General features: G+C 48.2%; 1 protein-coding gene across 1 annotated transcript; it reads left to right on the forward strand.

Annotated features, from left to right (window-relative positions):
- The first annotated feature begins 1,074 nt into the window (after positions 1–1,074).
- Positions 1,075–45,070, forward strand: LOC132386343 (C-type lectin domain family 4 member A-like). Its single transcript, XM_059958601.1, has 12 exons — positions 1,075–1,234; positions 8,887–8,952; positions 10,965–11,208; positions 21,585–21,714; positions 22,345–22,416; positions 23,566–23,685; positions 30,665–30,781; positions 33,682–33,780; positions 39,344–39,486; positions 40,246–40,307; positions 40,830–40,882; positions 44,952–45,070. Exons 4-12 carry the CDS (start codon positions 21,648–21,650, stop codon positions 45,068–45,070), a joined length of 852 nt encoding a protein of 283 aa, XP_059814584.1. The 5' UTR covers positions 1,075–1,234; positions 8,887–8,952; positions 10,965–11,208; positions 21,585–21,647.
- Positions 45,071–57,592: the final 12,522 nt, after the last annotated feature.

Consider the following 57,592-nt stretch of genomic DNA (forward strand, 5'->3'; position numbering starts at 1 on the left):
CTTAAAAGACCCGATCGTATCCGCCTCCACGAACGTTGCCGGCAGCCATTTCCACACACTCACGACTCTCTATCTAACCATTGACAAATCCTCTGTGCCTACTCCCCAGCTCCTTAAACATGTGTCCTCTTGTGGCAACCATTTCAGCTCACTGAAAATAGCCTCTGACTATCCACGCGATTAATGTATCTTATCCTATTTTCCAAATCTGTCAGGTCACCTCTAATCCTCCGTCGCTCCAAGGAGAAAAGGCCGAGTTCACTCAACCTATTCTCATAAGGAATGCTCCCCAATCCAGACAACATCCTTGTAAATCTCTTCTGCACCCTTTCTATGGCTTCCACATCCCTCCCGCAGTGAGGCGACCAGAACTGGGCACCGTACTCCAAGTGGGGTCTGACCAGGGGAATATAAAGCTGCAACATTGCCTCTCAGCTCTAATTTGACTTCCAAAACGGATGAAGACAAAAACACCTTACGCCTTCTTAACAACAGAGTCGATCTGGGCAGCTGCTTTGATTGTCCTTTGGACCGGATCCCAAGACCCATCTGATTCTCCGCACTGCCAAGAGTCTTAAAAATGATGTTATATTCTGCCTTATTAATAGTGTATCAAACTGAACCACTTCACACGTATCTGGGTTGAACTCCATCTGCTACTTCTCAATCCAGTTTTGCATCCAATCAATGTCCCGCTGTAACCTCTGACAAACCACTACACTACCCGCAACATTTCCAAACTTTGAGTCATCAACACACTTACTAACCCATCCCTCCACATCCTCATCCAGGTCTTTTGTTAAAATGGTGAGGGTCCCAGAACAGATCCCTCAGGCACGCCAGTTGTCACCGACCTTCATGCAGGATATGACACATCCACACCCACTTTTTGCCTCCTGTGGGCAATCCAGTTCTGGCTACACAAGGCAATGACGCCTTAGATCCCATGCCTCTTTACTTCCTCAATAAGCCACCCACGGGGTAACAATTACCCTTATAATCTTCGAGTTCCCTAACATTAACAAACAATATGAAACTCTTTCGTAAGCTTGTCCTTTCTTCTTGACAGAGATTCCTCACTCTCCGATCACTTCCGACCGAGACTGGAGGACGCTTTGGGATCAATATCAGGAGATGAACATTATCGACGAAATGTTCATGTGTTGCATTGGACCGTTGAATCCAGGATAACCGCGGATTCCCTTCTGGTTCTCTGGCAGACCAACTGTCTCAAGTATGCTGACAGCCTTAAAAAATTCTCTCTATCCTCGAAAGCAAATTCTTCTGCCAACTGTTGTCCAGCAGGATAGGTGGGGTAAAATCCTGCGTCCCCCGCTCCTAATCTTAAGGAGCAGAGAGAGAAAGAGAGAGAGAGAGGGAGAGATCGAACCGGGGTGAGTGTGGGTTGAGGGAGTTTCACTCTGTCTTAATGTTTGTTTCTCGCACACTCTCCCTCTCTCCCCTTGTATTCCGACTCACCTGTCTTTTGCCCTGCCGCCTGTTTCACACACTCCCTCTACCCCGTCCTATCCTGTATTTTCCCTTCGCCTCTCTGCGTCTCAGTGAAACTGCCCTGCCGCTAATCCATTACAACACGGAAAAAAGTCCATCTTGACCCTTCTCTTCCGTGCCGAACGTTTATCTCACCAGGTCATTGAATCCCTATCCTCCCTAATTGTTTCCGTTGTCTTACACAATTCAAGACACTTAGAGCATAGAATAGTACAGCACAATCCTGGCGCTTCGGCCCACAATTTTGTGCCGACCCCCAAACCCCGCCTCCCATATAACTCACAACCTTCCTAGTAGGTCTGTCTAGTAGTCTCTTAAACGTCATTAGTGAATCTGCCTCCACCATTGACTCAGGCAGTGCATTCCATGCACCAACGAATCTCTGATTGAAAAACCTCCCTCTGATATCCGCCTTCAACTTCCCTCCCCCTACCTTAAACCCATGTCCTCATGTTCTTACACTCTACCATTCCTTATCTTCCTCACCGGGACAAATTTAACCATAACATCCTGCAACAGCTCCTTCATCAGCGACCACATTTTCATAGTACATTTCCCTGCAAAAACATCATCCCAATTCACACCCGCAATTTCTAGCCTTACAGCCTCATAATTTGCCCTTCCCCAATTATTTTTTCTCCCTCTCTGATTCCATCTTTTCCCATATTAATACTAAAGTCTAAGCAGCGGTGATGACTGTCCCCCCGATGCTCACCCACTGACAGATATGTATCCTGACCCGGTTCGCTACCTAATACTAGATCTTGTGTGGTACCCCCCCCCCCCCCAGTCGGCCTGTCAACATACTGTGACAGGAATCCATCCTGGACACACTTAACAAAATCTGTCCCAGCTAAATCCTTGGAAATAATCAAGTGTCAATCAATATTCGGGAAGCTAAAATCACCCATGATAACAACCCTGTTATTTTTGCACCTTTCCGAATCTGCCTCCCAACCTGCCCCTCAGTATCTCTGCTGATACCAGGGGGCCTATTGAATAACCTCAGTAGAGTAACAGCTCTTTTCCTGTTCCTGACCTCTACCCATACTGACTCAAAATAGGATCTTGCAACATTATTCACCCTTTCTGCAACTGTAATAGTATCCTTGACCAGTAATGCCACTCCTCCTCCCCTTTTTCCTGTCTTTGTATTCCTTTTAAAGCACTGTTTTCCAGGAATATTGAGAATCGATTCCTGCATTGGTGTCAACCAAGTTCTGTAATGGCCACTACATCATAATTCTATGTATGTATCCAAGCTCTCTCAACTCATCACATTGTACCTGATGCTTCAAGCATTGAAAAAACACACACTTTAGCCATTCTACCTGACTATCATTACACCCTTTATTCTGCTTCTCTTTCCTCAAAGACTTTCTATATGTTACATCTGGCTTTACTCCATGCACTTATTTCTGCGTTTTACTGCTTAGTGAATGCCGAAAAAAACGCTCCAACTCTCGGTCTCTCCACACACTCCACATCTCCCGACTCTCCTCACTCTCTGTGTCACAGGCAATTGTGGGGAGTATGAGGGAGAAATGACGTCTTGTATTACACCTCCCCCCTCCCACTGGATATCTATCAATAGTTCTGAGTCTGTTCACACCTCTGCGTGCACAGGCTGATTGTAAGTTTCCACTCCACTTGCTTCAGAGTCTGCAATCTTAATACCCTTTCTCTCGCCTCTGCTCTCCTCCTCCTATTTCCTCTAACCGCAGCGCTCCATCGGGTCACACAAACACACGCCATCTCTGAGAGGCACACTCAATTTGAGTCAACAGGGGTGTCAAAATACTGGGTATTGGTGAATGGGGAGAACGGAGGAGGGGTTGTGCACATTTTCTGACTCCATTAGAATGTGTTGTGACGATGCGTGAGCTGATTCTGTGACCCTAGAAATGTGTTCGTACTGTGTGGAGGACCGCGGGACTGTGTAATGCAACGATGTGGATGCAGATTCACTCTGTGTCTAACCCCGGGCCTGCGTGACGGGGCGGTGTGGAGGGAGATTCACCCTGTGTCTGGCTCTGGAAGTGTGTGATGGGACGGTGTTGAGGGAAATTCACTCAGTATCTAACATCGGAAGTGTGTGACCTCATCTGACTTGGTTTAGGGAGCTTATCGCTACGTCTGACACCGGGAGCGTGTGATGGGACGGTGTGGTCAGAGCTTCACTCTGTGTCTGACCTCGCAGTGTGTGTTGAAACAATATGGAGGGAGTTGCACTCTGTGTATCATCCCGGGGGTGAGTGATTGATCTTTGCGGAGCGAGCGTTACTCAGTGTACGTTTCCAAGAGTGTGTGATGGTGTTGTATGAAGGGATTCTCGCTCTGTTTTTGACTCCTGGCCAAGGTTCAGTGGATTTCGGCGTTTGAACAGACTCCAGTCAGAGACAGGGAGCAAGAAAATGGTGCCTCACAGGCTCTGCTCTAACGGCTGAATCTGAACACCCTTTCTGTGCCCCCACATTCCTTCCCTTCCTTCCTCTTGTCAAAGCACACCATTCCTTCTTTATGATTTTTTTATAATATATTTTGCTGAAGGAACGACACAATATAGAAAGCATATTGGATTACTTTTTCCTCCATTTTGCTTTTGTATCTTATCCCTAAACAAATTTCCTCTCACCCGCCGACCACGAACATACAATGAGAGCAAATGTATTTACAATACAACACTACACAAATACAAGTACGGACATTTCACAGCCACACTCCCACACTACTTCAAGACGAAGTTCCACACACATCTACAACATCTCAGATGATCCAGAATACACTCATTTTGCAATTGATCAAGCGCCCTGTGAAGGAAACAGTATGCGTGTTAAGAGGGAAATAAATTCCAAAATACAATCAAATGCCCTCCACTAGTAGGTAATTCCTTAAGACTCCCAAAATATGCAAGGCCCCCATTTCGAATATAACATTCTGACTGACGCCCTCAGAGTGAATTTAATCTTTTATAATTTCAGAAAAAAAAAACATTACGCCCTCTAACCAAGCAGCTGCAGATGGGGGAGTGGCAGATTTCCAGACCAGCAAGATTCTCCTACGGGCCAAAAGCGATGTAAATGAAATGATATCCGACTCGTTTGCATTGAAACCCAAAACATCCTCTGCCTCACCAAATACAGCTATAAGCGGGCAAGTTCTCAGTGTCACCCCCGAACCCTAACGGACAATTTTGAAAACCTGACCGAGGGCATTTTTCGGCAAGAAATCTCCTCCCTCCCATCCTATGTTAGCCTATCGTACATCTTATCCGATTCCGGCGACTTCCACAACTTGATCTTTTCAAAAGCTCCAGCAAATCCTCTTTCTTAGTATCTACATGCGCAAGCTGTTCAGTCTGCTGCCAGTCACTAGTCACTTCTATCACCAAGATCCTCCTCCACAGGGAATACTGAAGAAAACTATTCATTAAGTACCTCTGCTATTTCATCCGGTTCAATACTCAATTTCCCACTGTCATCCTTGATGCGTCCGATTCTTTCACGTCTTATCCTCTGGTCACGATTTCGTCTAAATGTCCATGTCTTGCATTGGAATGTTGAATCCAGGATAAACGCGAATTCCCTTCTGGTCATCAGACAGAACACTTGTCTCAGGAATGCTTACACCCTCAACAAAATCCTCACTATCCCCGAATTCTTCTGCCAGCTTTTGACCAGCAGGAAAATCCCCCATCCCTCGGTCCTAAACTTAAGGACTGAGAACGAGAGTGAGAGAGAGAGAGAGAGAGAGAGAGAGAGAGAGAGAGAGAGAGAGAGAGAGAGAGAGAGAGAGAGAGAGAGAGAGAGAGAGAGAGGGGTGGGGAGATACACATAGACATACAGAAAGATAGAGAACGAAATATTCTGTGTCTGACCCCGGGAGTGTATGATGGGACCTTGTGGACGGAGATTCACTCTGTCTGACCCGGGAGTGTGTAATAGGAATGTGTGGATGGAGCTTCCCTCAGTGCTCAGTGTCTGTTCCTGGGACAGTGTGATGGGACGGGGTGGACGGAATATCTTTCTGTGACTGACCCCGGGAGTGTGTGATGGGACGCTCTCAATACAACCCCTATGGAATGTGATGAGGATGGGGGAGTGGGAGATGGACTCAGCCTTCTTAAAAAGTTGGACTTAAAAGATGGACTCAGCCTTCTTAAAAAGTTGAGACGCTGCAGGGCTTTCTTTGCTATGGAGCTGGTGATGAGGGATCAGTTGAGATTCTCCGTCAGGTGGACACCAAGAAATTCGGTGCTCTTGACGATCTCTAAAGAGGAGCCGTCAATGTTCAGCGGAGAGTACTCACTCCGTGCCCTCCTGAAGCCAACAGACATCTCTTTTGTTTTGTTCGCATTAAGAGACAGGTTGATTGCTCTGCCCCAGTCCGTTAATTGAAGAATATCTTGGGGTTTATCTTTCCGCTGCTCGCCAAGACTTTCACAAGTCCCCTTTTTGCTCTTCTCAGCTCCTTATAAGCTCCTTTCTTGGTACCCTATATTCCTAATTAGAGCCTTCTGACCCTTGTTTCCGAAACCTCATTTATGCTCTCTTCTTCCACCTGACTAGATTTTTCACTTCACTTTTCCCACACGGTTCCTTCACCCTACCATTCACTATCTTCCTCACCGGGATAAATTTATCCCTAACATCCTGCAAGAGATCCTTAAACATCGACCACGTGTCCGTAGTACACTTCCCTGCAAAAATATCATCCCAATTCACACACGCAATTTCTAGCCTTACAGCCTCATAATTTGCCCTTCCCCAATTAAAAAGAAATGCCCTCTCCTCTCTGATTCTACCATTTTCCATGTTAATACTAAATGCCAGGGAGCATTGAACACAGTCCCCCAGATGCTCACCACTGACAGATCTGTGACCTGACCCTCTTCGCCACATAATACTAGATCTAGTCTGGCAATCTCCCTAGTCGGCCTGTGAACATACTGTGACCGGAATCCATCCTGGACACACTTAACAAAATTTGTCCCACCTGAACCTTCGGGACGAATCAAGTGTTAATCAATATTCGGGAAGATAAAATCACCCATGATAAAAACCTTGTTATTTTTTGAACTTTCCAAATCTGCTCCGAGGTATCTCTGCTGCAGCGAGGTTCCCTATAGAATACACACCGGTGAGTAACTGCTCCTTTCCCCTTCCTGACGTCCAACCATACTGTATCAAATGAGGATCCTGCTACATTCCCCACCCTTTCTGCAGCTGTAATATTATCCTTGCCCAGTAATGCCACCCCTCCTCACCTTTTCCCCCCTCTGTCTCCCTTTTAAAGCACTGAGACCCAAGAATATTGAGAATCCGTTCCTGCCTTGGTGTCAGCCAAGTCTCCGTAATGGCACCTACATTTTAATTCCATGCAGGTATCAAAGCTCTCAGTTCATCACATTTATTCCTGATGCTTCTTGCGTTGAACTATACACACTTTAACCCTTCAACATTACTACATTTACATCCTTTATTCGGCTTCTCTTTCCTCAAAGCCTTTCTATATGTTAGATCTGGCTTTACTCCATGCACTTATTTCTGCTCTTTTACTGTTTCTCCTTAGTGAATGCCGAACAACACGTTCTAAATCTCGGTCTCTCCCCACCCCCAACCTCCCCGACTCTCCTCACTCTCTGTGTCACAACCAATTGTGGAGAGTATGAGGGACAATTGACGTCTTTTGTTACACCTCCCCCCTTCCACTGGATAGCTATCAAAAGTTCTGAGTCTGTTCACACCTCTGCGTGCATAGGCGGGTTGTTAGTTTCCACACCACTTGCTTCTGTGTCTACAAAATTAACACATTTGCTCTCGCCTCAACTCTCCTCCTCCTATTTCCTCTACCTGCAGCGCACCATCCGATCACACAAACACACGCCATCTCTGAGAGGCACACTCAATTTGAGTCAACAGGAGTTTCGAAATACTGGGTATTGGTGAGTGGGAAGAACGGAGGAGGGGTTGCGCACTTTTTCTGATTCCGTTAGAGTGTATTGTGATGATGCGTAAGCTGATTCTCTGACCTTAAAAATCTGCACATACTGTGTGGAGGAAGCCTCACTCGGTGACTGACCGCGGGAGTGTGTGATGGGACGGTGTGGAGGGAGATTCACTCTGCGTCTGATCCCGGGAGTGTGTGAAGGGACGGTGCGGAGGGAGAATCACTCTCTATCTGACATCCAGAGTGTGTGATGGGACGGTGCTGAGGGATATCCACACTGTGTCTAACCCCGGGACTGTGTGACGGGGCGGTGTGGAGAGAGATTCACCCTGTGGCTGGCTAAGGGAGTGCGTGATGGGACGGTGCTGAGGGATATCCACACTGTGTCTAACCCCGGGACTGTGTGACGGGGCGGTGTGGAGAGAGATTCACCCTGTGGCTGGCTCCGGGAGTGCGTGATGGGACGGTGCTGAGGGATATCCACACTGTGTCTAACCCCGGGACTGTGTGACGGGGCGGTGTGGAGAGAGATTCACCCTGTGGCTGGCTCCGGGAGTGTGTGATGGGACGGTGCTGAAGGAGTTTCACTCTGTGTGTGACCTCGGAGTGTGTGTTGAAACAATATGGAGGGAGTTGCACTCTGTGTATGACCCCGGGCGTGTGTGATGGATCGTTGTGGAGGGAGCGTTACACAGTATATGTTTTTTAGGGGAGTGTGATGGGATTGTATGTAGGTATTCTCGCTTTGTCTTTGCCTCCTGGCAAAGGGTCAGTGGATTTCGGCGTTTAAACAGACTCCAGTCAGAGACAGGGAGCAAGAAAATGGTGCTTCACACGTTCTGCTCCAACGGCTGAAACTGAACACCCTTTCTGTGGCACAATCTCCTTCCCTTCCTTCCTCTTGTCAATGCACACCATGCCTTCACTATGATTTTTTTTACAATATATTTTGCTGAAGGAACGGCACAATATAGAAAACACAATGGATTACATTTTCCTCCATTTTGCTTTTGTATCTTATACCTGAACAAATCTCCTCTCAACCGCCCACCCCGAACATACAATGAGAGCTAATGTATTTACAATACAGCACTACACGAATACAAGCACGGACATTTCACAGCCATAACCCCACACTACAAGACGAAGTTCCACACACATCTACAACATCTCAGATGATCCAGAATACACTCATATTGCAATTGATCAAGCGCCCTGTGAGGGAAACCGTATGCGTGTTAAGAGGGAAGTGAATTCCCAAATACAATCAAATGCCCTCAACTAGTAGGTAATTCCTTAAGACTCCCAAAATATGACAAGCAAGGCCCCCATTTCGAATAGAACTTTCTCCCTGACGCCCGCAGAGTGAATTTAATCTTTTATAATTTCAGAAAAAAAATAATAAACATTACGCCTTCTAACCAGGCAGCAGCAGATGGGGGAGTGGCAGATTTCCAGACCAGCAAGATTCTCCTACGGGTCAAAAGCGATGTAAGTGAAATGATATCCGACTCGTTTGCACTGAAACCCAAAACTTCATGTGCCACAGCAAATACAGATATAAGCGGTCAATTCTCAGTGTCACCCCCGAAATCTCACTGATATTTTTGAAAAACTGGCCGAGGGCATGACCAAAAAGCATGTATTAAACCAGCCGGAGAGAAGGAACACCTGCTACAGCCAGCATTTGTCCCAGGATATATATCAGCACAGCTGGCATTACTTAAATGTACTGAGTTAAACTTTAAATTGTATGAGTCCGAGTCTTGCACATGATGACGAGGAATGAACCCTGTTCAGTGTTTTTGCCCAATATTCCTCAGCCAGATTCACACCAAGTTCATCCTTCCAGCTAGTCATAGTTTTGTTTAGATCTTGAACTCCCAAAGACATCAGCTGAGAGTATATTACAGAGATCAGCCCTTTATTATTAAAGCTAAGAGTGAGTTTGTCCCACAACATAGCAGGTGGTTGCTCAGGAAAAGAGCGAAGTTTTTCATTGACAAAGTGGAGAATTAGCAGGTATTGAAAAAAATGATTATGCGGAAGGCCATATTTACTGCAAAGGTTATCAAAACTATTAAATATTTTATCAGTGCACAAATCCTTAATGCGAATAAGACCGTTCAAACCATACTGTCTAACAGCTAAATTGAGTGAGGAGGGAAGACATAGATGGTTTCTATGAATGGTACCCAAAACTGAACTGATGTGAACGTATGATGGCAGCGAAATAGATGAAAAATTTTGAGGGTGGAGAGCACGACAGGGTTAGTTGTGAATTGAGCGGATTTCAATGGTAATATTCTATGACCCCTCTCCTAATAACTTGAAATAATGTAGTTGACTTAAGTGCAATAGAAAGAGGCTCCACTGCAATTGCAAAAAGTTTCTATGATTCTTAATTGAGTCAGTGAGCGGCTCGACGTCCTGGTCCATATATGTACGAATGAAATCGGTATGTTTGGGCAGGTGGTTCTGCAAAATGAGCTCAGGGATTTAGCTATTAAATTAAAGGACAAGACCACCACCCGTTCAAGTGTGCCCAGACCTAGGAAGTCAATATAGTTTAGTAGGTTGCTCAAGCTACGGTGCAGTTGGGAGTGCTTCAAAATTCATTGTCTTTATTCCAAGGAACGTGGGATGTCTACAGAAGAGATGGAAGACCGTTTACACATAAACTGGAGGGGAACTGATATCCTCGCGGGAAGGTTGGGCAGAAGTAGGGTTGAAAGTTTTTAGGAGAGTTTTCGAAATCGATTTACAGGGGCTCGGGATTCAGAGTTCATGAGCAGATAGCCTAGTCGACATGGAGACATGTTGTTAAGACTTAAGAAAAAGCCAGTAATCAATACTTTGTTTTTGATGTGACTGATGCCCTGAGCTCCGTATATTTCAATGCCCGAAGCTTCTCAGAAGCGCAGTTGAGCTCAGGGCATGAATCAACACATTGAGTATGACATTGCACCCATTATTCCGAATAGAGCGCAAGAGGAACAAGCAGGAATGCACGATTTTTCTGCAAGCAATCTCCTCCCTCCCCTCCCATGTTAGCCTGTAGGAAATCTCATCCGGTCCCGGCGACTTCTCCAACTTGATCTTTTCATAAGCTCCAGCACATCCTCTTTCATAGTATCTACGTGCTCCAGCTTTTCAGTCTGCTGCCAGTCACTAGTCATTTCTATCACCAAGATCCTCTTCCACAGGGAATACTGAAGCAAAGTCTGCATTCAGTACCTCTGCTATTTCATCCGGTTCAATACTTAATTTCCCACTGTCATCCTTGATGGGTCCGATTCTTTCACGTCCTATCCCCTTGCTTTTCACATACATGTAGAATCCTTTGGGAATTTCCTCAATCCTGCCGGCCAAGGCCTTACATGGCCCTTCTGGCTCTCCTTATTTCCAATTTAAGCTCCTTCCTATTAGCCTTATAATCTTCTAGATCTCTAACATTACTAGCTCTATGAACACTTGGCAAGCATTAATATTTTTCTTGACAGAGATTCTTCACTCTCCGATCACTTTTGAACGAGACAGAAGACTCTTTTGGATCAATATCAGAAGATAAACACGGACTTGTCACGATATCGTCTAAATGTCCATGAGTTGCATTGGAACGTTGAATCCAGGATAAATGTGAATTCTCTTCAGGTATTCAGACAAACCACCTGAAGAATGCTTACACCCTCAACAAAATCTTCACTATCCCCGAATTCTTCTGCCAGCTTTTGACCAGCAGGAAAGGTGAGGTAAAATCCCCCATCCCTCGGTCCTAAACTTAAGGACTGAGAACAGACAGAGAGGGAGAGAGAGAGAGAGAGAGGGGTGGGGAGATACACATAGACAGACAGAAAGATATAGAACGAAAGGCTGTGTCTGACCCCGGGAGTGTTTGATGGGACATTGTGGACGGAATTTCACTCTGTCTGAACAGGGAGTGTGTAATAGGAATGTGTGGATAGAGCTTCCCTCTGTGTCTGTCCCTGGGAGATTGTGATGGGACGGGGTGGAGGGAGTATCTTTCTGTGTCCGACCCCGGGAGTTTGTGATGGGACGCTCTCAATACAAATCCTATGGAATGTGATGAGGAATGGAGGAATGGGACTTTCCTCAGCCTTCGTAAAAAGTAGAGACGTTGTAGGACTTTCTTTGCTTTGGAGCTGGTGATGAGGGATCAATTGAGATTCTCCGTCAGGTGGACACCAAGAAATTTGGTGCTCTTGACGATCTCTAAAGAGGAGCCGTTGATGTTCAGCGGAGAGTACTCACTCCGTGCCCTCGTGAAGTCAACAACCATCTCTTTTGTTTTGTTCGCATTAAGAGACAGGTTGATTGCTCTGCCCCAGTCCGTTAATTGGGGTTTACCTTTAAACTGCTCGCCATGACTTTCTCATGTCCCATTTTTGCTCTTCTCAGCTCCTTATAAGCTCCTTTCTTGGTACCCTATATTCCTCAATAGAGCTATCTGACCCTTGTTTCCTAAACCTCATCTATGCTGTCTTCTTCCACCTGACTAGATTTTCCCCTTCACTTGTCCCCCATGGTTACTTTACCCTATCATTCTTTATCTTCCTCACCGGGATAAATTTACCCCTAACATACTGCAAGAGATCCTTAAACATCGACCACATGTCCGTGCTACATTTCCCAGCAAAAATATTCCAATTCACACCCGCAATTTCTAGCCTTACAGCCTCATAATTTGCCCTTCCCCAATTAACAAATGTCTTCTCCTCTCTGATTCTACCCTTTTCCAAGTTAATTCTAAAAGGCCAGGGAGCAGTGAACACAGTCTCATAGATGTTCACCCACTGACAGATCTGTGACCTGACCCGCTTCGCTACCTAATACCGATCAAGTCTGGCATTCCTTCTAGACGGCCTGTCAACATACTGTAACAGGAATCCATCCTGGACACACTTAACAAAATCTGTCCCATCTAAACCGTTGGGACTAATTAAGTGTCAATCAATATTCGGGAAGTCAAAATCACCCATGATAACAACCCTGTTATTTTTGCACCTTTCTAAATTTGCGTCCCAGACTGATCATAGGTACCTCTGCTGCTGCCAGGTGCCCTATAGAATACCCAACGGCGAGTAACTGCTCCTTTCCTCTTACTGACGACCAACCGTACTGACTCAAAAGAACATCCTGCTACATTCCCCACCCTTTCTGCAGATGTAAAATTATCCTTGACCAGTAATGCCAACCCTCCTCCCCTCCCCCCCCCCTGTATCCCTTTTAAAGCACTGAAACCCAAGAATATTGAGAATTCGTTCATGCCCTGGTGTCGGCCAAGTCTTCGTAATGGCCACTACATTATAATTCCATGTAGGTATTCAAGCTCTCAGTTCATCATCTTTGTTCCTGATGCTTCTTGCATTGAACTACACACACTTTAACCCTTCTACATTAATATCTTTACACCCTTTATTCTTCTTCTCTTTCCTCAAAGCCTTTCTATTTGTTAAATCTAGCTTTCCTCCGTGCACTTCTTTCAATGCTTCTCCTTACTGAATGCCGAAGAAAACGCTCCAAATCTCGGTCTCTCCCCACCCACAGAAATCCTGACTCTCCTCACTCTCTGTGTCACAGGCAATTGTGGGGAGCATGAGGGACAAATGACTTCATGTATTACACCTCCCCCCTTCCGCTGGATGTCTATCAAAAGTTCTGAGTCTGTTCACACCTCTGCGTGCAGAGGCTGGTTGTAAGTTTCGACACAAATTGATTCAGTGTCTGCAACCTTAACACAATTGCTCTCGCCTCTACTCTCCCCCTCCTATTTCTTCTACCCGCAGCGCACCATCCGCTCACACAAGCACACGCCATCTCTGAGAGGCACACTCAATTTGAGTCAACAGGAGTTTCCAAATACTGGGTATTGGTGAGTGTGGAGAACGGAGGAGGGTTGCGAACTTTTTCTGACTCCGTTAGAGCGTGTTGTGATGATGCGTCAGCTGATTCTCTGACCCTAAAAATGTGTACGTACTGTGTGGAGGAAGCCTCACTCTGTGACTGACCCCGGGAGTGTGTGATGGGACGTTGTGGAGCGAGATTCCTTCTGTGTCTGACCCCGGGAGTGTGTGATGTGACGGTGTGGAGGGAGATTCAATCTGTGTCTGACCGCGGGAGCTAGTTGTAGTTTTATTTAGATCTTGAACTCCCAAAGACATCAGCTGAGAGCATAGTACAGAGATCAGCCCTTTATTATTAAAGCTAAGAGTGAGTTTGTCCCACAACATAGCAGGTGGTGGTTCAGGAAAAGAGGAATCATTTTTCTTGACAAAGTGAAAAATCTGCAGTCATTGAAAAAAAATATATTATGCGGAAGGCCATATTTATTGCACAGGTTATCAAAGCACACATCCTTAATGCGCATAGGACATTTCAAACCCCATTGTCTAAAAACTGAATCGAGTGTTGAGCGAAGAAATAGATGTTTTTTTTTATTTATGAACGGTTCCAAAAACTGAACTGATGTGAAAGTACAGTAGCAGCGAAATTGAATAAAAATTTTGAGGGTGTAGAGCACTTCAATTAAGAGGACTTCAATGGCAATGATCTATGACCCCTCTCCTAACACCTTTAAATAACGTAGCTGATTTAAGTGCAATAGAAAGAGTCTGAACTGCAATTGCAAAAAGATTCTATGATTCATAATTGGGTGAGTGAGCAGCTCGACGTCCTTGTCCATACATGTACGAATGAAATCAATATGTATGGGAATGTGGTTCTGCAGAACGACGTCAGTGATTCAGCTATTAAATTAAAGGACAGGATCACCAACCGTCCCAGTGTGCCCAGACCTAGGAACGCCGTACAGTTTAGCATGTGGCTGAAGCTACGGTGTAGGTGGGAGGGCATGAAAATTCTATGTGCTTTTTCGAAGGAATGTGAAATATCTACAGAAGAGATGGAAGACGGCTTACATATAAACTGAAGGGGAACTGATATCCTAGCGGAAGCTTTCTCGGATATCCTAGAGGGAAGGTTTGTCAGTACTGTGCTTGAGAGCTTTTGGGAGAGTAGTTGAACTCGATTTGCAAGGGGATGGGATTTAGAGTTCGAGAGCAGATAGCGGAGTTGATATGGAGACTGATGTTGTTAAGACCTCAGGAAAAGGCAGGAATCAAACCGTTGTGCATCAAGCGACTTGTGCCCTGAGCTCCGTATATTTCAATGCAGGAAGCTTCTGAGAAGCGCACTTGAGCTCAGGGCGTGAATCAACACAGTGAATATGATATTGCAGCCATTATTGCGAATGGGTTGTAGGAGGAGCAAGCAGGACAGCACGATATTTCGTGTTTCCCTATTTTTAGACGTAAGAAAAAAGGCAGAATTACAGGAGGAGGGGTGACATTACAGTGATGAGCAAATGTCACCGCAAACACAGTCAGAACAGACAAGACAACTTTTCTAAGTGAGGCTTTATGGATGCAAATTTAGAAAACTTATAGCAGAATACAAACCCTGCGGCCCACAAAGTTGCGCCGAACATGTCCCTACCTTAGAAATTACTAGGCTTACACATAGATCTCTATTTTTCTAAGCTCCAGGTACTTATAAAAAAGTCTCTTACAAGAACTTATTTTATCCGCCTCCACCATCGTTGCCGGCAGCCCATCCCACGCACTCACCACTCTCTGCGTCTAACACTTACCCCGACATGTTCTGTGATCCTAGTCCCCAGCACCTTAAACCCGTGTCCTCTTGTGGCAAACATTTCAGCCCTGTAAAAAGCCAAAATATTATCCACACTATCAATGCCTCGCATCATCTTATGCTGCTCTATTAGGTAACCTCTGATCATCCGTCGCTCCAAGGAGACAAAGCCCGACTTTACTGAACCTATTATCATCGGGCGTGCTCCCCAATCCAGACAACATCTTTGTTAAACTCCTCAGCAATCTTTCTGTGGATTCCACATCCTTTCTTCGCTGAGGAGAACACAACTGAGCACCGTACTCCAAGTGGGGTCTGACCAGGGTCCTATATAGCTGCAACATTACCTTTCGGCGTCTAAATTTAGTTCCACGATTGATGAAACCCAATACGCCATGCGCCTTCTTAACCACAGAGTCAACCTGCGCAGTTGCTTTGAGCGTCCTATGGACTCGGACCCGAAGAATCCTCTGATCCTCCACACTGCCAAGAGTCTTACCACTAATGTCATATTCTTCTATCGTATTTGACCTAGCAAAATGATCCACTTTGGGTTGATATCCATCTGAGCCCAAATTTGCATCCTATAAATGTCCCGCTGTAAACTCTGACAGCCGTCCACACTATCTACAACACGTCCAGCCTTTGTGTCAGCAGCAAACTTACTAACCCTACCCTCTGCTTCCTCATCCAGGTCATTAAAAAAAAACACGTAGCATTAGGGTCCCAAAACAGGTCACTGGTGTCCGACTTCCATGCAGAATATGCCACGTCTAAAACCACACATTACCTTCTGTGTGCCAGTTTTGGATGCTGGAAACAATGCCTCCTTGAATCGCATGCCTCCTTACTTTCTCAATAAACATTGCCTGGACTAAGTTATCAAAAGCATTGCTGAAATCCATATACACTACATCTACTGCTCTTCCTTCCTCAATGTGTTTAGTCGCATTCTCATCAAATTCAATCAGGCTCGTACGGCACAACCTGCCCTTGACAAAGCCATGCTGACTATTTCTAGCCATATCATACCTCCCCAAATATTCATAAATCTTGCCTCTCAGAGTCTTCTCCATGACTTACCAGCCACTGAGTTAAGACTATCCCTGCTCCCTTTCTTAAATCAAGGAACAATATACGCAACTCTCCAATCGTTCGGAACCTCCGTAGTCTCCATTGACGATGCAAATATCATCGCAAGAGGATTAGAAAGCCGGTCCCTTGCCTGCCATTGTAGCTTGGGGTTAATTTCATACGGGCCCGGAGACTTATCCAACATGATGATTTCCAAAATCTCTAGCATATCAAGATCAAAGCCTCTCATCATGTGATACACCTTATCAGGTCGTTTCTCATCCTCCGACTCTGCAAGGAAAGATGGCCGAATTCACTCAACCTATTCCCATAAGGCATGCACCCGAAACCAGGGAACACCCTTGCCAATCTCCTCTGCATCCTTTCCATCGTTTCCACATCCTTCCCTTAGTGAGGCGACCAGCTCTGAACACAGTCCTCCAGGGAGCGTCTGCCCAGTGTCCTATAAATTTGCAACATTGCCTCTCTGTTTGTAAACTCCGTCTCACGATTGATGAAGGTCAATACACCGTACGCTTTCTTAACCACAGAGCCAACCTGTGCAGCTGCTTTGAGTGTCCTATGGACTCGATCCCAAAGATCTCTCTGATCCACCACACTGCCAATAGTCTGAACATTAATACTATATTCTGTCATCATATTTGACCTACAAAAGTAAAGGCCTGGCGCTTACCCGAGTTGAATTCCATCTGCCACTTCTCTGTCCAGATGTGTATCCTATGAATGCCCCGCTGTAAGCTCTGACAGACATACACCCCGAACATTTGTATCATCGGCAAATTTAAGAACCGCAGCTCCAGATCCCCATCCAAATCATGCATGCAATCACGTAGAGTTGTGGTCCAAGAACAGATCGCTGAGGAACTCCACTGTTCGCCGGCTCCCATGCAGAATATAACACGACTGGAACCTATCGTTGCCTTCTGTGGGCAAGCCGGTTCTGGATACACAAAGCAATGTCTCCATAGTCCACGTGTCTCCTTACACGGGATGCATGATCAAATGTTGGGTGAAATCAAATTGAACTACAACTACTGCGCTACCTTCATCAATTTGTTCAGTCCATTCTCGAAAAAAAATCAGGCTGGCAGAGCACAACCTGCCTTTGACAAATCCATGCTGACTTTTACCAATCATATTATGCCTCTTCAAATGTTCATATATACTGCCGCTCAGGATCTTCTCCATCAACTTACCAACCACTACAGTAAGACTCAATCGTCTATCTCTTCTCCCTTTCTTGAATCAGGGAACAACATCCACAACCCTCCATTCCTCCGGAATCTCTCACATCCACATTTATGAGACAAACATCTCGCCAGAGGCTCAGCTTCTCCTCTCTTCCGTAGGTTCGCACAGTAGTTTGGTCTTCCTTTCCAGGCGACTTTTGCAGATTGATGTTTTCTAAATGCTCCAGCATATTATCGTTATTAATATCTACATGCTCAAGCATTTCAGTCTGTTCTAAGACATCCTTAATATCAGCAGAATCCTTTATCCAAGTGAATACCGAAGCAAAGTATTCATTATGTACCTCTGCTCTCTCTTCCTGTTCCATATACACTTTTGCACTGTCACCTTGAATCGTCCGAAACTCTCAAGTCTTATCCACTTGTTCATCACATGCCTATAGAGAGCCCTGCAGTTAACCTTAATCCTGTATTGTGAGGCTTTCTTATGTCCCATTCCGGCTCTCCTGATTTCTTTCTTAGGGTTCCCCTGCTAGCTTTATAATTTTCTAGATCTCTGTCATCAACTCGTTTTTTGAACTTTTCGTCAGGCCTTCTGTTTTTCTTGACTAGATTTATAAAGCCTTTGCACACCACGGTTCCTGTACCCAACCAGCCTTTCCCTTTCTCATTGGAACGTACCTCTGCAGAACTGCACGCAAATATCCCTGAACATTTGTCTCATTTCTTTCGAACATCTCTGAGAGCAATTGATCACAATTGAGCCATAACCACAGTGAGTGGCGTTGCTGGCTTGAAGGGCCGAATGGCCTACACCTGCACCTATTGACTGTTGTCTGTTATCAATTGATGCTTCTAACTTCTTGCCTGATAGCCTCATATTTTTCCCTACTGCAATTAAACGCTTTGCTAAGTTATCTGTCCCCATCCTTCTCCAATGCTATGATAAAGGACGTAAGTGTGTGAATAATGTCTCCTTTGGAGATATGATGTTGTGGCCATTACAGAGACTTCGATGGCTCAGGAACAGGAAAGTTTTCTTCAAGTGCCGGGGTTCAGATATGTCACAAAGGACAGGGAGGGAGGCAAAAGAGATCTGGGGGCGTGGCACTGCTGACCGTGATACTGTCACGGCTGCAGAAAAGGTGAACCCCGTGAAGGGTTTTTTTCTACGGAGTCTCTGTCAGTGCTAGTTAGGAACAGGAAGGGGTCAATTACTTTACCGGGTGTTTTTTTTTAGGCCGCTCAATAGTAACAGGGATATCGAGGAGCAGACAGGTAAACAGATACTTGAAAGGTGTAGTAATAACAAAGATGTCCTGATGGGAGATTTTTATGACACAAATATCAATCGGCATCTCCCCACAGCAAGGGGTTTAGATGAAATGGTTTGTTAGGTGTGTTCAGGAAGGTTTCTTGACACAATATTTGGATAAGCCCACTAAAGGAGATGTTGCATTCATTTGGTATTGGGAAATAAACCTGGTCAGCTGTCACAACTCTCAGTCGGAGAGATTCTTGGAGTCAGTGATCAGAATGCTATCTGCTTTACAATAGCAATGGGGAGAGATAAACACAGACAAGAAACGATCTTTGTTGGAGTAAGAGGAATTATCAGGGTATTGGATAGGAACCTGCAAGCTTAAATTGGAAACAAATGTTCTCAGAGAAAAAGTATTGCAGAAATGAGGCAAATGTTCAGAGGATATTTGTGTGGAGTTCTGCAATACTTTTTCTCTGTGTATTCAATGGGACAAGGAAGTTATGGAAGGGCAAAGGAACCGCGGTGAAAAAAGGCTGCACAACATCTAGTCAAGAAGAAAACAAAAGCTTCCAAAAGTTTGAGAGAGATACGTAATATCAGAGATCTGGAAGATTATAAGGCTAACAGGAAGGAGTTTAAGAAGGAAATTAGGAGATCGATAAGGGGCCATGAGAAATTCCTGGCGGGCAGGATTATGGAAAACCCCGAGGCTTTCCTGAAGTATGTGAAGAGTAAGAGAATAAGACGCGAACGAATAGGACCTATCAAGTGTGACAGTCGGAAAGTGTGTATGGAACCAAAGGAAATAGCAGAAACTTAACGAATATTTTGCTTCAAGTATTCACTATGGAAAAGGATCTGGGTGATAGTAGCGATCACTTGCAACATGTTGATATTCAGAAAGAGGATGGGTTTGAGCTTTTGGAAAACATTAAGTTGGTAAGTCGCCGAGACCGGATGAAATGTACCCCAGCCTACAGTGGAGGCGGGGGAGGGGATTACTGAGCCTCTGGCGATGACGTTTGCATCATCAGTGGGGACGGAAAAGATTCCAGAGGATTGGAGGTTTGCGGATGTTGCTTCTTTAACCAGAAAGGTTTCGAGATATCTCAGGGAATTACAGACCAGTGAGTCATAACTCAGCGGTTAGTAAGTGAATTGAGAAGATCCTGAGAGGCAGGATATATGAACATCTGGAGAGATTTAATATGATTAGGAATAGTCAGCATGGTTTTGTCAAGGGCAGTTCCTGCAGTCCGAGCCTGATCATTGTTTTGAGGATGTGACTAAACACATTGACGAAGGAAGAGCAATAGATGTAATGTAATGAATTTCAGCAAATCGTTTGATAGGGTTTCCCTGGAAGGATTATTGATGAAGTAAGGAAGCATGGAATCGAGGGAGGAAGGAGAAGTGAAGGAATAAGTAAGCTGGATATGGAAGTATATGGGAAGAGGAGGAAATAAAGCAGATTTGGTCGTATAAAGAAAAAAGGTGTGGAAAAGAGAGGAAGTGGAGAGAGAAGGTGCGTGATAGAGAAGTCGTTGAGGTGGGGAAGGTGAGTGGGACAGTAGGAGCCAGTGCCATGCGAGGGTGGGAGAAGGAAGAGAGTGATTGAGGGAAACGACAGGAAGAGGATGAGTGGGAGACGGAAGGAGGAAGGTGTGGTGGGAGAGAACGGGAACTCGGAGGCAGGATGGGAGGAAGGGGGGAGAGACGCGGGAGATGGGATGAAGGAGATTTAGGGGGACATTGGGAAGGGAGGGAAATACAGAAAGCATCTGTGAGTGTGTAAGCTCTTCAGCGTGTCAGGGCGACAGGGGTGTTGCGTGCGGAAAGAAGAAAAAGAGAGGGGCAGATGCGGGATAGTGTGCAATAAGAATGGAGAAGAAGAGACAGTGGGGCAAAGTTGGGCGAGAGGAGGCAGAGAAAAGAGCAATGGTTGAGGAGGGGAGGAAGATGGGATAGAAAGAGAGTGAATCGGGGAGGGAAGAGGGAGAATGAAAAGGGGAATGTGGGGGAAGTTTGTCGAAGAAGAACGAGAGGAAAAGGCAGAGAATTCCACGGAATAAGGAGGGAGTTAGAGAGAGTGCGCCACTGGTCGAGGAAAGCGAGGAAAGCCTGTGAAGGGAAGGAGTTTCGAGGAGAGCTGTTCACCTCACTCTGAGGGAGGTGGGTTATGGGTGATTCTCCTGCTGCCCTGCATTCTCGCATTCAGGGAGTCTGAAGCCCCTACCATGAGCAGTAGCAATGGGAGCATCCAATGCTTAAAACGGGAATCAGCTGGCGGTGCATTTGTCCTGGATAATTAAGGCTCTGTTTGATAAGAAAATCCCTCGTACGTTCCCTCCTTCCTCATTCCTGCCCTCTTCCTCACCTGGCCTCCTCCAAATCCTTTCCTTTCTTTGTTTCTACTTCGATTCCACATTCTCTCCATCCTCCCAGAATCTCTCACCCATCTCCACCGCGCTGTCCATTCTTCCTCTCCTCCTCTCTGCTGACTTGTTCCCCCCTGACCTCAACTCCGTTCACCAGCCCTCTCTCACCAATCACTTTCCAACTCTCCCCCCTTTATTTCTCCAAGTCTCACCCTCTCCGCTCACTTTTCCCCAAGTCCATCACTCCTTCCTCCCTGCTCTCTCCACATTTCCCGTCTCTCTCTCCCTTCGCCCCAGTCTGTCCATTGTCACCCACCTCTCTATCTCTACCCGACACCGAATCTTCCCCTCTTTCTCCCCCTCTCATTACTCGTCCCCCAACCACTCTCATTTCTCACGACCACCCTCTGCAACACCCCCAATCTCTCTGCTCCCCGCACTTCCTCCCCCTGCTCTCGGTTCCTCTATTTATCAGCTTCCCATCATGCATTGATTGTTACCGGTCTAACCCACTTGTTAACACAGGCTTCCTCTGACAACGGTTGCTTCGCCTATCTGAGCTCAGAGACGTAGAGAATCCCCGGCAGGATGGACACGAGCGTGAGTTACATGACTGTGAATATGGGAAGAAAGGACTCACGGTCTCCTTCCCCAGGTGAGTGCGGCAGAGACAGGCGACGGATCTGTTCTGCAGCTTATCCTGGTGTGCGTGATCGGACGGGTGGAGGAAGTTTCACACTATGTCTGCCTGGGTGTGTGTGATACGTGAGTGTGGAGGGAACTTCACTCTGTGACTGAAACCGGGAATGTGTGATGGGAAGGTGTGGAGGGAGATTCTCTCAGTGTCTGACCTCGGGAGTGTGTGATGGGACGGTGCGGAGGAAGATTCTCTCTGTCTCTGAACCGGGATTGTGTGATAGGACTGTGTGGAGGGAGATTCACTCTGTATCTGACACAGTGAGTGTGTGTTGGGACGGTGTGGAGGAGATTCACTCTGTGTCTAACCCTGGGAATGTGTGATGGGACCATGTGGAGGGAGAATCACTCTGTGTCTGACCCTGGTAGTATGTGATGTGACGGTGTGGAGGAAGATGCACTCTGTGTCTGACCCCGGGAGTGTGAGATGGGGCGGTGTGGAGGGAGATTCACTCTGTCTCTGACCCCGGGAGTGTGTGATGGGACGGTGTGGAGGGAGATTCACTCTGTATCTGACCCCGGGAGTGTGATATGGGGCAGTGTGGTGGGAGATTCAGTCTGTGTCAGACTCTCGCTGTTCTATCCCCAGATGAACCTGATGTATCGTACGCGGAAGTTAATTTCAAACCCCTCTCGGCACCCCGAGTCCGGACAGATCGAGGTCAGTTTCATCTTTGTTGGTTTGAACCTGTTTAGCTGACGTGCCCAAACCTGTCGAGAGATATCCGGGCAAACGTACCTAATGATTGCCTGTTTGAGCATAAGGCGTAGGGAACGCGTGGCAGAGATGATGGTGTGGTAAACATTGTGGGAGGGACGGTGGAGAGGGTGCTGTGAGGAGTGAACTCCCTTGGAGGGGCGTTGCAGAAGGCCAGCCGTGGGATGGTTTGAGGAGAGTGGGCTGTGAGAAGGCTCGGTGAGGAGAAAAAGCATGGGATGTGCCTTGTGGAGGAAGGGGTGATGAGGAGCGAGCGCTGTGGGATGGGGTTGCGGAGATGTGTGAGCGCCGTGTGGGTGTAGTCAGGAGGGTACGCGGTATAAATCCTTAACCACTCTCTCACTTTCATTAACCCCACTCTCTTTTCGTTCTTTCCAGTTCTTTCCCCTTCCACACCACTCACACCCTCTCCGCTTTTCGTCTCTCCCCTTTGCCCTCTCCCCGTTTCCCCCACTCTCTACCATTGTCCCGTTCTCTTCGCTCTCTCTCATTGTTTCCTCTCCCTCCCGTCTCTCCTCTAACACTATACCGTCTCTACGACTCTCAGTCTCACCCTCGCGGTCTTTTCCTCTCTCACCGCTCCATCTCATCCTTCCCCGTCCGCCCATCCCTGACTTCCAACCTCGCTCTGTCCCTATATTTGCCCCTCAACTCCCGTCACGCCCTCTCCTCCTCTCTATCCACGGCTCTCTTCCTTTCCCTGTCGTTCCTTCCCCTAGTTCTTCTCCCTCCCTCTCAAATTCTCTTTTTATCTCTTCCCCATCCCACTCCCACTTTTCTCCTCCCCACACACTCCTTTCTCTATCCCCCTCCCTTTCCCCCTCTCACACCTCTCCCTGACCTCTCACTGCTCCCGACTCTCTGCCCTGTCCCACCCCCTCTCTCTCCGGCTCTTTCACCCCGTTCTCCCTCCCCATTCCTTCTCTGCATCATCCCGCCCATCGCCCCTGTCGCTACCTCCTTCTCTATGTCGATCGCTCTCCTCTGCTGCCCCGGTCTCTCCTCTCTCTACCCTTCTCCCTCACACACTCTCCCGCATTCTCACCACTTCCTCGTGTTCACGCTCTTCTTCATCTGCTCTCCCTCTTCCAGACGGTCTGAACTCCACCTACTCAGAGCTGAACTTTCGGAAAGAGGAACTCCGCATCGATGAGCGCGAAGATCCTCCCCTTGCCTCGGGATCCAGCGGGCTGTCAGCCACTGCACACACAGGTCAGAGTTCACAAAGATGACGTCAATCTGGATGGGTCTCGTGTCATACTCCCAAGTGTCCAAGTTCCTAATGCATCTTTCTCGACCACTTCCTCTGTCAGTTCATCCCATAGACTGACCAAGGAATAAAATCACGACCTGCCCGACCATTCGCCATGCCTCACTCCCCCGAGTCCAACATCCTCGTAAACCTTCCATCACAGTGGCCTTTCCTATATCCGGGCGACCAACACTGAACAACAGCGGCGTCAATGTACATCTGGTACGTGACCTCCCGACTCCTGTACCATCATCTTCCAGAACAGTGTAACATCAATGACCTTGTTAATGTGTAGATAGATTATATCTAGTCCCCGTGCTTGATTTGTCCTTCCCGTGCAAATTAGTTCGACAAATCTTCCTGGGTCTCAGTCCATCCAATATCTCTCTCCCTCCTCCATCTGCCACCCTGCGGACCTCCCCCCCCACTTTCTCCTACTACTCCTTTATTACTCCGTCTCTCCCTCCCTTCCTTTCTTCCATCTCCAAGAGTGATCTAACATCTGGGATCTTGTGACAGTATTTGATAAAGTCAGTGCACATGCTATCTACTAATCAGGACAATCAGGTCCTCCGCAATCATATCGGTCAGTCTAATCTCCCCCGGCCCCATCATCTCATACAGAACAGCCCCACAATAGCTCATTGAAGGACTATCTATCACGCCTTTTCAGAATGGCAGGCAGTGACTACCGGGGTACCGCAAGGCTCATTGCTGGGAACACCAGCTGTTTACGAAACATATTAATGATTTGGACGAGGGAATTAAATGCAGCATCTCCAAGTTTGCGGATGTCACGAAGCTGGGAGGCGGTATTAGCTGTGAGGAGGATGCTAATGTAACCCCTTGGGTCACGTCAGGCTCGCTCACACACGTTCTCGTCTAGGGGGAGCAGCCTTCGGCCCCGCCATACTGGGTAATCAGCTGGTGTGGATGCTGTGTGATGTCCCCGCCTCGCACAAAAACAGACAGTACAGCATATGCGATTAAATGAGTATAAATTATAAAGGTTTCTATAACTAAGTGATTAATAACGATACAGTATATATGAAGAGAAAAGATAAAGAAAAGGCGCCAAACTTATCAAAGTCCAAACCATTTCGTGCACAAAATTTGGAGCTCAATTACTGGAGTCTTCTGGCCACCAATCAATCCCCTCCGAACTCCTCGACTCGCAGCTCAGGACCCTCCGAATGGTCAACAAAGCACATCTAGCTTCATCCCCCCCTCCTCGGAGTACCTCCCGGCCTCGGACCCCGCTTGGGGTCCGTTCCTCGACCAGCTTACAGCATTGCGTCCTATCTCTCTACCCCCTCGCGCCGATCTCCCCAAAAGCACGCCAACAAATTCTTACAGACTCAGAAGAAAGAACATTAATCCTCATTTGGTTTACAAAGGAATATTATTCTCCCAGAACTCTCTCACAACAAAGAAACATTCCTGCTAGTTAACAAAACAAAAGAAGCCATTTTGATTACATATACAGTAACAAAGAAAAAAAAGAAAAAAATCCCTTTACACTCTCCCTCCACCAAATAAAAGTCATGTCCTCATGACTACTAAATAACTCGCCACCTTTCCTGCCGACACACCGTAACCCAAGCACAAACAGTGACATCTCCTCCCCACACAGTAGACCTCACGCCCTGTTCCTCAGGCGCTACTTAGGCCAACTATCTGGGAGTTCCCTAACCCTTCTGAGGCCTCCGTACCCCCTCACCTAAACCCTTCAGGCTCGGACACAACTGGGAATACCTTGGGCCCACTACCAACTCCTCTCTCAACCTCTCACTCATGCCCCACACTGCACACAGCTAACCCTCCCCGCTACACCTGACTCAATGGGAGAAGGGCCAAAGGTCTCTTCCTCAATCGAGGGAAAGTCAGCAAAAGGCAGCATGTACCACACATCCAGCTCATTATCCATTGAATCTGTATTCTTCCTCATTTCTGCGATCGGTAGCTGCTGTTTCATCTTCTCCAAACGGAAGCACGTGGCCTGCACTGCTCCCGCAGTCTCATCAGCCTCCTGTTCAGTATTCACTGCACTTCTCTCCAGCTTTTTCTTCCTCATGACTTCTTCCAGATCAACCTTCAGGTTTTGCACTTCATTTGAACTGTTGATTGTCATCTTCAGGTTCCCTTCAGGCATCCGCTTCTCTTTTCTGAGATTTGTCTGTAATTTCTTCACCTCCGCAAACTCTTTCCTGGTTCTCAGTTTGCTATTGCCCTCAGTCAGACAACATTCTTCATTCTCTCCAACTTGTAACTCTTCCGAACAGTTCCAGATTACTTTCTCCAGTCCCTCCGTCTTCATTTCAAACTTGATTCTGTAGAGACAGTCACTCACGAGCTGCGACCTTCACCAGCCTTGGCACGTGTTCAGAAAACACTTTAACTCGGTAGTTCTCAGCTGCTCCTGCAACGACCTCACTTCATATTCTCCTGAGGCAAATCCAAATACCAAGTGATCATCCACATACACCAAAACTCCAACTGCCTCCACATCCCCTATGGTCTTCCAACTGCCCCACAGGAAGGTTGCAAGGACCCCATATATACCCTGTGGCATCTTTTCCGTCCCGAAGACTCCTAGGTAATTTATAACGGCTGTCTTCTCCTTGTCGGTCGCACTCTTCGGGATCTGGCAACATCCACTCCACAGATCCAGCACCTTAAACCACGTCGCACCACTCAAACAGGCCGTCGCCTCTTCGGCCGTCAGGGCCATATTCTGGTCTGACAGTGCGCCTCTTCAGCGCACTATAATCCACACACACGCTGCCTAAGGCTTCCACGGCTTCAGGGGCCAGTCGCCGCAACCTCTCTCTCTCCGAGATGTCTTCAGCAGTCAACTCCCCTCCCTCGTGGTATTTTGCAGTGTCCACTAAGAGGGTCTCACCCTCAGATACTTCCCCCAGGCCGTACCACCACAGGCTCTTGTTTGAATTCGGTATTGGCCCAGTGCTGCTACACACGTCCGTACAAGCAGCTCGAAACTCTGGGTGCATCGACAATGCCTCCAAACAGCGCTCACCCGCCTCCTCCGGGCAGGCTCCCAAGCGCACCGGCAGGATATTGGTTCTGTCTAGAACAGAAACGCTGCCCGTCTCAACAGGGTCCGGACACATCAGCATTAACGATTCATGAACCTCAGTCACCTCCACTTTTGCCTCCAAGAACTCCATTTTCACTGACCAACAACCGTCGTCTGGATAATCACAGGCACTGGTGCCCCGAATCTCCAGTGCCCTCAGTGTCGTCAAGGGTCAATGCTTCCAATAACGGTTAGAAAAATAACTGTACAACAGATTAACAGGCGCCGCTGTGCCGATGATGGCTTTAACTTGATTTCCATCCATCCGTAACAACACCTGTGCGCGTGGCCCCTCCAAGCCTTCAGGAATAGGGTCTGCTCCTTTCGGGGGTTACTTTGTACATTGCTGGGAACGTGCTCCCCCAGAGAGCTCAAGTCGTTCCCCCACTGGGCCTCCTCTAAGTTTCCCGACACCTCTCGAATCAACGGAAATCCTGAACCCCTTGGCACCACAAGCAATTTATCTGCCTCCCCTAGGCAAAAGGGATACCCGAAAAACTTTCCACCAATCTCCTGCCAGAGAGATGATAAGCCCCCCAGCTACGGCATTTGAATTCCAGTCGAACCACACGCATTTTCCCACACTTTCCCAGAACTGGCAGCGGTCACTTCGAGGTAATTGAGCCCGACAGTTCTCACAAAGTCACCAGCCCGCCTACTCAACCTTTCAACCAATCCCTGTCACTTTTCCTCAGCCAAGCACTGCCACTCACCCAACAAATGAGGGGTCCGCTCCCACCACGCCACCGCCCCTTCAGGCTGGACATTATTCCAACAACCGGGCGGAGTCACCACTGCTGAAACATCCCAACCTGTCACTCCTCACTCTCCAAACCTTACGGACAGCCCATAGTCCAACCACCATTTCGTCAGCACTAGTCGGAACTCGAACAACGACCTCCAGGCTACCAGCAGCAGCCACCCCACCTAACACACACGCAGTGATAACCAGCAATCGCACACCCACAAAGGCACACCAGCTCTTCGCCGCAGACACAATTTAAAGAGGGTGATCACACATCTTCCACAGAAATCAACCCCGGACGAGCACCCCACAATCTAAACCCCTGGGTCACCTGAGATTCTCTCACACCCGTTCTCGTCTAGGGGGAGCAGCCTTCGGCCCCGCCAAACTGGGTAATCAGCTGGTGTGGATGCTGTGTGATGTCCCCGCCTCGCCCAAAAGCAGTCAGTACACCATATGCGATTAAATGAGTACAATTTATAAAGCTTACTATAACTAAGTGATTAATAACGATACAGTATATATGAAGAGAAAAAATAAAGAAAAGGCGCCAAACTTATCAAAGTCCAAACCACTTCGTGCACAAAAGTTGGAGCTCAATTACTGAAGTCTTCTGGCCACCATTCAATCCCCTCCGAACTCCTCGACTCGCAGCTCAGGACCCTCCGAATGGTCAACCAAGCACATCTAGCTTCATCCCCCCACCCCCTCCTCGGAGTACCTCCCGGCCTCGGACCCCCGCTTGGGGTCCAATCCTCGCCGGCTTACAGCATTGCGTCCTATCTCTCGACCCCCTCGCGCCGATCTCCCCAAAAGCCCGCCAACAAAAGCTTACAGACTCAGAAGAAAGAAAATGAATCCCCATTTTGTTTACAAAGGAAGACAAATCTCCCAGCACTCTCTCACAACAAAGAAGCATTGCTGCTAGTTAACAAAACAAAAGAAGCCCTTTTGATTACATACACAGTAACAAAGAGAAAAAAAACCCTTTACACTAAGAGCATGCAGGGTGATTTGGATAGGTTAGGTGAGTGGGCAAATTCATGGCAGATGCAATTTAATGTGGATGAATGTGAGTTTATCTACTTTGGTTGCAAGAACAGGAAAACAGATTATTATCTGAACGGTGACCGATTAGTAAAAGGGGAGGTGCAACGAGACCCGGGTGTCATTATACAACAATCATTGAAGGTGGACATGCAGGTACAGCAGGCGCTGAAAAAGGAAAATGGTATGTTGCCATTCATAGCAAAAGGATTTCAGTACAGGAACAGGGAATTTCTACTGCAGTTGTATAAGGCCTTGGTGAGACCGCACCTGGAGTATTGTGCAAACACGAGGAAATCTGCAGATGTTGGAAATTGAAACAACACACAAAAAATGCTGGTAGAATACAGCAGGCTAGGCAGCACCTATAGGGAAAAGCGTTGTCGACGTTTCGTGCCGAGACCCTTCGTCAGGACTAACCGAAATGAAAGATAGTAAGTGATTTGAAAGTAGTAGGTGGAGGGGGAAATGCGAAATGATACGAGAAGACTCTATCTGTTCCGCCGCCACCACTGTCGCCTGCAGCCTATTCAAAAAAGAAAACTTACACCTGACATCTCCTCTGTACACACTTCCAAGCACCATAAACGCAAGTCCTCTCGTCCAAGCGATTTCAGTCCTCGGAAAAAAAAAAAAGATCTGTCTATCCACACAATCAACGACTCACATTATCTTGTACACCTCTTTCAGGTCACCTCTCATCCTTCGTCCCTCCAGGAAGAAAAGTTTCAGTTCACTCAACCTATTCTCATCAGGCACGCACTCAAATCCAGTAAACATTCTTGTCAATCTCCTCTGCGCCCTTTGTATGGATTACACGTCTTTCCTATAGTGAGGCGTTCAGAACGGTGCACAGTACTCCAAGTGGGGTCTGATCAGGGTCCTATATAGCTGCAACATTACAACCCGGCTCCACGATTCCCTGATTCAATCCCACGATTGATGAAGGCCCATACACCATACGCCTTCTTAACCACATAGTCAACCCGTGCAGCTGCTTTGAGGTCAGACCCCCAGAATCCTCTGATTCTCCACAGTGCAAAGAGTCTTACCATTAATTCTATATTCTGTCATCGTATTTGACCGATCGAAATGAACCACTTCACACTTAACTTGGTTGAACTCCATTTGCCACTTCTCAGCCCGGTTTTGCATCCTATCAATGTTGCGCTGTATCCTGTGACTGCCCTCTAACTATCCACAAACAGTGTGTCAACAGCAAACTTACGAACCCATCCCTTCACATCTTCATCCAGTTCATTTCTAACAGTCAGGAAGAGTAAGAGACCCAAAAGGATATCCTGATGCACTCCACAGGGCCCTGACTTCCATTCAGAATATGTCCCGTCTGCAACCACACTTTGCCTTTCGCGGGCAAACCAGTTGTGTATCCAGAATGCAATATCCCCTTGGATCTCATTCTTCCTTACTTTCTCAGTAAGCCTTGCACGGGGTACCTTATAAAATGCTTTGCTGAAAATACATGTACACGACATCAACTGCTCTTCCTTATCAATGCGTTTATTCACATCCCCACAAAAATCCAATGTCTCGTAAGGCACGATTTGCCCTTTCCAAAGCCATGCTGACAACTCCTAAACAGGTTTTACCTCTCCAAATGTTCATAAATCTAGCCTCTTAGGATCTTCTCCAACCGCTGAGGTAAGACTCACTGGTTTATAATTTCCTGGGATATATTATCTGACTTTTTTGAATAAAGGAACAACGTCCGCAACCTTCCAATACTCGGTAACCTCTCACGTCTCCATTGATGATGCAAAGATCAACGCCAGAGCCTCAGCAATCTCTTCCCTCGCCTCCCACAGTAGCCTGGGGTCTATTCCGTCCGGTACCGGCGACATTTCCAATTCGATACTTTCCAAAAGATCCATTACATCCTCTTTCGTAACATCTACATGCTCATACTTTTCCGTCTGCTGCAAGTCATCATTACAATCACTAAGATATTGAAGTAAAGTATTCATTAAGTAGCTCCTATGGTGTTATTAAATATTTATTGTTATCTTATGGTCGTATGGTCTCTCCACAGCTGCGCAGGAACGGGAGTCGAAAGTGAAGAACGGAAATAGACCGTACCGTATGATCTGCCTACTCTGCCTAGTTACATCCGCCCTCATCGTGACAGTGACCGGTCTCTCGATCCATGGTGAGTGGAGCGGGCTCCGGGTGGAGTCAGACCAGAAAGCGAGTTGAATATATTCAGATTGTAAAACACAACCGTGAAATTAACACCGATGGAAGAAGACAGCATACATGAAGTTTAGAAAGCAAGGATGGGTCTACTGAGGGACATAGGGTAGCAAGAAAAGGGATGGGGCTGTGGAGAGAAAGAATGAAACAAAAGAAGGCCTTGGTGAGAAGGGTAAAGGAAAACTCCAAGATATTCTTGAATTATGTGAAGAACAAAAGAATGACGGGAGTGAAGGTAGGACTGCTTAGACATAATGGTGGGAATATGTCCCTGGAGACTGTGGAAGTTAGCGAAGTCCTCAATGAGTACTTATCTTCGGAATTCACCACTGAGAGGGACCTTGATGACGGTGAGGACAATATGAGAGAATTTAATGTTCTGGAGCATGGTGATATTAGGAGAGAGGAGCTGTTGTACTTGTTAAATACTTAAGGACGGATAAGTCACTGGGGCCTGACGGAATATTCCCCAGGCTGCTTCACGAGGAGAGAGAAGAGATTGCTGAGACTCTGGCTAGGATCGTTATGTTCTCGTTATCCACGGGAATGGTACCGGAGGATTGGAGGGATGCGAATGTTGCCCCATGTTTTAAAACATTAGAGGGATAGTCCGGGTAATTATTGACCAATGAGATTTACGTCTGTATTGAGAAAACTGTTGGAAAAGATTCTTACAGATAGAATCTATGGGCATTTAGAGAATCATGGTCTGAACATGAAAAGTCAGCATGGCTTTGTGAAGGGCAGATCGGATCTAACAAGCCTGATTGGATTTTTGAGGAGGTGATCAGGCATATAGATGAGGGTAGTGCAGTGGGTGTGATATACATGGAATTTAGTTCAGCATTTGACAAAGTTCCACGAGGTAGAGCTTATTTAGAAAGTCAGTAGCCATGTGGTCCAGCGTAGCTTGGCCATGTGGATTCGGAATCGGCTTCCATGGAGAGTGTCGTGTTGGAGGGAGTGCATTCTGATTTGAGGGCCGTGACTAGTGGTGTTCCAGAAGGATCGGTTCTAGTACTAATTTTCGTGATTTTATTAACGACATCGATGTGGGGGTGGAAGTGTTGGTTGGCAAGTTTGCAGACGACACAAGCGTCGGTGTAGATACTCTAGAGGACTGTCGAAGATTTCAGAGAGACATTGATAGGATGCAGAAGTGGGCTGACCAGTGGCAGATGGAGTTCAACCCGGAAAGCGTGAGGTTGTACACTTTGGAAGGACAAATTCCAAGGCAGAGTACAAAATAAATGCAGGATACTTGGTAGAGTGCAGGAGCAGAGGGAGCTGGGGGGACATGTCCACAAATCACTGAAAGACACCTCACAGGTAGACAGGGTAGTTAAGAACGCTTATAGTTGTTAGCTTTCATAAGTCGAGAGATAGAATTTAAGAGACGCAATGTAATGATGCAGCTCCATAAAACTTAAGGTTGGCCACACGATGAATGCTGTGCCCAAATCCGGTCGCCTCACTATAGGAAGGATGCGGAAGCTTTGGAAAGGGTACAGATGAGATTTACCAGTATGCTGCCTGGTTTAGAGAGTGTGCATTATGATCAGAGATTAAGGGAGATAAGGCTTTACCCTTTGGAGAGAAGGAGGAAAAGAGTAGGTATGATGGAGGTATGCAAGATATGAAGAGGAATATCTAAATTGGACAGCCAGCGCCTCTTCCTCAGGCCACCACAGATCAATACAAGAGGACATGGCTTGAATGTAAGGGGTGGGATGTTCAAGGGTGATACTATAGGAATGTTTTTTACAGAGTGGTTGGTGCGTGGACTGCACTCCCTGAGTCAGTGGTGGAGGCAGATACAATAGTGAAATTTAAGAGACTACTAGACAGGTGTATGGATGTGTTTGATGTGGTGGTTTGTATGGGAGGCAGTGTTTAAGGGGTCGGCACAACATTGTGAGACGAAGTGCTTGAACTGTGCTGTACTATTCTATGTTCCATACCACGGACACACCACAAACCGTAATAAAAAACGGCCTATACCGTAACATAATCAAAACCCATGCTGAAACAGACACGCCATTCACCATCACATCAACAATGCTGTTACGATGCACGGCCACGATCTTCAACAAGACGCACATGCACTCCTGACCGCGACACTGACACGACCATCGCCGTGACACATGTTACTGATAAACTGCTCAAGCGAAACCGACAGAAAACTTACAGTGACACCGACACGCTCATCACTGTGACACTGAGGTACGGTACACCGTGACGTGATCCTCTCTGCACCGCATCTTGACAAAGATTCAAACGTCACTGTAACACCCCTTACCGCGACAGTATCTCCCCTCAACATAACACCGATGTACCGCTCACTGAGGCAATTACCCTCAACTCACCCTGACACAGGTAAACCTCTTAACAGGTACCGACAGCTGAATTCACAATGACACAATGACATCGACATAGAACTCTCCGGTGCACCGACACACATCTCAGCGTGTCAGTCTCACACACACCGTGGTAAAGACATAACATTCTCTTTGCGACCAACACACCCCACGCCAGGATACCGTGACACGTCATTGTTACCCGGTACACCTCCCGTCGGTGCACAGAAACTCCTATCACAGTGATACCGACACGTTCCTCACTGCAACTCGGACATGCCCCGCACGATACCGACGCAGACACCCATAGTAGAAACAAAACATTCACTGTGACATTGATTTTCCCCCAAGGTGGCGCCGACGCCACTCACTGTGCCCAAAAGAAATGCTTCACTGTGACACCCTTCACCGTGACACCAACACAACACTCTCTGTGAACGGTTGGGTAGCTTGATGCTAACTCACGTACAGGCTAAACATCCTTCACCATCTCTCTCAGTGTCACAGATCCGTCACCAGGTCACTGAGATGGAAACGAAGTACAGATCTATCAACGAAACCAAGGCTCAAATCTGTGAATTGTTGACCAGCAGAAGAGGTGAGGCATCATCCCCCTCTTTCACCCGCTCCTCATCACAGGGCAGGCATGGAGAGAGGAAGCGTCACTCTGTGCTTGACATTGGGAGTGTGTGAAGAGATGGTATGAAGGCTTTCACTCTATGTTTGACCCAGTTTTTGTGTGATGGGGCTGCATGGAAGAAGTTTCTCTCTGTCTCTGAATCCAGGAGAGAGTGATGGGACGGTGTGGAGGCAGATTCACTCTTTGTCTGACCCACGGAGTGTGTGATGGGACCGCTCTGAGAGAGCTTCACTCTGTGACTCGCCAGGAAGTGTGTCATGGGACATAAGCAGAGAGGGTCAAACTGTATTGAACTCGTGAATGTGTGACGGGACCGTGTGGAGGCAGCTTCTCTCTGTGTCTGACACTTTGTTCTGTGGTGTTGAGAAGCTGTAGAGGGAGAATCACTCTTTCTCTGAGAGAATGGGAGAGTTTTAAAAGCGAGCAGATTGAGAGGGGGATGCTATTTCTTTGGCAGATTGGACGGGGCCCGACTACGCATGCGCGTGAAAGTCGGCCTCTGAAGCAGCGAGAGGGTTTCAAAAACGAACAGATTAACGGTGCGGGTACCAGAGTAGTGGGAGACAGAGTAGGAAGGGTTTGGCTCGAGAGGCTTCGGCGAGCAGAGACCGAGGACGAGCTTGCTCCCAGTGAGGTAAGGCCTGGTAAGCTACTTTAATCTAATTCGCTTAGAAATAGGTAACGGAGGCAGCAGTTAGCGCAGTCGAAATTGTCCCTGATGACTCCACCCGCAAAAGGTGCATCCAGCTGCAACTCCTGACAACCTGTGTTAGGGATCTGAAGCTGGAGCTGGATAAACTTCAGGTCATTCGTGAAGCAGGGGCAGAAATAGACAGGAGTTTCTGGGGAGATAGCCAGCCCTAAGAGTCAAGAGACAGGTTGCTGGGCGACCGCAGAACATCCCAGTTGCCGTTCCCATCAACAATAAGTACACCGTTTTGGATAATGTTGGTGGGGACAACCTGCCAGGGACATGTTACGTTGGTCACGTCTCTGGAAAGAAACGAGGCCCCGAGCTCAGAAAGGGAGGAACGAAAAGAGGAGAGCAGTAAAGGTAGGGAATTCAACAGTTAGGGCGCAGATAAGAGGTTCTGTGTCAGAGATTGAGAATCTCGGATGGTCTGTTGCCTCCTTGGTGCCAGGGACCGTGATGTCTCGGAACGAGTTCTCAGCATTCTCAAGAGGGAGGGTGAACACTCAGATGCCGTGGACCATGTGGGGATCAATGTCGTGGATAGGAAGAAGGAGGAGGTTCTGCACAGAGAGGTAATGAGAGAACTGCTAGTGCACGGAGCAAAGCCAGATTTAACATATAAAGAAGCTTTGAGGAAAGAGAAGCAGAATAAAGGGTATCAAGGCAGTAAGGTAGAAGGGCTAAAGTGCGTCTCTTCAATGCCAGAAGCGACTGGAACGAAGGTGATGAACTGAGAGCTTGGATACGTACATGGAATTACGATGTTGTGCCGATTTCAGAGACGGCTGGCACCAGGGCAGGATTGGATTCTCAATATTCATGGATTTCAGTGGTTTAAAAGGGATAGAGAGGGGGAAATGAGGAGAAGGAGCGGCTTTAATGGTCTGGAATAACACTACGGCTACAGAAAGGGTGGTTAATGCAGCAGGATCCTCCTTTCAATCTGTGTGGGTGGATGTCAGGTGCAGGAAGGGAGCAGTTACTCTACTGGGGGTATTCTATCGACATCTTGTAGCGTCAGAGGCATCCAGGAACAGACTGGATGGCATATTTAGGAAAGGTGTAAAAATAACCGGGTCGTTATCGTGGATAACTTTAACTTCCCTAAAATTGATTGGCACCTGATTAGTTCCAATGGTTTAGATGTTGCAGAGTTTGTTAAGTGTGTCCAGGACGGATTCCTGTCACAGTATTTTGATAGTCCGACTAGGGGGAATGCCATATTGGATCTAGTATTAGGGAACCAACCGGTTCAGGCCACAGATCTTAGTGAGTGAGCATCCGGAGGACAGTGTCCAACACTCCCTGGCCTTTAGGAGTATCATGGGAAATGATAGAATCGGAGAGGACGGGAATTTTTTAATTGGGGAAGGTCAAAAATAAAAGGCTCTAAAGCTTGAACTTGCGGGTGGGGATTGGGACGACCTATTTACAGGGAAATGTAACATGGACATGTGTTTGATGTTTAGGGATCTCTGGCAGGATTTTACGGATACATTTGTCCCCGTGAAGAAGATAAAGAATGGTCGTCTGAAGTAATCATGGGTGATAAGTGAGGTGGAAAATCTAGTCAGTCGGAAGAGGGCAGCATACTTGCTTAGGAAGCAAGGATCAGATGGGGCTATTGAGGAATATAGGATAGCAAGAAACGAGCTTAAGAAGGGGCTGAGGAGAGCAGGAAGGGGGCATGAGAAGGCCTTGGCGAGTAGGGTAAGGTAAAGCCCCAAGGCATTCTTCAATTATGTGAAGAACAAAAGGGTGATTGGTGTGAAGGTAGCACCGAATAGAGATAAAGCTGGGAAGTTGTGGAAATGAAGAAGTTCCTCACTGAATACTTCTCTTCGGTATTCACCAATGAGAGGGAACCTAATGACAGTGTGGACAATATGAGCGAGGATGAAGCTCCGGAGCATTGCTGATATTAAGGGAGAGGAGGTGCTGGAGTTCTTGAAGTATAATAGGACGGATAAGTCCCAGGGACCTTACAGAATAGTCCCCATGCTGCTCCACGAGGCAAGGGAAGAGATTGCTGAGACTGGCTCGAATCGTTCTGTCCTCGTTGTCCGCTGGAATAGCACCGGTGAATTGGAGGGAGGTGAATGTTGTGCGTTGTTCAAGAAAGGTAGTAGGTATAGTCCAGGTATTTATAGGCCTTACGTCTGCGGTGTGAAAGATGTTGGAAAAGATTCTTAGAGATAGGATAACAGGCATTTGGAGAGTCATAGTCTGATCAGGGACAGTCAGCATGGCTTTGTAAAGGGCAGATCGTGTCTGGGAACCGTGTCGAGTTCTTTGACGAGGTGACCAGGCATACAGATGAGGTTAGGGTAGTGGCTGTGATCTATATGGATTTTAGTAAGGCATTTGATAGGTTTCCAGACGATAGACTTATTCAGGAAGTCAGAAGGCATGTGATCCCAGGAGGTTTGGTTTGCCTGCAGAAAGCTATGTGCCGTGACCCAGGGGGTTTATTCCGGTTGGAAGTTGCGACCACTGGTGTTCCAAGAGGATCGGTTCTGGGACCACTACTGTTCGTGTATTTTATTAACGACCTTGATGTGGGGGGTAGAAGGGTGGGTTGGCAAGTTTGCAGACGACACAATTGTTGGTGGGGTTGTACATAGTTTAGCGGATTGTTGAAGATTGCAGAGAGACATTGATAGGTTCCAGGAATGTTCTTAGAAGTGGCAGATGGAGTTCAACCCATAGAAGTGTGAGGTGATACACTTTGGAAGGAGAAACACCATGGCAGAATACAAAGTATAAGGCAGTATACTTGGTAGTGTGGAGGAGCAGAGAGATCTGGGTGTACAAATCCACATATCCCTGAAAGTTGCCTCACAGGTAGATAGAGTATTTAAGAAAGCTTATGGAGTGTTCATAATCCAAGGGATAGTGTTTTTAGAGTCGCGAGGGAATGATGCAACTCTGTAAAACCCTGGTTAGGCCGCACTTGGAAAGCTGTGTCCAGTCTGGTTGCCTCACTATAGGAATGATGCGGAAGCATTGGAAAGGCAACAGAGGAAATTTACTAGGATGCTGCCTGGCTTAGAGAGTATGCGTTATGAACAGAGATTACGGCAGCTGGGGCTTTACTGTTTGCAGAAAGAAGGAGGATGAGAGGAGACATGATAGAGGTATACAAGATATTAAGAAGAATAGATAGCGTGGTCAACCAGCGCCTCTTCCCCAGGGCACAACTGCTTAGTACAAGAGGACATGGCTTTAAGGTACGGGGAGGGAAGTTCAAGGGGGATATTAGAGGAAGGTTTTTTACTAAGAGAGTGGTTGTTGCGTGGAATGCACTGCCTGAGTCAGTGCTGGAGGCAGAAACACTAGTGAAATTTAAGACACTACTAGATAGGTATATAGAAGAATTTAAGTTGGGGGATATATGGCAGACAGGGTTTAAGAGGCGGTACAGCATGGAGGGCCGAAGGACCTGTTCTGTGCTGTACTAATCTATGTTTTATATCTGCGTCTATCTGACGTGTGCACTCAGGTATTTTCATCCGGGAGTGCGTGATGGATGGTGTGGAGGGATATTCACTGTGCCTGCTATTGTTAATGCGCCATGGGACGATGTTGGGGGTGGGGAATTTCTCTTTGTGCCTGACCTCAGGTGAACGTGTTGGGACCGCATGGCGTGAAACTCACTCTGTGCGTCACTCCGGATGTGTGTGATAGAAAAATGTGCAGAGAGATTCACTCTGTGTCTCACTGTTCCTTGATCGTGATTTCAAGAGCAAACCTGTTCCGAGAATTGTATCACAATTAAAGACCGGTGTTATTACGTTTCCACGTTTGTCACAGCACCAGATGGTCCGACAGTAACACAGGAATCAAAACACACCCTCGGGGTCAGACACAGAGTGAAAACGCACAATACCCTCCCGTCACACACTCCAGGGATCAAATAGAGAGCGAATCTCCCTCCACTCTGTCCCATCACACACTCCCGGGGTCAGACACAGACTGAATCTCCCCTGACACCGTCCCATCACACACACTTGGGATCAGACAGAGAGTGAATCTCCCTCCACACCGTCCCATCACTCACTCCCGGGGTCCGACACAGAGCAAATCTCCCTCCACACCGTCCCATCACATACTCCCGGGATCAGACACAGAGTGAATTTCCCTCCACACCGTCCTATCACGCACTCCCGGGGTCAAAAACGGAGTGAAGCACCCTCCACACCATGAGCACACACACTCCAGGGGTCAGACACAGAATGAATCTCCCTCCGCACCGTCCAATCACACACTCCCGACAGATCTCCCACCGCCAGGCCGAGGCAGGAGTGAGCTGATAGGTAATTGGAGGAGGAGGCATAGTGAACATGGGTTAAGGGAAGTGCGGGGAGGGGGTAATTACCGGAAGTTGGACAATTCAATGTAGCTTCATCCTGTGTCTGACCCTGGAAAATGTGAACGGACAATGTGGAAATAGCGTCTCTTACTGTCTGATCTCGGGAGTGTGTGATGCCGCAGGTCGGATACTGAATTGCTACACTTTGCGTCTGACTCTGACTGTGGGAAGAGATGATGCCGAAAGACAACTAGAATGAGTGACGTGACTGTGCGGAGTGAGTTTCGGTCTGCGTTCTATCCAAGAAGAGTGTGATAAGATGGTGTGGATGGAGATTTATTTAGTGTCAGACCCCAGGAGTGTACGAGGGGACGCTGTGGAGGCAGCCTCACACTCTGTCTGCCCACAGGTGTGTGTGTTTGGACAGTGTGGAGGGAGTTTAACTTTTTCTGATCCCAGCTGATGCAACGGGATTTATGGAAGGAGATTCACGGTTTGTTGTTCCTGACTTGCAGAGACAACGTGTCCCCAGGAATGGATCAAAAATGAAGACCGTTGTTATTTCATGTCCACGTTTGGAACATCTTATGATGGAGCGAGGCACAATTGTTCGGAACTTGATACAAGGCTCCTCGAAATAAATTCAAACAAGGAAAAGGTATGTCTTACCGCGAGAAGAGGTGTCAACAATCTAGAGGTCGCGGGGTGAGACAGACAGTGAATCTCCCTACACCCAATACCACCACACACTCCAGATGTGTGACACAGAGTGAATTTCCCTACACACATTCCCACCACGCACTCCAGGTGTGAGACTCAGAATGAAGTTCCTTCCACACCGTCCCACCACTCACTCCCCGGGTCAGACACAGAGTGAATCTCCCTCCACACCGTCCCATCTACATTCTCCCGTGGTCAGACACAGAGTGAATCTCCCTCCACACCGTGCCATCTACATTCTCCCGTGGTCAGACACAGAGTGAATCTCGCTCCACACCGTCCCATCATACACTCCCGGGGTCAGACACAGCGTGAATCTCCCTCCACACCGTCCCATCGCACACTCCCGGGGTCAGATACAGAGTGACTCTCCCTCCACACCTTCCCATCACACACTCCCCGGCTCAGACACAGAGTGAATCGCCCTGCACACCGTCCCAGCACACATTCCCGGGGTCAGACACAGAGTGAATCTCCCTCCAAACCGACCCACCACACACTCCCGGGGTCAGACACAGAGTGAATCTCCCTCCAAACCGACCCACCACACACTCCCGGGGTCAAACAAAGAGTGAAACTCGCACCATAGTCCAAAGCTCAGATACTGTGTTATTCCCTCTCTGTACCGTCCCTTCACATGGATATGCATTGTAAGAGTCTGGTTCTAAACATTAACTGGAGGGATTTAATTTCACAGAAGTTTGTTTCCAACGCTGTCGATCGATACGTAACATACTGGATTGGAAAATGCGCAGGCAGGTGAGGTTTGTACTGTTGCAGCTCTGTGGTGTGCAAGTGGGTCTGTGGGATTATTTTGAAGACTGAAACAAGGTCGTGGGGAGAGAGTCAGGCAGTGGGATTAGTTTGAGCTCTGACACACATCTGTGGGGAGACAGTGAGTCAGTGAGATTAGTTTGGAGAAATACAGGGTTGTGGAGAGAGTGAGACAGTGGGATTAGTTTGGAAACTGAAACGAGGACGTGGGGATAGAGTTGGGCAGTGGGATTTGTTTGAGTTCTGGCACAGTGTTAGCGGGACAGTGTGGTACAGCGGGATTAATTTCGGAGCTGATTCGGGATTGTAGGGAAGAACAGTGTAGTGGGATTCGTACGGCGATGGACCCGGAACTGAGGGGAGTGCGCGGGATCTTAGGATAAATTTAGAGTCTGACAAGGGGCTGTGGAGAGAGGCGCAGAGTACTGGGATGAGTTTGGCGACTGTCTCCGGTTGTCTGCCTGATCTGTTTTGTCTCTGTTGAAATTTTCTAAACCTCTTCAACAGGAATGTGGCCTCTGATCTTGTGTACGAGTTAAGCTATGAAACGCCCACCTGCAGTAAGTGCGGATCGAGTTACCGTTACAGTTGCAAAAGTAAATTCAGATTCATCTGCGAGAAGACGGCATATTTATACCCGGATATTCCTGATGAGGTCCAAGGTTTCTGTCAACTGCCTCTCGGGCCGACTTCAATCAAGTGACATCACCCCACTTCTCTCCATTCAATCTACCTCACCCTCACTCCCCCATCCTTTCATCCCCTCCTACCCTCACTTCCCCTCCTTCCTACCACAGCCTCCGCTACTCGGATCCTCATTCTCCCCCCCCCACTGTCCCTCTCACCACCTAGACCACTCTTCTCCCCTTCCTGCCACGAACTACCCCACTCCCCCCATTTACTCCTCCTTCCTACCGATTCCTCTTCTCACTCTGCCCTTCTACTCACAAACTCATTCCGCTTCTCCCCATTTATCTCTGTCTCTTACCCCAGTCCCTGCCTCTCCTCTCTCCGTTCTCTCCACCCACTCCCACGTCAATGCTGTGCATACAAGCTCTCGATGCCCCAACCAAGGGGAAAAAGGCTGTGTATTCACCCTATCTGTGCCTCCCCTGTCTTTTTACCCACTCTCCAAGGAACAAAGTCCCAACCTTCTTGTCTATTCTCCATAACTCACACCCTCGAGTCCCGGCACCATCCTCGTAAATCTCCCTCTGCGCTCCTTCCATCTCAGTGGCACCTTTCCTGCAGGAGGGCGACCAGAGCTGAACACCGCCCTCCAAGCGCGGCCTCACCGACCTTTCCTGCAACTACAACGTGAATTCAGTGCGGTGCAAAGATGTAAAAATAACGTAAATCGGGGAAGTTAATAAATACTGCAAAATGAGGAGAATACCGAAGGAGTGTTTAAGTGTTCAGGGAGCGTTCGCAATCTGATGGCGGAGGGGAAACAACTGTTTGTAAATTGTTGGGTTTACAGGCGCCTGTCCCCCCTCCCCGTTGGTACCGATGAGCACAGGGTTTTTCCAGGCTGGAGGGGGTCCTCGCTGATGGATGCGGTCTTCCCGAGGCATTCCTTCTTGAACATGTCCTCGATGGAGGGGAGGTTTGTGCCCGTGATGGGGTTGGCTGAGCCTGGAGCCCTCTGCAGCCTCTGGCGACCCTCTGCGTTGCAGCATCGCACCAGGCGGCGATGCGACAAGTCAGAACGCTCTCCACAGTACATCCGGAGAAATTCCCGAGTCCTCAATGACCGACCACATCCCCTCAAACTCCTAACGCCCTAATACGTTTTGTACCGAGAGAGATATAACCATAAAACCATATAACAATTACAGCACGGAAACAGGCCATCTCAGCCCTTCTATTCCATACCGAACGCTTACTCTCACCGAGTCCCACCGACTTGCTCTCAGCCCATTACCCTCCATTTCTTTCCTGTCCATATTGTCATTTATTTAAATGTCGATATCGAACCTGCCTATACCATTTCTACTGGAAGCTCGTTCCACACAGCTACCACTCTGTCAGTATAGAAATTTCCCCTCTTGTTGCCCCTACACTTTTGCCCCCTAACTTTCAACTCATGCCCCCGTTTGAATTTCCCCTACTCTCAATGGAAAAAGCCTATCCGCATCAGCTCTATCTATCCCTCTCATAATTTTAAATGCCTCTATCAAGTCCCCCCTCAACCTTCTGCGCTCCAAAGTATAAAGACATAACTTGTTCAGCCTTTCTCTGTGACTTTGGTGCTGAAAGCCAGGTAACATTCTAGTAAATCTCCGGTGTACTCTCTCTATTTTCTTGACAACTTTCCTATAATTCGGTGATAAGAACTGTACACAAGACTACAAATTTGACCTCACAGGCATTGTATAATTTTAACAGTACATCCCAACTCCTACACTCAATGCACTGATTTATAAAGGCCAGCGTACCAAAAGTATTCTTCACCACCCTATCCACATGAGTTTCCAACTTCAGGGAACGATGCACCATTATTATTAGATCACCCTGTTCAACCGCATTCCTCAATGCCTTCCAATTTACCATATAGGTCCTATTTTGATTAGTCCCACAGACATGTAACACTCCACACTCATCAGCATTAAACTCCATCTGCCATCTTTCAGCCCTCTCTTCTATCTGGCTTCAATCCCTCTGCAAGCTTTGAAAAACTTCTTCACTTCCCACTATACCTCCAATCTTTGTATTATAAGCAATTTTTCTGATCCGATTTGCCATATTATCATTCAGATCATTGATATAGATGACAAATAACAATGGACCCGGCACTGATCCCTGTGGCCCACCACTAGTCACAGACCTCCACTCAGAGTAGCAATCCTCCACTACCACTCTCTGGCTTCTTCCATTGAGCCAATATCTAATCTAATTTACTACCTCTCTATGTATACCTAGCGATTGAATCTTCCTAACTAACCTCCCATGTGGGATATTGTCAACGGCCTTACTGAAGTTCATGTATACAATATCCTCTGCCTTCCCTCATCCACTTTCCTGGTAACTTCCTCGAAAAACTCTAATAGATTGGTTAAGCATGACCTAGCACGCTCAAAGCCATGCTGACATTTTCTAATAAGTCCCTGTCTATTCAAATACTTGTAGATCCTATCTCTTAGTATTCCTTCCAATAATTTACCGACTACCGCTGTCAAACTTACCGGGCTATAATTTCCTGGTTTACTTTTTGAGCCTTTTTTAAACAATGGAACCACATGAGCTATCCTCCAATCCTCTGGCACCTGACCCGTGGAGATTGACATTTCAAATATCTCTGACAGGGCCCCTGCAATTTCAACACTTGTCTCCCTCAAGGTCCGAAGGAATTCCCTGTCAGGTTCTGGGGATTTATCTGCTCTGATTTGCCTCAAGACAGAAAGCACCTACTCCTCTTTAATCCTGATAAGTTCCCTTGTACAGACACAGAGTGAAGCTCCCTCTTCCCCGTCAAATCACACACTCGCGTTTCCGACATCGGCTTCAGATCCTCCCTTCACAATCACATCATCAAACTCTATCCGAGGGGACTGTTGGCTGGCCTGGAATGTAGCCCCATGAGCATGGTCATGCATTGCTCATTCCTCATTCTGTTGTGACGCCTCTCAGCCTTCGCTGCTCCAGAGCAAAGAAGCAAAAAAATTCTGATCTCTGTTGACAGATTGTGCTATCGAGTCGTGGCAGCATCCTGGTAAATCCCTTCAGTATCATCTCCAAAGACACACACACTCTTCCTGTAACGGGGCGACCAGAAATGAATTAAGGAACTCGGAAACGTCAAGCCCAGTCCCAACTCCCATCTATTTTTGGACAGTTTCTCGGCAATCCAATCTTGTTCACTGAAGTCGCTCTCTCCTTCAACGCCTCCATCTATTCATGGTCTGGTCCTTTCCACTCGACACTGAGGCTGATCAGCGCTTCCGCTCCAACTTGCGATGAACAGCAGAAAACAGCCTGGCCCGTTCCACACTTGGCAGATCACTCCTGACCCCAATAAAGCTGGTCTTCCTCAAATTCGGAAACTAAACTCAACGTCACACTTATCCTTTTCCATAATGACCTTTTACCTAATGGCATCATCATCACGAGATGCAATGTGGTCCCCTACACAAACTTCTGTCCCTTGCCTTGTCCCATTCCGCAGTAGGAGATCAAGTATTGCACTCCCCCGATGGGACTTTATACGTACTGATTCGGGCAACTTTCTTCCAAACGCTTGACAAACTATCCGACTGTTCCTTTCACAGTATGGGACTCACAGTCAATACCTGTTAAAATCACCAAAGATCACAGCGATATGCTTCTTGCAACAGACTGCGACCTCTTACAGGTTTGTTCCTCTAAACTCCCAGGACTGTTGCCCCATGAATGAGTTCATTCCTTTTTATTCCTCAGCTCCACCCTTAAGTCCTCAAGTGGACGAGTTCTCCTTTCTGTCATAACTGACCATTGCCGTGCTATGTTTAACGACTAGTTCAATATAACTGTAGCCCTTGAATTATCCCCGTATTAGTACGTCTAAAACAGCAGATACCGGGACTGATGAACTAACGGTCCTGCCATTCCTGCAAACAACTCTCACTAATTGCTATAATATTATACTTCCAGGCGTTGGGCCCTGCCCTGACCTCATCTTCCTTTCGTACAATACTTCCTGCAACGAAATGGACGCATCTCAGAACATGAGTCCCAGCAGGCTCAACCTTTTCCTTCCTGACATTGTCTGAGGTCTGGACAACATCTGTACCAACAACCACTTCACTATCTGTTATCAGAATCTTGTTTCAGATTCCGACTGAAGTTTAATCCCACCACTCCCCCTGTCTAATGGCGAAACTCACGCCGGGATATTACTTCTACATCGGTTCTGGTGTAAACTGAGAGAGTTGCTCGCTGTCGGAGAAAATACAGGAGCGGTGTATTGCGGCCTCCAGGCAGCAGTCCGTGCTTCCCCCCAGTGTTCGCTCTGCAGAAGACAAGCTCTGTTGTGGTCGAATGCAGATTTGCATAAATGTATTTGCTTACATGTGAATGTATTTACAGTCTAAATTGTGTGATCGTATAAATACTGATATTCACCGTGTGCTTTCCATTTTACCTGATACATTTTTATTGATGCATGGTTGAATGACAATTAAACTCGGATTGGATTGAAACGCTCTCTTATGCACAGTTCTCACCTTCCATAGAATCCCCAGTGATTCAACTATCTGAAGCCCTCATTCCCACCCCAACACCTTAGCCACATGTTGATCTCAATTACCCTCCTATTTCTGGCGACACCAGCCCGTGCAGAACTCGGCCGCTCAGCCTCCCATTTGACATCGCTGAGGACCCACTCCGAGAGGTCGCGGGAGGCAGGAATCTCTATCCTGCACAGAAAGCCAGTTTTATGTTCCCCAAACCAGGAATCGCCGATAACCGCAGCTTGTTTCATCTCGCCGTCCCTTCTTAACCACAGAGACAAACTCGGTGCCAGAGACCGGAACTGTCAGACGTTCCTCTTCTCGGTCATTTCCACGCATCTCCCCCACCCAGACGTATACAAAGTGGGAAACCTGTTATTAAGCCGGTTGGACACAGGAGTACTCTACAGTGGGTCTAGCTGGTTAAACCCTTTCAACCTCCTGACAGTCACCCAGTTTCCTGTGAACTGCAAATGGGGTCTAACCCCCTCCCAATATGTCTCCCGACCATCCACCCACCTTCCCGAATGAACCTGAGTTCATCCAGTAGCAGTTCCAACTCCATAAATCCGAGTGTTGGAATCTGCATCCGGAGGCAATTATCAGAGGCGAGGTTGTCAGAGACACTGGAGGTCTCCCTGTCGTCACAGATCCTGCAAGAGGAGCATTCAACGCTCCTGCCAGGCATGCCTACTGTTCTAACTGTGCAATTACAAACGATAAATAAACTGAAAACAAACCTACCAACAGTTTGCCATTACTGTGATATGCAAATGTCTGGGCACCCCTGGTCAAAGTTTTTGTTACTTTGAATAGATAAGCGAATAAAAAAGGACCAGATTCCAAAAGGCATAATGTTAAAGATGACACATTTCTTTAATATTTTAAGCAAGATTGCCTTTTTATTTTCCATCTTTTACAGTTTCAAAATAACAAAAAGTAAAAGCGCCCGAAGCAAATTTTTGGGTACCCTGCATGGTCATTACTTAGTAACGCCCACTTTGGCAAGTGGTACATCTTTTAAACGCTTTCTGTAGCCAGCTCAGGGTCTTTCAATTCTTATTTCGGGGAATTTTCACCCATTCTTCCTTGCAAAGGATTTCTAGTTCTGCGAGATTCTTTGCCCGTCTTGCATGCACTGCTCTTTGAGATCTATCCACAGATTTTCGAAAATGCTCAGGTCGGGGGACAGTGAAGGCCATGGCAAAACATTCAGCTTGCGCCTCTTGAAGTAGTCCGTTGTGGAGTTTGAGTTTAGGATGTGTTTCAGATCATTATCCTGTTGTTGAAGCCGTCCTCTTTTCATCTTCAGCATTTTTACAGACGGTGTGATGTTTGCTTCCAGAATTCGCTGGTATATAATTGAATGCATTCTTCCGTCTACCAGTGAAATTTTCCCCGTTGCCACAGGCTGCAAAACAAGCGCAAAGCATGATCGATTCACCCCCGTGCTCAAAAGTTAGAGAGGTGTTCTTTTCATGAAATGTTGCACCCATCTTTTCTCCAAACATGCCTTTGACGGCCACAGGATAGAGGGATGTCAATTCATAACAGAGATTGGGAGGAATCTGTTTTGCCAGAGACGGGTGAAGCTGTGGAATTCGTTTTTACAGGTGGCCGTGGACGAGAAGCTACTGGACAGAGAGTCATTGATTCCAGACCAGACAGAGCATGGAGAGAACGGAGCGAAGGCTGGACATTGGGAAAAAGGGTTGAGAAGCCATGATCAAATGGTGGACCGACCCGATGGAGCAAATGGCTTAATTCTACCACAGTGTGGTATGAAGGTGTTTGAAGTTCCTGGGATACTGGATATCAGCATCTCAGAGGGTCTACACTGGGCACAACACATTCATGTGACAGGAAGAACGTGTCATGTTCCTGAAAAATCAGCCTCAGGCACCCAGGTTTCAGCACTCCCATTCCTCGGAGAGTAGCTCGCTGTCACTTTTCCTTTAAGACTCAGACTGCCAATTATTGTCCGTCAATGTTCCTTCATGGAATGTCTGTCGGTAACGGCCTCGCTCCGAGCACTCAGTGCTCAACCGTACTGAATCAATTTCTTGTACTTCTGCTTGTGACTTTATCTTTGGATTTCATCACTGTGCTCTTGTTTAATTCCAGTCTGAGCCGGAGTGTATTCTAGACTCTACTCGGCCACTGCCTTCTCCACCATCCATACCTCTCTCGGTACAGAAGAGATTACAAGGTTAGGAGTTTGAGGGGATGTAGTCTCTCATTGAAGACTCCCGAATTTCTCCGGATGTACTGTGGAGAGCGTTCTGACATTGAGAGGGTGTACAGGCGGCTGTAAACTCATCAATTTACAACCAGTTGCGTCCCCTCCGCCATCAGTTTGCGAACGCTCCCTGAACACTTAAACACTCCCTCGGTATTCACCTTTGTTGCAGTTTTTATTAATTCTCCAAATTTATGCTAATTTTGCATCATTGCGCCATACCGAGGTCACGCTGAAGTTGTACAAAGCGTCGGTGAGGCCGCACACGGAGGGCGGTGTTCGGTTCTCTTCGCCCTCCTGTAGGAAAGATGCCACTGAGCTGGAAAGAGTGCTGGAGGAGATGTACGATAATGTTGCCGGGATTTGAGTGTCTGAGTTCTGGGGAGAAGGCAAGAATATGTGTTTGCATTCCTTGGAGCGTGGGTATGAAGACAGGAGTGTCGCAGTCTGGGATGAGGAACTGAGAAACAGTGTGGTGAGAGTGTGTGGAAAGTACAGAGAGGGGAGATACAGAGGATGGTGTCAAAGGAGGAGGGGTTGGTGGAAAGGGAGTAAGTTTGAGAGACTGAGGGGAAAAAGAGAAATGGAATAGAAAGGGGAAAATGGGGGGAGCCGGGAGAGAGTGGCAGAGTGGTGAGGTGTGGATCAGCGGGGAGAGGGAGAGCAGTGGAGGATTCTGGGATTGGAACGAGGGGAAGAGAGGATGGGAGGGGATGAAAGGATGTGGAAGTAACAGTGCCGTAAATTGAATGGGGAGAAGTGGGGTGAAGTCACTTGATTGAAGTCGACCCGACAGGCTGTTGACAGAGACCTTGGATCTTTTCAGAAATATCCTGGTATAAATGTGCCAACTTCTCACAGATGAATCTGTGTGTACTGTTACAACTGTAACCCCGTGAGTGCAAGTTGCACTCTCTGCAAGTGTGCCATTTATAGTACATCTTGTACAGAAGAAAGGAGGTCACATTCCTGTCAAAGAGAGTTAGACAATTCCAATAGAGTCAAAAAAGATCCAGCAAACCGGAGACCGTCGCCAAACTAATCTTCGTAATCTGCGCTCTCCCCACAGCCACTAGTCAGCCTCTGAACTAACCTCATGATACCGCCCTCTCCCCACAGCCCCTAGTTAGCCTCTAAACTAATCTCGATACCGCGCTCTCCCCACTGCCCCAGTCAGCCTCTGAACTAACCTCATGAAACTGCGCTCTCCCCACAGCCCCTACTCAGACTCTGAACTAATCTCATGAAACTGCGCTCTCCCCACAGCCCCTACTCAGCCTCTGAACTAACCTCATGAAACTGCGCTCTCCCCACAGCCCCTACTGAGCCTCTGAACTAATCTAAAGATACTGCGCTCTCCCCACAGCCCCTAGTCAGCCTCTAAACCAATCTAATGATACCGCGCTCTCCCCACAGCCCCTACTCAGCCTCTGAACTAATCTCATGATACTGCGCTCTCCCCACGGCCCCTAGTCAGCCTCTAAACTAATCCCACGATACCGCGAGTAGTTCCCAAATAAATCCAAACAACCCTGCATCCTTCAACAAGCTTATCCCACTGCCCCAGTCTCCCCCACGGCCCGCTGTCCGTCTCCAAAATTAACCCATTCCCAAAAACTTTCCCCACAGCCTCATGCCACTCCCACACCACGGAAACGTAACACTCCCAACCTCACCCGTCTCCACATTTTCCAATCCAGTAAGTTTTGGATTCTTCGCCGACAAAGATGGAAACAAATTCCTGTGAAAGTAAATCCCTGCGATTAATGTGCATGTTACGCCCTGGGAAATGTTTCACTGCTAATGTAATGTTTTCTCTGTAGCGGCAGTGTGTTTGTGTTATGACGAGAGATAACGGGGGCTTTGGAATGGGTGGCGTCCCATGATGGGAGGGGTTTACTTTCATGTGAGCCCGAGAGCGAGGGACTCGCGTGTATTTGTTCGGCAGAAGATGGAGAGAGAAGATGCCAGAACGGGGTAATCGTAGACTGCAGGCCTGAGCGGACTGGGAATGGGGTCGGGAGTCGACCACGCCGGGGGAAATCGATGGAGAACGGACGGACGGGAAAACAGTGAGCTCCAAGGAGCGCATTAGACTGTTTCGTTAAAATGGGCCCTTTTTCTCTTTGTTTTCTGTACTAGTGGGATTGATTTGTAACCGGGCAAACGAGATTTCAAAGCTTGGCCGGGCCGGAGGCAGTATCGCCCTCCGACTCTCGGACAAACGCATGCCGGTGGAATCTGAGCGTTACATTGAGCCTCTCTCCAAGTCTGAAGAGATGGGACACAGAAGAAATCACCCAGTGTCTGATCCCAGGAGTGTGTGATGGGATGGTGTGGAGGAAGATTCCCTCAGATTCTGACCCCGGTATTGTGTGATCGGATGGCGTGGAGACAAATTCACTATGTGTCTGATCCCGGGAGTGTGTGATGGGACGGTGTGGAGGGATATTCACTCTGTGTCTGACCCCCGGAGTGTGTGATGGGACGGTGTGGAGGGAGATTCACTCTGTGTCTGACCCCGGGAGTGTGTGATGGGAAAGATTGGATGGAGAATCACTCTGTGTCGGACGCCGGGAGCGCGTGACCGGACGGTGTGGAATGATTCAATCTATGTTAGACCTCGGGAGTCACTTACATCTTCCTGGTTTGAATTTATTTCGAGAAGTCTTGCATCAAAGTTTGCACACTGTACCCTCGCTCCATTATAAGATGTCTCCAACGTGGATATCAAATAACAACGATCTTCGTTTTCGATCCAGTTCTTAGGACATGTTTGCTCTGCAAATCAGGAACATAAAAACAGTGAATCTCTCTCCATATCTCCCATTGCACCGACTAGTATCTGGAAAAAAATGAACCTCCCTGCACAACGCCCCATCCCGGATTCAGACAGCAGGTGTCGCTGCTTTCATACCGTCCCAACACACGCTCCCGGGATCAGACACAGAGGGAATGTCCCTCCATACCGTCCCATCACACACTCTCGGGATCAGACACAGTGAATCTCCCTCCACACCGTCCCATCACACACTCCGGGGTCAGAAATAGAGTGAAGCTCCCTCCACACTGTCCCCGCAGACACTCTCGGGATCAGACACAGTGAATCTCCCTCCACACCGTCCCATCACACACTCCAGGGGTCAGACACAGAATGAATCTCCCTCCACAACGTCCGATCACACCCTCCCTGGGACAGACACAGAGTGAATCTCCCTCCACACCGTCATATCACACGCTCCCGGGGTCAGACACAGAGTGAAGCTCACTCCACAACTTCCCATCTCACTGTCCCAGGATCAGACAAAGAATGAAACTCCCGCCACACCTTCTTATCACAAAGTCCTGGGGTAAGTGTTGGAGTGAAACTCCCCATCTCCTCCCTCCGCGTCTCTCACCCCCTCTGTTATGTGGACCTTTTGAAACGGGGGATGTCGTCTCACCTCTTCTCCTCGTAAGATATTGGCAAATCTGTGCTTTGTTTTCGGTGATGTTTCTGTACTTCATTTCGAGCTGATTGAACTGATGATGGAGATCGTTGTGCGTTCGATTCAGCTCCGAGAGATCCGTGTTGAGGACGGAATTGTTGTTTTCGAAGATAGTGAGGTTGTTGGTCATAGCGGAAAGATTATTCAGACAGATTCTCTGAGAGAGATTCAGGAGGGAATTCTCGGATGCCCTGGATTCAAGGGTTGAGTTCAACTCATGGACATGGCTGTTGACATTGGCGCTTGGTCCTGTTCATCTCCTTATGTTGTTCCCAAAGTCTCCGGTAGTTTCGTTCGGAGGTGATCAGAGACTGACGAGACAGTGATACTGAGAGTGATAGTAACGGGTGTGTCAGTGACACGGTGTGGGGGTGAGTCTGTGTCACAGTGTGGGGAGTGTCGGCGCCAGGTGAGTGGTGTGGCGGTGTCACAGTGTGTGGAGTGTAGCTATCATGGTAACGGCAGTGTCGAAGTCATGGTGAGAGGGGAGTCGGTGTCACATTAAAAGGTGTGTCACTTCAACGTGTATTGTCGTGCACTGTGTGATAGTACTGGACATTGTAACGGTAAGGGTCTTATCTATGCTACATGGTGGGTCACGTCTGTGTCACAGTGAGGGGCGTGTCGGTGTCACGGCGAAAGTGTGTCGGTGTCACCATGAGGGGCGTGAGCTGGGCTTTTAGGCTAACATTTCACTCCACTCTGTTTGTGCAAGGCCTGATTCCACCCGCAGTCCGTTCGACTCACCATAGACCGCGAGCCCGGCCACTATCGCGCCGAAGCTGAAGGTGACTAGGCCAAGCAGGCAGATCTTACGGTCCCGCTCTATTTCCGATGTTTCAGTTTCGGCTCCTGTTTCTGCGCACCTGTAATGAGACCATTCAGCGTGTGTGTGAATTCAGCCGTGTCCGCCATTGTGACTGCCTCCCACACACAATTCGCGCTCTCTCATTCCACCACGACAACCAGCTCCCTCTCTCAATCTCATCGACTTTCAGCTGTCATCGCCGAGTCCAAATTCCTTGGCTTGGCAAAGGCTGATAGGTGTCTGTGTCATAAGGGGACAGGAGGCTGGACCCAGTGCAGGACGCTGGCACTGAAGTACTAGCGGCATGGCGGGAACAACCAAACGATAGACAAGATGAGGTGACCGTGGTGTGCGTGAGGGACGTGACGATCAAGGCGATTCTGTGCTTCCAGGAGAGTTTGCAGGGATCAGGCAAGCAGGATCCTGGAGTTCAGGCAAGCAGGATCCCGGATTTCTGGCAAGACAGGATCTTGGAGTTCAGTCAGAGTCTAGGAGTTCACTGGGCGGGCCGCATCCCTCCTGGGCGGGCCGCATCCTTCCTGGGCGGGCCGCATCCTTCCTGAGCAGGGCCCGGACCTCCCAGGCAGGAACACGAGTGCCTGAGCATGTCGCGGGGCACCTGGGTAGGTTGCGGGTCACAACACTTCGGCAGCGAGGGATAGGTAGGTGCAGAGATCTCGTGGGCGGTCCGCGTAACTCCAAGGCAGGCGCGGACCTCTCAGGCAGGAAAACGGGGGCCTGTGTTGGTCGCGGGGCATCTGGGTAGGTTGCGGGGCAAACCTGTCAGCAGCGAGCAATAGGTAGGGGCAGTGACGTCTGGGCTGGCCACATAGCTCCTAGGCAGGAAAACGTGGGCCTGCGTTGGTCGCGGGGCACCTGTGTAGGTTGCGGGGCAAATCCGTCGGCAGCAAGGGATGGAAAGGTGCATCACCACCCGCCGGGCAACGGCAGTCCGGCTAGGCTTGCCCGATGGAGGCACGGGATAGGAAAGGAACTAGGCCTTTCTTACTTGCCAGACTTACTCGAAGAATTCGTCTTTAACGACGGGAACTCCAAGCTGTGGATGAGAGGTGACTTGAAAGACGTGTACAAGATAATGAGAGTCATTGATCGGACGGGTAGTCAAAGGCTAACTCGAGAGAGCATAGCTTTAAGGTTATTGGAAGCAGGTACAGGTAGATGTCAGGGGTATTTTTTATGCAGAGAGCGGTGAGTGCGTGGAATGGGCGGTCGGCGACGATGGTGCAGGTAGATACGACAGGGATTTTAAGAGACTCCTGGATGGCTACAAATCAAAGTATTGAGCATAACAGCTGGAATGTTATAGTGACTTTGTATAAGGCATTGGTGAGGCTGAATTTGGAGTGTTGTGTGCAGTTTTGGTCACCGAATTACAGGAAGGATATTAAGAAGGTAGAAGGAGTGCATGAGAAGGTTTGCAAGGTTGCCCGGACTTGATAAACTGAGTTACAGAGAAAGGTTGAATAGGTCAGGGTTTTATTACCTGGAGCGTAGAAGAATGAGAGGTGATTTTCTAGAGCTGCATAAAATTATGATGGGTATAGATAGAGTGAATGCAAGCAGGATTTTTCCACTGAGGGCAGGGGAGAAGAAAACTGGAGGACATGAGTTAAAGGTGAAGAGGGAAATGTTTAAAGGGAACGTGGTGGGGGGCTTCTTCATATAGAGAATGCTGGGAGTGTGGAATGAGCTGCCAGATGAAGTAGTACATGTGGACTCACTTTTCACATTTAAGAAAAACTTGAACAGGTACATGGATGAAAGGTGTATTGGAGGGATATGGGCCAGGTACAGGTCAATGGGAGGTAGGCAGAACAATGGTTCGGCTCAGCCAATAAGGGCCAAAGGGCCCTGTTTCTGTGCTGCAATGTTCTCATGATCTCTGGTTCTATTGAGCCTTAGAACAATAGAGGGCAGTCGGTAAAGCCTAGGTGGGGGCAAGTGTGCACAGCTTTGTGGGCTGAAGGGCCTGTATTCTGTTGCATGTTTTCCATGTTTCTATATACAACATAGACAGGAGAGGTCTCATTCACATCCGTAGATCCAGGTCACTTCATAGGAGTTAGAACAACCCAAAACAAGCACAGAAATGCAGAGTACAGTGTCACAGTTACAGAGAGAGGGCAGTGCATGTGGACGATAAGGCGCAAGGTGCATGGTAGATCGTGGGATTAATTTCTTGGAGCATAGTGGTAACCTTACAGAGACGTTATAAAACCAGGAGCGGTGAATACGTACAGTTATTTTCCCCTAGACTTGGAGAATCCAGGACCTGAGCGCACAGGTGTAAGGTGAGAGAGGAAAGGGGGTTTAATTACGGAGCGGAATGACAACCTTCTGTTACCCAAATGGTGGTCAGTCTATGGGACGAATTGACAGAGGGAAGTGGTCGAGGCAGAGGCACGTGAACACGCCAGAATGACGTCATCATTGTGAACTCTGACCTGTTGGTGCAGTGGTTTGAAGCCTGCTGTGTCTGCAGGAAATGGAAGGATCGTCGGCCTCATCGATGCGGGGTTCCACTGTCCGTAAGTTCAGATCTGAGTAGGTGGAGGTTCAGAACGTCTGGGAGAGAGAGTCGGACAGGGCAGATTAGGAAGAGCGTGAGGGCGGGTAGTGAAAGTGGCAGGGGAGTCGGGGAGAGAGAGAGAGAAGAGCGAGGGGTGAGGGAAGAGAGAGGGATGTGAGGGGGAGAAAAGGGGTGAGACAGCGAAGAGAGAGAGTGAAGGTGAAAGGGGGAGTTGACTGAGACGTGGAGGCAGAGAAAACGGCTAACGATGGACACAGAGGTGAATGAGTGATGCGGGCATTATGGTATGACAATGCTAGAACTGGGGGAGCCCCATAGCGCTCATCCTCATCGCCCCTCCCTCCACCGCCCCTCCCTCCACACGCCCCATACCATGCTATGTTTCCACCGCCCCTCCCTCCACACGCCCCATACCATGCTATCTTTCCACCGCCCTCTCCCTCAACACGCCCCCCATACCATGCTATCTTTCCACCGCCCTTCCTCCACACGCCCCATACCATGCTATCTTTCCACGGCCCTCCCTCCACACGCCACCCATACCATGCTATCTTTACACCGCCCTCCCTCCACACGCCCCATACCATGCTATCTTTCCACCGCCCTCCCTCCACACGCCCCATACCATGCTATCTTTACACCGCCCCTTCCTCCACACGCTCCATACCATGCTATCTTTACACCGCCCCTTCCTCCACACGCTCCATACCATGCTATCTTTCCACCGCCCTTCCTCCAGACGCCCCACACCATGCTATCTTTCCACGGCCCTCCCTCCACACGCCCCCATACCATGCTATCTTTACACGGCCCTCCCTCCACACGCCCCATACCATGCTATCTTTCCACGGCCCTCCATCCCACGGAGCTCCCATCGATTCCGCCCTCCCCGGGCGCAACTCTACGCTCCGACCAACAAAAGAGAGTTCCCCTCCTCTTCGCATCTCTCACTCGTTCCCTCCGAGTTATTCTCAAACATGAAATCAGTTAGGGTCAACTTTACGCTTGCCCTGAGATCTCCCGACAGGAATAGACACGTCCCCTCAACAGGGACAAACTAGCAAAAAATGAAACTGACCTCGATCTGTCCGGACCCGCGTCTCAGAGAAGGTCTGAAAATTAATTTCCACATACGATACATCAGGATCACCTCGGGAAAGAAAAGTGATGGTCTGACACAGAGTGTCAATATATTCCGAGATCAGACAACGGAGTGAATCTCCCTGCACACCGTCCAATCACACACTCCCGGGGTCACACACAGAGTGAATCTCCCTCCACACCGTCCCCATCACACACTCCCGGGGTCCAGACACAGGGTGATTGTTCCTCTACACACCGCCCATCACACACTCCCGGGGTCAGACACAGGGTGAATCTTCCTCCCCACTCTACCAACACACACTCCCGGGGTCAGACACAGAGTGAATCTCCCTCCACACCGTCCCATCACACACACTCCCGGGGTAAGACACAGAGTGAATTTCCCTCCACCTGGCACCGTCCCATCACACACTCCCGGGGTCACACACAGAGTGAATCTCCCTCCACACCGTCCCATCAAACACTCCCGGGGGTCACACACAGAGTGAATCTCCCTCCACACACGTCCCATCAAACACTCCCGGGGTCAGGCACAGAGTGATTATTGGCTCTACACGGTCCCATCTCACACTCCCCGGGGGTCAGACACAGAGTGATTATTCCTCTACACGGTCCCATCAAACTCTCCCGGGGTCAGACACAGAGTGATTATTCCTCTACACGGTCCCATCAACACTCCGGGAGTAAGACGCAAAGTGATTATTCCACTACAACGTCCTATCAAACACTCCACCAACACACACTCCCGGGGTCAGACACAGAGTGAATCTCCTCCACACCGTCCAATCACACACTCCCGGGGTCAGACACAGGGTGAATCTTCCTCCCCACTCTACCAACACACACTCCCGGTGTCAGACACAGATGTGAATCTCCTCCACACCGTCCCATCACACACTCCCGGGGTAAGGACACAGAGTGAATCCCCCCTCCAAACCATACCTTCACAAACCCCCGGGGTCAGACACGGAGTGAATCTCCCTCCGCACAGTCTCATCGCACACATCCCGGGGTCAGACTCAGAGTGAATTCTGCATCCACACCGTCCCATCACACACTTCCGGGGTCAGACATGGAGTTAATCTCCCTCCACACCGTCCAACCACACACCCAGGGGTCAGACACGGAGTGAATCTCCCTCCGCACCGTCCCATCACACACTCCCGGGATCAGAAACGGAGTGAATCTCCCTACACACCGTCTCATCACACACTCCGGGGTCAGACACAGAGAATATCTCCTCCAAATCGTCCCATCGCAACTCCCAGGGTCAGTCACAGAGTGAATCTCTATTGATTGGTCTTTGTTCACCTCTTACCTCGGCAACGAGACCGTGAATCTGTTTTTGTGAACTTCACATTCATGTAAGTCCCGCTGTCGTCCATCCTGTCGAGAATTCTCTGCGTCTGTGAGCTCAAAAGGGGAAGCAAAGTTGTCAGAGGAAGCCGGTGTTGACAAGAGATTTTGACCGACGCAAACAAACACCAGATGAACCTCCCCCACCCCCACCCCCCACGCACAGTTGGTTCCTGGTTTTGATCGTCGGACCCTCCCACTGCTCTGCTCATCACCGGGGATTCAGACCCTCTGTGCGCGGGAAACCACGGCCCCAGGGACAAACACCCAACACCCACCGAAGCAAGCGAGCCCCCTCCCTCCGAGTGAAATAAACAAATCCTCTCTCTCTCTCTCTCGCTCTGTCTGTCTGTCTCTCTCTCTCTCTCTTTCTCTCTCTCGCTCCCTCTCTGTCTCTCTCCGTCTCTCTCTCTCTCTCTCTCTCTCTCTCTCTCTCTCTCTCTCTCTCTCTCTCGCTCTCTCTCTCTCTCTCTCTCTCTCTCGCGCTCTCTCTCTCTCTCTCTCTCTCTCGCTCTCT

The sequence above is a fragment of the Hypanus sabinus genome, unplaced genomic scaffold (assembly GCF_030144855.1).
Source record: "Hypanus sabinus isolate sHypSab1 unplaced genomic scaffold, sHypSab1.hap1 scaffold_1101, whole genome shotgun sequence".
In the NCBI taxonomy this organism is placed as follows: Eukaryota; Metazoa; Chordata; class Chondrichthyes; order Myliobatiformes; family Dasyatidae; genus Hypanus; species Hypanus sabinus.

Bases quoted from the DNA above. Each gene is read 5' to 3' on its own strand.
- LOC132386343 (XM_059958601.1), top strand. From the start codon at position 21,648: ATGGACACGAGCGTGAGTTACATGACTGTGAATATGGGAAGAAAGGAC. The intron at 40,308-40,829 runs GTGAGGTTTGTA...CCTCTTCAACAG, and splicing joins ATTGGAAAATGCGCAGGCAG to GAATGTGGCCTCTGATCTTG. The intron at 40,883-44,951 runs GTAAGTGCGGAT...TTATACTTCCAG, and splicing joins CTATGAAACGCCCACCTGCA to GCGTTGGGCCCTGCCCTGAC.